Source organism: Siphateles boraxobius, unplaced genomic scaffold (genome assembly GCF_051911475.1).
Source record: "Siphateles boraxobius isolate OS27281-9 unplaced genomic scaffold, OSU_SipBor_1 111, whole genome shotgun sequence".
In the NCBI taxonomy this organism is placed as follows: Eukaryota; Metazoa; Chordata; class Actinopteri; order Cypriniformes; family Leuciscidae; genus Siphateles; species Siphateles boraxobius.
The window spans coordinates 1,826,565-1,898,653 of NW_027508713.1; the positions used below are offsets into that span (position 1 = coordinate 1,826,565).

The 72,089-nt window shown below is 39.7% G+C and overlaps 3 protein-coding genes and 2 long non-coding RNA genes across 5 annotated transcripts; 3 read left to right on the forward strand and 2 right to left on the reverse strand.

The window, feature by feature from the left end:
* The first annotated feature begins 641 nt into the window (after positions 1 to 641).
* LOC143706493 (uncharacterized) lies at positions 642 to 6,347 on the forward strand. The gene is made up of 2 exons (XM_077198448.1): positions 642 to 1,199; positions 1,578 to 6,347. Exons 1-2 carry the CDS (start codon positions 692 to 694, stop codon positions 2,003 to 2,005), a joined length of 936 nt encoding a protein of 311 aa, XP_077054563.1. The 5' UTR covers positions 642 to 691; the 3' UTR covers positions 2,006 to 6,347.
* A 10,429-nt stretch (positions 6,348 to 16,776) lies between these two features.
* LOC143706254 (uncharacterized) lies at positions 16,777 to 22,198 on the reverse strand. The gene is made up of 4 exons (XM_077197961.1): positions 22,029 to 22,198; positions 21,200 to 21,367; positions 20,731 to 21,061; positions 16,777 to 18,188 (listed from the first exon to the last, which is right to left on the reverse strand). Exons 2-4 carry the CDS (start codon positions 21,365 to 21,367, stop codon positions 17,098 to 17,100), a joined length of 1,590 nt encoding a protein of 529 aa, XP_077054076.1. The 5' UTR covers positions 22,029 to 22,198; the 3' UTR covers positions 16,777 to 17,097.
* A 978-nt stretch (positions 22,199 to 23,176) lies between these two features.
* On the forward strand, positions 23,177 to 23,748 carry LOC143706639 (uncharacterized). The gene is made up of 3 exons (XR_013193003.1): positions 23,177 to 23,328; positions 23,451 to 23,651; positions 23,732 to 23,748. It is a non-coding gene; the product is annotated as an uncharacterized LOC143706639 (long non-coding RNA).
* A 6,201-nt stretch (positions 23,749 to 29,949) lies between these two features.
* Positions 29,950 to 37,888, reverse strand: LOC143706546 (microfibril-associated glycoprotein 4-like). The gene is made up of 5 exons (XM_077198546.1): positions 37,810 to 37,888; positions 37,483 to 37,683; positions 37,306 to 37,402; positions 37,010 to 37,177; positions 29,950 to 30,242 (listed from the first exon to the last, which is right to left on the reverse strand). Exons 1-5 carry the CDS (start codon positions 37,813 to 37,815, stop codon positions 29,986 to 29,988), a joined length of 729 nt encoding a protein of 242 aa, XP_077054661.1. The 5' UTR covers positions 37,816 to 37,888; the 3' UTR covers positions 29,950 to 29,985.
* A 25,677-nt stretch (positions 37,889 to 63,565) lies between these two features.
* Positions 63,566 to 67,353, forward strand: LOC143706660 (uncharacterized). Its single transcript, XR_013193010.1, has 2 exons — positions 63,566 to 63,656; positions 65,702 to 67,353. It is a non-coding gene; the product is annotated as an uncharacterized LOC143706660 (long non-coding RNA).
* Positions 67,354 to 72,089: the final 4,736 nt, after the last annotated feature.

The window sequence follows — 72,089 nt, forward strand, 5'->3', positions numbered from 1 at the left end:
GTAGTTTTGGTTGTTGTTGGTGGCGTTGTTGCATCCCTAGTTATGCCTACAATGCAAAATTGTTCCCTCGTGATTGGAAGCTCCTGTAGCCGCCGCATACGCATTTCAAAACATCGCAACGTGAAATGCCACAAAAAGCGGTTTGTGAATAGGTCTTAGTGAGTTAGGAGTCCTCTCGACTTCTTTTAAGCTGTCCCAGACTTAGGTGCTACTTTTAGGGCTAAAATGCTTCGTGAATTACTCTTAGTCAAAAAAATTAGGAGTCCTAAAGTTACGAGTGACACGCCCATTATTTTTAGGAGTTGCTCCTAAATTCGCCAGTTAGGAGCTACTTTTAGCCTTAAAATGTGTTGTGAATACGGCCCCAGATGTGTTTGACATGTAAATCCATCCGATCTAACAAAATGCTTAGCAATGCAATGAAATAAAAATAAGCTGTAAATGGAGACTTTAAGATATATGTCTAAATGCTCCAATTCTGTGTATAATGTAAAAAAGGCAAAAGCTTTTTTTTTTATCTGTATTCAATTGAAATATAGTTCAATTGCTGTCCTTAATTCACAATTTAAATACTGGTCAAATGTTTGCAATTCAAGTATAGTTTTATTGCATATACACAGTATATACACTATATACACACACATTTAAAGTAAGCATATTTCTATGAAACTCTTATCTTGTATTTTAATAGATGCCTATATATTCCTCTCTCCTCCTAAGGTACAGGACCATGATGGAAACATTAAATGAATTATACCAGCTGAGAGACTCAGGGTTTGGACGACCCCGGCCCAGACACGGACTCAGTCTCCTCTACTGGTTTGCCAAAGACTGTGTTTCTTTTGGCAATGACAATGTCATGCTCTCTGAATGTGACCCAGCCGATGGAGATTTCGGTTTTCACTATTTTGAGAACAGATATGACGAATATGGGGATAAACTTCTCCCAGACATAGATTTCCCTTACTATGTGGTTGGAAATCTAAATTCACCAGGAGCTGAAGAACTTCCTAAATACGTCTCAAAAGACAACTCTACTGGCCAGCACAACAGCAACATAGACCGCATCATTGTCAGTCTCTACGATGAGGAGGAGTTTCATAGAGTTTATGCAACTCAACACCACGACCGCTCAAACTACGATCCAAACGCCACTTACCGGATCTCCAGAGGCCTTCTCATGATCATCAAGAGGATGTGTTTAGATACGTTTCTGGAGAAGATGGATTATAATACATATATAGAGCCTTTCTTACCAACACCTGTCTTCAATTACAGCCCTCCAACTACAAACACAGTCAGACCAAATTTCACCGCGGTCACTCCATCATCCAGTGATTCAGATGACAGTGAGCCTCCTGAAACACAGAGAAATTACACCAAAACACAGATAGATGAGGACAAGACAGGTGTTTACACATACATACAGCCTTTCTTACCAACACCTGTCGTCAATTACAGACCTCAAACTACAAGTAGAGCAACTCCTCCATCATCCAGTGATCCAGCACACAAACAGCCTCCTTCAGCACAGAACAATGACATCAAAAACCAGATAAATGACAACAAGAAAACAGGTTATTACACATACATACAGCCTGTCTTACCAAAACCTGTCGTCAATTACAAACCTCAAACTACAAGTACAGTTAGTCCAGGATTCACTGCAACTCCTCCATCATCCAGTGATCCAGCACACAAACAGCCTCCTTCAGCACAGAACAATTACATCAAAATCCAGATAAATGACAACGAGAAGACAGGTTATTACACATACATACGGCCTGTCTTACCGAAACCTGTCGTCAATTACAAGCCTCAAACTACAAACAAAATCAGTCCAGAATTCACTGTATCATCCAGTGATCCAGCACACAATGAGCCTCCTGCAACACAGAACATCAACACCAACATCCAAATAGATGATGACACCTCTCCACAACAGCACTCAGACATTTTACCCAAGAAGAAGGGATTTTTCGAAAGATTCTGCACCATACTTTAAAACGGACTATTATATGCAGCTGCACTCAAATGCAAGCAAGCAAGCAAGGAAATTTTATTTATATAGCACTTTTCCAAACAAATCAATGCAGTTCAAAGTGCTTTACAGGCACAAACATTTAAACAAATACAGGTAAAATACAAAAATAAAATAAAAATGTATAAAAATGTATTAAAATAATAAAACAACATTAAATTACAAACATTATGTAATATTATAGGAAGGCCAGACTAAAGAGATATGTTTTTAATTTAGACTTAAAATTATTTATATTTTCAGCACGTCTTACTTCTTCTGGAAGGTTATTCCAGAGACGAGGAGCGTAGCGACTAAAAGCAGCATTAGCAAATCTTTTAGTTCTACTGTGTGGTACTGTTAAAAGTAAAGAATCCGAGGATCTGAGAATCCTTACAGGTTCATATACTGTAAGCATTTTTAAAAGATAGTCTGGAGCAAGTCCATGTAGTGCCTTAAAAAACTAATAAAAGGTTTTTAAAATCAACACGAAAACTAACAGGTAGCCAATGTAATGATTTTAGTATAGTTGTAATGTGTTCTCTCTTCTTGGTCTTTGTCAATACTCGAGCAGCAGAGTTTTGTATTAATTGTAGTTGATTAATTGTAGTCTTTGGTAGACCAGAGAGGAGGGCATTACAATAGTCAAGCCTGCTAGTTATAAATGTATGCATACATTTTTCTGTATTGTGCATAGAAAGGAATGGTCTTATTTTAGCAATATTCTTTAAATGATAAAATGCTATTTTAGTAATAGTATAGACATGCACTTTAAAATTAAAATCAGAGTCAAAGACAACACCTAAATTGTTTGCAATTTTGCTTGGATTTAATCCCAGGATATTTAGTTTAGGGGTTATTTTTTCTCTCTGTGCTTTTGATCCAATTATCAAAACTTCTGTTTTATCTTTGTTGAGTTGTAAGAAATGTTGCGATATCCAGTCATTTATGTCTTGGATGCAATTTGAAAGTGAATCAATTTGCTCAGTGTCATCCGGCGATTCGGCTACGATAGATTTTTATTTTTCGAATCTTGTAACCCTGAACAAGAAAAATCCTAAAGTCCTGTTTGATACCATATCTAAGATTGTCTCTCCCCTTGCTTCTCAAGTGCCTGTGCACTCAAAGTCTGACTGTAATAGGTTTTTACAGGTTTTTGTAAATAAAGTGCAAGATATTAGAGCTACTATAAATCCATTTCTTGAGACCATATCCTGTGGTTTAGCTGCCTCATACTCTTGGGATACTTTTTCACCTGTCAATGGAGAGGATTTTAAGGGCTTATTGAGTAAAGTTAAACCATCTTCAAGTCCGCTTGATGTATTGCCGACTTCATTGCTGTTAAAAGTGTTTGATTTAGTTGGTCCGTATGTTTTCAGACTGATTAACCAATCACTTTTATCTGGTTCCGTGCCTACCAATTTTAAACAAGCAGTTGTCAGCCCCATACTAAAGAAACCAAATCTGGATTCTTTTGAACCAACTAACTACAGGCCTATATCTAAATTGCCTTTTCTATCTAAAATTCTCGAGAAGGTGGTGGCGGGGCAGCTGACTTAATTTCTAGAAGGAAAAAATGTTTATGATGAATTTCAGTCAGGTTTTCGCACTTATCGTCGGCATTTGATACATTGGATCATGGAGTTCTGATAAATCGTCTACGTAATGAAATGTGATTTTCTGGGTCTGTTCTAAAATGGTTCACTTCATACTTGAGTGATAGATCATTTTGTGTGTTTGTAAACAACATTTTGTCAGACATGACCCCGCTTTCATATGGAGTTCCTCAGGGCTCGATTTTAGGTCCAATTTTGTTTTTATTGCATATTAGCCCTCTTAGTGAAATAATTCGTAATTTTAATAATGCGTCTTATCACTTTTATGCTGATGATATTCAGCTGTATTGCTCTTTCAAGGAGTCAGAGTTAGGTAAATTAACCGATTTATTAGAATACCTGTCGTGCATTAAGACCTGATTATATAATAATTATTTACAACTGAATACAAAAAAGACTGAAACGTTGATCATTTCTCCAGAACAAAAACGACCCCAAATTAAACAACAACTCTGTTCCTTGGACTCGTCCGTCCAGATGAGTCTGAGAAACCTGGGTGTTTTGTTCGACCAATCGATGTCTCTGGATGGTCATTATAGACAGATGGTCAGAAATTGCTTTTTTCATTAGAGAAATATCTCTAAACTGAGATCTATACTACCTAAAGCTACCATGGAATTGATCATTCACGCTTTTATCACTTCACGGCTAGATTATTGTAATTCTCTTTTTACCTGTTTTAACAAATTTTCTCTGAGCCGTCTCCAACTGGTGCAAAACGCAGCAGCCAGGCTAATAACAGGAACCAACAGAACGGCACACATTACTCCAATCTTAGTTAATCTCCACTGGCTTCCAGTAAAATATAGAATTGAGTTTAAAATTTTAGTCTTAACTTTTAGAGCACTACATGGACAGGCACCCCAATATTTTGCTAACATGCTGACCTCTTATTCTTCCGGCCGCACTCTTCGTTCTTCAGGTCAAAACCTCCCGTTGGTCCCCAAAACACGCCTTAAAACTCGGGGAGACTGCTCATTTCATGCAGTCGCTCCCAAACTGTGGAATGCCCTGCCCTCGTCGTGTGGCCGATTCTGGTTTTTTTTTTGGTTTTTTTAAACAGCTAAAGACAGTACTATTCAGACAAGCTTTCAGTTGACTGAGCTATTATGTTAGTATGTTTTCTGTATGATGTGTTTTAATTGTTACTATTTGTTACACTTGCTATTTAAAGCACTTTGTGATTTTATCTGTGATAGGTGCTATATAAATAACATTTACTTACTTACATATAACTAAAACTAAAAATATATACAGCCAAGAGGTAACATGTATAGATTAAAAAGTAGTGGTCCTAAAATTGATCCCTGAGGGACTCCACACCGTACCTCATAATGTTCAGACAAGGTATTATTAATAGATACTACAAATGTTCTTCCGCTAAGATATGATGAAAACCAGTTTAAACAGTTTCAGATAGGCCAACATACTCACGTAATCTATTTAAGAGAATCTGGTGATCCACTGTATCAAACGCAGCGCTCAAGTCAAGCAGCACCAGAACTGAAGGCCAATTTCTATCTAAGTTTATTCTTATGTCGTTTCCTACTTTAATAAGAGCGGTCTCTGTGCTATGATGTTTTCTAAAAACCAGACTGAAACATGTCTAATTTTGAATGTGTATTTAAAAATGTGCTTAACTGATTAAATACAATTTTTCTCTAATATTTTACTCAAAAATGCGAGATTTGAAATGGGTCTATAATTACTAGGAGTTGAAATATCTGAATTCCCTTTTTTATGTACAGGTTTCACTAGGGCCAATTTAAGATCACACGGAAAAATGCCAAGTTGTAGTGAGTGATTTACTATCTCAAGGATATCATTAGATATTGAATTAGAAATAGATTTAAAAAGAGAGGTAGGAATTGGATCAAGAGAACAAGTGGATGGTTTCAGTTCTGTTACTACCTTTCTTAGGGTCTCAACATCAACCAAAATAAACCTTTCCATTTGGATAGTATTATAAGCGCTAGGTAAATACTCCTGGGAAATACATACGATTCTTTACCACAGAATGTGCATTGCCGTGATTTTTGTTCAACTCACTGGACAATTTCATATTTCCCTTGCCTACAAAGACAGAAACAAAAAACACTTTATCATAATTTTTTATCAAGACCGATGGGAAATTTGAATTAGATCTCCTCAGAACAGCTGACATTTTTTTGTGAGCTTTAATCACCATTATTTTTCACCATATAAAAAAAAAGTGTGAAAACTCAACATTCACAAACTGATGATTAATGATTTTCTTCCTGGTTTTGGAGGCTCTGTGTGATCACTGGTACTGGAAACACTGGAAACAACTTTTGGCACAGAATTTCATGCATTCAAAAGCAGCTGGATGAAGCACAGCAGAAAAGCACAGAACTGCTGTTAACGTGACATAACAACATACAAATGTAACTGGCATTGAATTTGTCCTGTTTTTGCAAAGACGTCGGTCTAGTAGCCCTACATGTCTACATACACTTACAATTAAACAGCAGAACTGACGAGTATGTTAAATGTTTAACTAACAGCATCCTGAGTTCTGCTTGAGCACATTTTGCCTTTTTAAATGCAAGATTAATAAATGCTTACTAGGTACTAAGATTAACAAACCATACCTTATTGTAAAGCTTAACAGAAAATTCTCAGTTTTGAACAAATATTTTAGTGGCAAGAAGTTTTATTCGAGAAAACTGCAAAGATACTCAAATGACAATCACAAACACTCTCTATGATGAAGAAATGTAGGCAAGACAGACAAAAAAGCAACAGTTTCATAATAAACACAAGTTAGCTCGATTATATTAAATAAAATGTTTGTATGTTTGCATAAAGATTAATCACTGCGATAGATATTGCTGAGCGAACTGAATTCAATGCAATGAAATGACTGTAAAACCGGGCCTGGTGTTACAGTTGTGCACATGTCACAAGAACAGACTGGAGAAAGTTGTTGTATGACACAATTTTAAATACTGTATTGCTTTATGTTATTTCTAAATCATTGCCAACAGGAAATACTGTATAAAGCATCATCAATGCAGCGACTGCAGTATAAATCCTGTTCATTACAGTACCAGTGGACTCCTATGTTAGATAAATATTTTTAGGGTTCATACATATTTTTACAATAAAATCTCATGCCTTTTTAGGCATATATTCTTGACCTAATGCTCCTTGAAAGTCTATGTATGTATTGTAAAATAATAAAAACCCATGTTAAAAATGTATAGCATATCTTAACCAAAATGAATGACTATTAATGCTCTTTGTTTGCTTGCTATTTGTTTTGATAAATGCAAGCTGCGACGGTGCCAGACATTTAAATCACGCAGAGAAAATAACGTCATGTGACTGTAATCTAAGTATTGCAATTTGTTTAACTAATATTATATATTAAACCAGGGCCAGAATTTCATTTAGGAATTTATTTTATGTAGTAAAGTAATCAAAATGTAAATAATAAAACACTTTGCTGTAAAATAACACAAATTATTCAGACAAGAGCAGTGGGTGATTTTCTCTTTGTCTTCTGTTGTTTGATTAACATTAATGACAGAAGGATCAGGAATATTAGGCTGTTGTCACTTTAGGACCTAATGCACAGATCTAATATACTGATACACACGTTTTCTTTCTCCACTAAAGTCATAACCAACATTGTTTATGAGGATCCTCGCCAAGACAGGCATTTGGACAACATTTGTGCGTATTTGGCATTTAAGTGCAATACGCTGTAAAAAATAACTCAATGTTGTACTGGGCAGCTTTTTGTGAGGTGACTTTATGTGTGTGCGCTTCGAATGTGAAGAGTGCACAGAAAACCGTCTCTTTTAGAGAACATGCGAGTACAGAATGGTTTAAAATCTGATTGGTACAAATAACTGATTTGATCTGAAATTCTGACTATATGGATTAATTTACTCATCTAACCTACATGCTACAGTGAATAAACGTTTGTGGGAAATTTCAGCATCATAAGCGCAAGACCTGCCTAAATCTGTGCAATAGATGCAATTCCAGGGCGAAATTAAGGCCCTGATTAAACATATTCCATTGTACAGATATTTGTGAAAATAATTTCCGTGACTTTTTAAAAACTTTTTTCAGGCCTGGAAATTGCATTCAAATGACTTTTCCAGGTTTTTAATGAACATACAAACCCTGGTATTCAATCGAGGCCAATGCTTATATATTAATTTCGTTAAGCTTTCATGAGGTACAGAGCTTTCCTTGCATAACTTTTAATCATGAAAGATAGATTTTGTAAATTGGACATGTATACATATATGTGTGTGTAAACCAATATTTGTATTGTATGTCTTAAAACAGACTCTTTACCTTAATTGTGACTTAATATATGATATGAAGCTTTTGATAGAGGGATTATGGGAGGAGGAGAAAGTGACTGAACTTAACACCACATCATGTAAACATAACAATCTTGGTAGAAGTCTCAGACTCAGATATATGGTCCTTTCTATCCTTTTATTTTTCTAGTTTAATCCGCAAATGCTGTGTAAAAACGACTTGAATAATGCCTTTCTGTAGTCGAGGTCGGTAGGCCTACAAGAGTCTAGGAGTCAGATAAAATGTTCCCAGTTAAAAAATATTTACATGCGTAAGAGAAGCATATAATGGGATGTTGAAGAGACCAATGTGGATGAAGATGAACATGATAAAAGGAAGTAGGAGGGCTTTGAATCTTTTTTTATATATATATTATCATATCAACTTGAAAGTCTTTGATTTTACTGAATAAATACTGTATTTTCGGTTTAAAAGAGGCTTCAGATACCTTTTATTTGACAATTTTACTATTAAGTGGCCAGACTTTAATTTTACTGGTGAATTTTGCCACTTGTTTAGCCAAAAAAGGATTTAAATGAGATGAGCAGAAGAGATTCATCCAAGGGAGAAAACACTAGAGGTGCTTCAATTATTTCAATGGGACATACAGGTACATCAATCATCACAGGAAGCCTGCACTTGACAAATGATTTCATGCACTCGTTATCTACTGTAAATTAACTTAAAATGCAGCGTGCATTAGCTTAAATTGACTTTTCGGCCTGATTTCCTCATCGTTCCCTTCGTCACTGACCTTCTGTTTTGTTGTGGAGTGTGAGTGCACTTTTTACGGTGTGTGGGACATCCGACCCAACGTCTTCTGCTCAATAAACACCTGAAGCACCACCTGGAAATATGTGAAAATTAATTTATTAATTGATTGATACAATCGACACCACCAATGCTTTAATTTTCACTTCACTTTAAAAACTTTAACCAAGAAACTGCAATTTAACCTTCAAAATTTCCTATTGCTGCAACATATACGGAGGAATACAAATCACAATTCAACATTAAGTTCAAGCTTTGTCTGTTCATCAGCCAACAATGATAGTGATGGGTCGAAGAGCTGAAGACCCAGCTAAGCAATGAAGTCATCGATTTCTGTTTCGGCTTCTGGAAAGGGATGTGGCGATTCATTGAGTGCTCTATATTTCTTTTATACTGAACTGGAGCTGACACTTTTTACAGTGGTCAGCCGGTGACGTCTGGAGTGAGAGAAAGAAAAAAGCCAGCTAACTTTCTAGGTCCGTTCACATATGTTACACTTTGCTGAACAGAAACACAAACATAATGTCACTGTAACATTGCATTTATTTCAGTGCTTCAGTGACAGTGAAGTTAGGCATCATGTGAAACTTCAAGAGCTCCTGAAGTCAAATACATGGTTCTGGTGAACCTAAACCAAAGCACTGTTTTGATGACAATAACAATAAATGACGTTTATACAGTGAAAAATGGTTGTTCACGAATTAACTCAACAACTACCTCTCATGTACGCCGCTCCTGTCCTGCACAGGTAACACAACGACAGATTAAACCATGTAAACCAATAAATGTTAAGGGATTTATTAACAATACTTACTTATAGTCTGTAGCGAACCTGATGTTATTCATTAAATGCAAAATAAAAAAAAACAGAGCTGACTACCACCTCGTAAAGACCAAATTTGAGTGCATTAAAAGAGCCGCTTCAGACAGTTAGTTTAGGTGTGTAAAATACCACTTCAGCTCGTGACCCGAGAATATGAATAACTGAATATAAACAGCCCTCAAAATTAACCTCAATCTTTAATATAACGCTGTAATTTAAATATATTTTAGACCTGTTACAATCAGACAGGTTAAGACCTGAGAATAAAGCTTTTAGCTCTTATTTGTTTACCTGACGGACATGAGAATGACAAAAATCCTTTCCACAGAACAATCCAGTCAAATGAGTCCAGTGCGAGTTGATGTCAGTGTTTATTGAACATTTCCCTCTAGTGGCGCATGTAACGCAACACGCCCGTTAAAGGGACAGTTCACCTAAAATTTAAATTCTGTCATCATTTACTCAGCCTCATGTCGTTTCAAACCTGTATGACTTATGATACACTATAGTGCCAAAAGAATTGGGACATCCCCCCAAATCATTGAATTCAGGTGTTCCGATCACTTCCATGGCCACTACAAAATCAATCACCTAGGCATGAAGACGCTTCTACAAACATTTGTGAAAGAATGGGTCGCTCTTAGGAGCTCAGTGAACTCAAGCGTGGTCCTGTGATAGGTTGCCACCTGTGCAATAACTCTATTCGTGAAATTTCGTCACTACTAAATATTCCACGGTCAACTGTTAGTGGTATTATAACAAAGTGGAAGCATTTTAGAAGCAATTGGGAACAACAGCAACTCAGCCGCGAAGTGGTAGGCCATGTAAAATCACAGAACGGGGTCAGCGAATGCTGAGGCGCACAGTGCGCAGAAGACCTCCGAACTTCGTGTGGCCTTCAGATTAGCTAAAGAACAGTGCAAAGAGAGCTTCATGGAATGGGTTTCCATGGCCGAGCAGCTGCATCAAAGTGCAATGCAAAGCATGGGATGCAGTGGTGTAAAACGTGGGATGCAGTGGTGTAAAGTGTTGGATGCAGTGGTGTAAAGTGTGGGATGCAGTGGTGTAAAGTGTGGGATGCAGTGGTGTAAAGTGTTGGATGCAGTGGTGTAAAGCGTGGGATGGAGTGGTGTAAAGTGTGGGATGGAGTGGTGTAAAGTGTGGGATGCAGTGGGGTAAAGCGTGGGATGCAGTGGTGTAAAGCGTGGGATGCAGTGGTGTAAAGCGTGGCATGCAGTGGTGTAAAGCGTGGGATGGAGTGGTGTAAAGTGTTGGATGCAGTGGTGTAAAGCGTGGGATGGAGTGGTGTAAAGTGTGGTGTAAAGTGTGGGATGGAGTGGTGTAAAGTGTGGGATGCAGCGGAGTAAAGCGTGGGATGCAGTGGTGTAAAGCGTGGGATGCAGTGGTGTAAAGTGTGGGATGCAGCGGAGTAAAGCGTGGGATGGAGTGGTGTAAAATGTGGGATGCAGTGGTGTAAAGCATGGGATGCAGTGGTGTAAAGCGTGGGATGCAGTGGGGTAAAGTGTGGGATGCAGTGGTGTAAAGCGTGGGATGCAGTGGTGTAAAATGTGGGATGCAGTGGTGTAAAGCGTGGGATGCAGTGGGGTAAAGCGTGGGATGCAGTGGTGTAAAATGTGGGATGCAGTGGTGTAAAGCGTGGGATGCAGTGGTGTAAAGCGTGGGATGCAGTGTTGTAAAGCGTGGCATGCAGTGGTGTAAAGCGTGGGATGGAGTGGTGTAAAGTGTTGGATGCAGTGGTGTAAAGCATGGGATGGAGTGGTGTAAAGTGTGGTGTAAAGTGTGGGATGGAGTGGTGTAAAGTGTGGGATGCAGCGGAGTAAAGCGTGGGATGGAGTGGTGTAAAATGTGGGATGCAGTGGTGTAAAGCATGGGATGCAGTGGTGTAAAGCGTGGGATGCAGTGGTGTAAAGCGTGGGATGCAGTGGTGTAAAGCGTGGGATGCAGTGGTGTAAAATGTGGGATGCAGTGGTGTAAAGCGTGGGATGCAGTGGGGTAAAATGTGGGATGCAGTGGAGTAAAGCGTGGGATGCAGTGGGGTAAAGCGTGGGATGCAGTGGTGTAAAATGTGGGATGCAGTGGTGTAAAGCGTGGGATGCAGTGGTGTAAAATGTGGGATGCAGTGGTGTAAAGCGTGGGATGCAGTGGGGTAAAGCGTGGGATGCAGTGGTGTAAAATGTGGGATGCAGTGGTGTAAAGCGTGGGATGCAGTGGGGTAAAGCTTTACATTTACATTTATTCATTTAGCTGACGCTTTTATCCAAAGCGACTTACAATTGCTATATATGTCAGAGGTCGCACGCCTCTGGAGCAACTAGGGGTTAAGTGTCTTGCTCAGGGACACATTGGTGTCTCACAGTGGATTCGAACCCGGGTCTCTCACACCAAAGGCATGTGTCTTATCCATTGTGCCATCACCACCCGTAAAGCATGGGATGCAGTGGAGTAAAGCGTGGGATGCAGTGGTGTAAAGTGTGGGATGCAGTGGTGTAAAATGTGGGATGCAGTGGTGTAAAGCGTGGGATGCAGTGGGGTAAAGCGTGGGATGCAGTGGTGTAAAGTGTGGGATGCAGTGGGGTAAAGCGTGGGATGCAGTGGTGTAAACATTTACATTTACATTTATTCATTTAGCTGACGCTTTTATCCAAAAACAACTTACAATTGCTATATATGTCAGAGGTCGCACGCCTCTTGAGCAACTAGGGGTTAAGTTGTGCTCTTTCTTACAAGAAAATGATATCTATGAAAAATTCCAGTCGGGATTCAGACCGCATCATAGCACAGAAACTGCGCTAGTTAAAATTACAAATGATTTACTTTTAGCTTCTGACCAAGGCTGTATCTCAATACTAGTTCTACTCGATCTAAGCGCTGCGTTCGACACTATCGATCATAAAATACTCCTGGATCGACTACAAAACTACACTGGTGTTCAGGGACAGGCATTAAGCTGGTTTAGATCTTACTTATCAGACCGTTACCATTTTGTCTGTCTAAATGGGGAAAAATCAAAGATAACGTCAGTAGACTATGGAGTGCCGCAAGGATCGGTGTTAGGCCCTCTGCTATTCTCAATATATATGCTGCCACTTGGTAATATTATAAGAAAACATGGAATTAATTTCCACTGTTATGCTGATGACACTCAATTATATATCTCATCACGACCAGATGAAAACACTAACTTATCTAAATTGACAGAGTGTCTAAATGATATAAAATGCTGGATGACGTGTAATTTCCTGCTATTAAATTCAGATAAAACGGAGGTACTACTTATTGGTCCAAAAAACTACCCACAAAATCCCTTACAATACAACTTTAATTTAGAAGGATGTCCTGTTACTTTATCCACTACAGTAAAAGACCTGGGTGTTATACTAGACCGCAACTTGACTTTCGAAAATCATATTTCATATATTACAAGAACAGCCTTTTTCCACCTTAGAAACATTGCTAAGCTACGCAACATGCTATCTGTTTCTGATGCAGAAAAGTTAGTTCATGCTTTCATGACCTCGAGACTAGATTACTGTAATGCTTTATTAGCTGGCTGTCCTACATCCTCAATTAACAAGCTACAGTTAGTGCAAAATGCAGCTGCTAGAGTTCTTACTAGATCAAGAAAATATGATCATATAACACCTATTTTATCATCTCTACACTGGTTACCTATTAAGTTACGTATCAATTACAAAGTATTCCTACTGACCTATAAAGCCCTAAATGGTTTAGCTCCTGTGTATTTAACAGACCTTCTATCGCCATACAATCCATCGCGCTCTTTAAGATCACTAAATTCGAGGCTTCTGGTCATTCCTAGGATATCTAAGTCCACTAAAGGAGGGAGGGCGTTCTCGCATTTAGCTCCTAAACTCTGGAATAGCCTTCCTGATATTGTACGAGCCTCAGACTCGCTGTCCCAGTTTAAAACTAGATTAAAGACGCATCTCTTTAACCAAGCATTCACTTAATGCTTAACCTTTGATACTGCTGAATCGGTTCGAATGCATTAACATTAAGAACATCAGCTATGCTAATTATTTCCCATCTGCCTTTCTGCTGTTATCTCGGGACGCTAGTCCCGAGGTAAATAGCGTTCGTCAGCTCCAGTTTGTATCCAGCCTCTCACGGAGACTTCAGATGCCCCAACGCCTGTGAAGAGACGACTCGACGCCTGTGAAGAGACGACTCAAAGCCGGCGATATGTTATGCCATAAATTAATACTTGATTAACTAACTGTATTTTTCTATGTACATTTCCGAAATGCAATTTCTGTAAAGCTGCTTTGAGACAATGTGTATTGTGAAAAGCGCTATACAAATAAATTTGAATTGAATTGAATTGAATTGAATTGAAGTGTCTTGCTCAGGGACACATTGGTGTCTCACAGTGGATTCGAACCCGGGTCTCTCACACCAAAGGCATGTGTCTTATCCATTGTGCCATCACCACCCGTAAAGCGTGGGATGCAGTGGTGTAAAGCGTGGGATGCAGTGGAGTAAAGCGTGGGATGCAGTGGTGTAAAGTGTGGGATGCAGTGGTGTAAAGCGTGGGATGCAGTGGTGTAAAGCGTGGGATGCAGTGGGGTAAAGTGTGGTGTAAAGTGGTGTAAAGTGTGGGATGCAGTGGTGTAAAGTGTGGGATGCAGTGGTGTAAAGCGTGGGATGCAGTGGTGTAAAGCGTGGGATGCAGTGGTGTAAAGCGTGGGATGCAGTCGTGTAAAGTGTGGGATGCAGTGGGGTAAAGTGTGGTGTAAAGTGGTGTAAAGTGTGGGATGCAGTGGTGTAAAGTGTGGGATGCAGTGGTGTAAAGTGTGGGATGCAGTGGTGTAAAGCGTGGGATGCAGTGGTGTAAAGTGTGGTGTAAAGTGGTGTAAAGTGTGGGATGCAGTGGTGTAAAGTGTGGGATGCAGTGGTGTAAAGTGTGGGATGCAGTGGTGTAAAGCGTGGGATGCAGTCGAGTAAAGTGTGGGATGCAGTGGGGTAAAGTGTGGTGTAAAGTGGTGTAAAGCGTGGGATGCAGTGGTGTAAAGCGTGGGATGCAGTGGTGTAAAGTGTGGGATGCAGTGGTGTAAAGTGTGGGATGCAGTGGTGTAAAGCGTGGGATGCAGTGGTGTAAAGCATGGGATGCAGTGGTGTAAAGCGTGGGATGCAGTGGTGTAAAGTGTGGGATGCAGTGGTGTAAAGCGTGGGATGCAGTGGTGTAAAGCGTGGGATGCAGTGGTGTAAAGTGTGGGATGCAGTGGTGTAAAGTGTGGGATGCAGTGGTGTAAAGCGTGGGATGCAGTGGTGTAAAGTGTGGGATGCAGTGGTGTAAAGTGTGGGATGCAGTGGTGTAAAGTGTGGGATGCAGTGGTGTAAAGTGTGGGATGCAGTGGTGTAAAGTGTGGGATGCAGTGGTGTAAAGTGTGGGATGCAGTGGTGTAAAGCGTGGGATGCAGTGGTGTAAAGTGTGGGATGCAGTGGTGTAAAGCGTGGGATGCAGTGGTGTAAAGTGTGGGATGCAGTGGTGTAAAGTGTGGGATGCAGTGGTGTAAAGCGTGGGATGCAGTGGTGTAAAGTGTGGGATGCAGTGGTGTAAAGTGTGGGATGCAGTGGTGTAAAGTGTGGGATGCAGTGGTGTAAAGTGTGGGACGCAGTGGGGTAAAGTGTGGGATGCAGTGGTGTAAAGTGTGGGACGCAGTGGTGTAAAGTGTTGGATGCAGTGGTGTAAAGTGTGGGATGCAGTGGTGTAAAGCGTGGGATGCAGTGGTGTAAAGCGTGGGATGCAGTGGTGTAAAGCGTGGGATGCAGTGGTGTAAAGTGTGGGACGCAGTGGGGTAAAGTGTGGGATGCAGTGGTGTAAAGTGTGGGATGCAGTGGTGTAAAGTGTGGGATGCAGTGGTGTAAAGCGTGGGATGCAGTGGTGTAAAGCGTGGGATGCAGTGGTGTAAAGCGTGGGATGCAGTGGTGTAAAGTGTGGGATGCAGTGGTGTAAAGCGTGGGATGCAGTGGTGTAAAGCGTGGGATGCAGTGGTGTAAAGCGTGGGATGCAGTGGTGTAAAGTGTGGGACGCAGTGGGGTAAAGTGTGGGACGCAGTGGTGTAAAGTGTTGGATGCAGTGGTGTAAAGTGTGGGATGCAGTGGTGTAAAGCGTGGGATGCAGTGGTGTAAAGCGTGGGATGCAGTGGGGTAAAGTGTGGGACGCAGTGGTGTAAAGTGTTGGATGCAGTGGTGTAAAGTGTGGGATGCAGTGGTGTAAAGCGTGGGATGCAGTGGTGTAAAGCGTGGGATGCAGTGGTGTAAAGTGTGGGATGCAGTGGTGTAAAGTGTGGGACGCAGTGGGGTAAAGTGTGGGATGCAGTGGTGTAAAGTGTGGGACGCAGTGGTGTAAAGTGTGGGATGCAGTGGTGTAAAGTGTTGGATGCAGTGGTGTAAAGTGTGGGATGCAGTGGTGTAAAGTGTGGGACGCAGTGGGGTAAAGTGTGGGACGCAGTGGGGTAACGCCGCCACTGGACTCTAGAGTAGTGTACACGTGTTCTCTGGAGTGACGAATCACATTTCTCTGTCTGGCAAATCGATGGACGAGTCTGCGTTTGGCGGTTGCCAGGAGAACAGTACTTGCCTGACTGCATTGTGCCAAGTGTAAAGTTTGGTGGAGGGGGGATTATGGTGTGGGGTTGTTTTTCAGGGGTTGGAGTTGGCCTCTTAGTTCCAGTGAAAGGAACTCTTAATGCTTCAGCATACCAAGACATTTTGGACAATTTCATGCTCACCACTTTTCTGGGATGGCCACTTCCTCAAACTGCACAAAGCACAAAGCAAGGTCCATACAGACATGGATGAGGGAGTTTGGTGTGGAGGAACTTGAAGCCAGGCTTTCTCGTCCAACATCACAAATGCGCTTCTAGAAGAATGGTCAAAAATTCCCATAAACACATTCCTAACCTTTGTGGAAAGCTTTCCCAGAAGAGTTGAAGCTGTTATAGCTGCAAAGGATGGGCCAAATCCTTATTAAACCCTACGGATTAAGAATGGGATGTCATTAAAGTTCATGTGCATGTAAAGGCAGACATCCCAAAACTTATGGCAATATAATGTATTTTGACATCGCCACCAGGAAAATTGTGAGAACAATATTTATACTTTAGCTCTACTTCAAATCTACCTCTAATCATGAGTAACATCAGACTTTTAGCCAGTTAGTTCATACACTTTTACTCCAAAAATTAAAACATTTCCAAAGCATTTGAGAAATATGACAGGCACAAACAACACAACTTATACTCTGGTCTGTAATACTGTACAAACAGTGAAATGACACAGTGATGATAGACTAAATATCTACACTACAGGAACACTGCTCAGAAATCAAATTCAACTGTTGTATGATATATGGTTCATGTCAGATTATGTCTTTAAATCAAAATTTGTATAATGATACTGTCATATACCACATGGTATGAATGATGAAAGCAACTGAAGAAATAAAGCCTTTTTGACAGACCAAACATGAAAAGACACTATGATGATTCAGGAGCAGTTTGTTCTTTAGTGTGTTTCTTCTGGTGGGTCTGAAAACCCCCTAAATAAGCGAATCTCTCGTCGCAGATGGAGCAGCGGTAAGGCTTCTCTCCTGTATGAACTCGCTCATGAGTCTTCAGGACGTCTAACCGAGCAAACGTCTTGTCACACTGAAAACACTTATACGGTCTTTCTCCTGTATGAATCCGCTGGTGATTTTTTAAGGTACCACACTTACTAAAACTCTTCCCACAAACGCCACAGTGATACGGTCTTTCTCCAGTGTGAACTCTCTGATGATTTCTAAAATGAGTCGGATTTAAGAAGCTCTTCCCGCAGTAGGAGCACAGGTACGGTTTCTCTCCGGTGTGAGTCCTCTCATGGAAAATCAAAGCAGGTTTTTGACGGAAGCGTTTATCACAGTATTCACACTGATACGGTTTCTCCTCAGAGTGTATTTTCTGGTGTGACTTTAGACAGCTTGAGTTTGTGAAGGCTTTCCCACATTCGCTGCACTGGTACGGCCTCTCGTTGGTGTGAACGCGCACATGCTTCTTCAAATGGGATCCATGGTTGTAACTCTTCTCGCAGTGAGGACACTTGTACGGCCTTTCACCCGTGTGGATTCGCTTATGAGCATCAAGATTACCTTTGGAGCTGAAATGCTTGTTGCACTCGCTGCACTGAAAAAGCGTATCGCCTGTGTGGATTCGCTTATGAGCATCAAGACGTTCTTTGGTGCTGAAATACTTCTTGCACTCGCTGCAGGGGAAAAGCTTTTTGCTGTGTGTCTTTACATGAGCTATTAGACCACAAGAATTGAAAAAATCCTTCCCGCACTGTTCACAGTGAAACCCTTTCTTCATGTGCTCTTTTGAATGAAGTCTCTTCTCTTTTGAGGTAGGAAAGCTGATGTTGCATATCCTGCAGGTGAAGTCTTTCGGATCTGTGTGTATTCTCTCATGTCTCGCTAAATGTCCCTGTGAGCTCAATGTTTTCCCGCAGGTTACGCAGGAGAAACTCTTGACCTTCAGCTGATCTTTTGATGTTGAGACTGTTTCTCCATCAGAAAATAAACCAGTGTTCTCATCTGAAAGGAACAAAAGGGTAATAAAATGTCTAACTTTAAAATGTACTCAAATAGAATTAGTGAATCATTCACTTGTCATATAAAAAAAATGATCAGTTACATAAAAGTACGATCCCCCTTAAACTTTAGGCGAGAGCGTGGTATATGTAAGAGAAATTTATCAGTGGATCGGACAGTCCAAGAAGATGTTGGTAGCTAAGAAGTTCGGACAGATGATACACCATTTAAACTTTAAAGGGAACATATCATGAAAATCTGAATTTTCCCGTGTTTAAGTGCTATAATCGGGTCCCCAGTGCTTCTACCAACCCAGAAAACGTGAAAAGTGACAACCCAGTAACTTTGTTTTGGTAAGCCTTTCTCTGCAATCATGTTAAAAAATACATAGGAAGAGGATCTTATTATAATATTCGTAATAATAACACAGAATCTGCACGTTTCCACCCACAGCGGCGCCATTTCGGACACGACAACAGTGTAACCAGTTCTAACGCAATTGCAAAAGTTCAAGCAAAGCATGCAAACTGTTCTGCCGTTGCTGCAAAAACGAGCACTGAACATTGTCTGACCAAAATTTGTCTTATAAAGACCTCAGGAAACTGTGACAACTTGTGTATAAGTTAAACATGATGGTACAGGCAAGGTGATAAGATGAATCAATGTAACTCCACAACAACTACACAATTGAATCCACTAACCATTTGGAAATGTCCATGTGCGTCTGAAAGTAAAACTCTTCCTGAGTCTCTCCGTAAGGCTACACTCGCTACTGGTTATTCTGGGATTCTGTATGAGTGAGATTGGCCTGTTTTGTTATTGCTGGAGTATCTGAAGCTCGTGTAAAGACTCCGCCCTCTTCTGAACGGATGCGGCGCAGCAGCTCATTTGCATTTAAAGGGACACACACGAAAACGGTCTCTTTTTGCTCACACTCAAAAAGGGGCAAATTTAACAAACAATAATAAATGATCTGGGGGTATTTTGAGCTGAAATTTCACAGACACATTCTGGGGACATTATAGATTTATATTTATCTTGTGAAAAGGGGCATAATATGTCACCTTTAAAAACAAATAACAAATATTATATTTCCTCAAATTAAGGGGAAACACTGAAAGAAACTGCCGTTCTGTCAGTTCCGCCTGAAGCAAAACGCTGTAACGTACAGTTAGGAAAGCGGTTTTCATTTTTACCATATGCGGTTGATTCGACTGTCCATGGTCAGGGATACAAAAATGCGTAAGAAAATGTAGTTTTCACGAAAGCCCTGGAACTGTCAAAAGTCTTTGCTGACAAATAAATGTGAATTTCTCGGTCCAGGTAACACAGTAAATGAGCAAACACTGCTCACTTACATATATTGAAACAACAATACAAAGCAGGTTGAAAATTGGCAAAGTTCAACTTTAAGAAGTGAAGCATAATGAAGAGACACAGCCGCTGTCCAAGGGTCTATTTATAATGCCAATACACTGGAGCCAATAGTACCCAGCGCCTCTCTAAAGAGCCGGGGGGGAATAACATCAGCAGAAGAGGTGGTAGGCTTAAGGCCCGTTCACACCAATGACGATAACGATATAGTTCTAAAAATCGTTCTCAATATTAAAGAATAGCAGAGATCACACCACAGCTATAACGATATAGAGAAACGATATCGTTGGGATCACTTTCGTAACGATTTTTTTCCAGCTGTTGATCGATAAAACACTGAAAGCCAATCAGAATCCACTCGAATTTAAGGGCTCGCGCATTTAAAATTGCAGACGACATTGTGGAGAAGTTAATCGCCGAGGTTCACAAAAATCCAAGCCCCTTTTCAAGAAAATGGATAAGAAAAACAATCGTTGATAAATAGCTAGTTTCTAAAAAATTGTCTTGCTTCCTTTGAAGTCGCTGTGAGTGTTGTTTTTATTCCACTATATTGACTATGTCAGCTAAAATCACTGTTAGATTATTATAAGGATTACACTAGCGTCACTCGAAACATAGCATGCTGTGGACATCTGCTGGTTAAAGCCTGTAAATGCAACAAGAACAGCAGAAACATGTTCAATGATGTTGTACACACTTTGAAACCGCGACACGCGAGCTTAGAATAAACAGACCGCTATCGTTCGTTGGTGTGGACGCAAATACCTAGTTATCATTATAGTTATCGTTGGTAGGTGTGAACGGGCCTTTATTCTTTTGGACTATATCCACAAGCTCAGAGAAGGATATTGGTTCAAACTAATCAATCAAAGCAGAGCAAAAAAATGTAGGAATGCTATGCAGGTGTACCATCCAGAAGTGGTGAGAGGAGAGAAAACTGTATTTATCATGTTAAACAGAACGTTGGGATTTCATTATTATCATCGTAATTAGATATTTTTTTCTCACTCAAATCGATCAGCCTTACTATCGTTCCCTATTATCTGCTGTCAAACCTGATCAGGAGGAGCATCAGAGACCAACAGCCAATACTACAGAGCCTCTGCTCAATGACCAATGATTAACATTCAAGTGTCATGAAAAACAACAAAAGATCATGAAAGAAACACACCTGCAGGAATAAACTCATCATCATCATCATCATCATCCTCATTATTCTGATCTTCATCATCATCATATTCCTGTTGTTGGTCCTCTGCTGTGGTTTCTTCTCCTCTTCTCTCTATCAGGTTCCTGCAGTCCTCCAGTTTGACGGAGCACATCTTCATCTGCTGTTCTCCAGCGTTACAGTCAGAGGTTTGATCAGCGGATCCATGATCCTGAGCGTCAGTATAACACAGTAAAGTGAGGCTGAGCTCTGAGTCCTGTGTGTCTCTGGATCTCCAGACTGAATCCTGAGCTTCTGTCCCATCAGTCACACACACTGAAACCTTCTCCAGATCCTGAACAACACATCATAGATCAACACAAATAAACAACAACCTGTTGATATTAGCCTCATTACTGAGGCGTAAGAAGTGAGAAGCTAACACAACTTTGGTTTGATTGAGCTGAAGGATGAAATGATGAGCTGCTCAAACCTCTCTGTTGGGTTTGTCTCCTCTTTCTCTCAGCTTTGCCTCCAGTGACGCCACCTCTTTCTTCAGCTGACAGATTTCAGTGATGAAATCCTCAATATCCAGCATGGACAGATCCGTTCCTACTGATTTACAGCAGATCACATCCATCTGTGCTGTCATGGTCAACATCTGAAGACAAACACATTATCATTATTACAAGACACATTTATAATAGACTCAAAATTTGCATTTGATTAGGTGTTTCTTAAACTATTGAAACAATGTTTTTTTTTTTTTTACCATACTTTTACTCTATTTTCTTCAAATATAACATACCTTTCATCTCAAAGACAGTTTTTCTCTATCATTTTCACACAAAAAATACTTAAAGTGAATGGTCAAACATTTTATAATAATGACAGTATAGCTGTTGTTGACAACAAACTTTCTTTAATTTAATGTAAACTGGTAAAGTTCATTGCTGTCATATGACCACAATAATGTTGTTTAAAGTCGTCATAAGAGTTATACCACCATTTACCTTAACAATTGCTTTTTATGGTGTTTGATTGTTCCAGACAACTTTAATGGCACCTTTACAAAACAAAGACGTTTAATCTAGTTTTAAAATGTTAACTTTATAGACGAACAAAAGAGCCCAATATATATATATAGGGCTTTTTTGTTCGTCTCTAAAGTTAACCTTTTAAAACTAGATTAAACGTTTTTGTATATATATATATATATATATATATATATATATATATATATATATATATATATATATATATATATATATATAACAAGACGTTTGCTTTCAAACAGGAATACTAATAAATAAGATATTTACCTTCAGCTGCTGATCTTTCTCAGATTTCTGCTCGTTTCTCCTTGTAGTGTAAATCGTTTAACCTGTCCGATACTAAACATCATCAAGCAAACAAAAATGTAAAATCACATAATTGATGTAAAACACGATAAACACACACGAGATGAATATGTTTACCAATAGAACTACACTCGCGGGTTGTTCGCGGTTTCACACACAGCAACTGATGACGCACTTCCGCCTCCTCCTGGACTGGAGCTCGATTTATGGTCACTTGTTTTTCAGGACTCTGAATGTAATGTATCTTTATTGTCCCAAAAAGGTGGCATCCATTTAATAATTTTAATAAATATAATAATTTACACTCAATATATTATTATTTCTATATTCGCACTAGGTATAAATAGCATCTAACTACTATTTATACTTATTGCAAACAAAATAGCTACTGCTAGTTTTACATAGTTTAGATAGAATCTGTTCCTACTGTCACTTAGTGCAAAGTGAGCGCTGCCATTATTTACCCATTTTGTGATCACAAAGTCCTTTACAGAAAATTACTAATACTATTTGCCAAAAATCACACTATGCAACAATGTTCTTGTTCCGTATTAAAAATTGCTGTAAACAATTAAGCTTTATTTTCTGACTATGTTAAAAGAGAAGAGACATCAATATGCATGAATGCTGATATAATATTAGGCTTCACTAGCTTATACTCTGTAATTTATAAACAAAATATTTTAGTTACAACATTAAAGTGAACATGACAGTGTTCTACACGTTCTTGAAGTCTGTGTTTTTCCTCAGAGGGCTTTTGTGTCTTTGGGGAAATTAATCTTAACACAGCCTACATTTAACAAACATGCTGTGCTTTTCTTTCAAAATGCATGACGTGTTCAAAAAGTTTGTGAAAAAGATTGTGTGGCTGTTTTGCCCTTGGATGAGCAATGGTGTGTGTAGTGTAAATAGCCTTTGCCAACAGGACAGGCGTTTCATTTTATTTGTTGAAACCTTCCGATCATATGAACATGAATCTTGTAGCTGGACATCTAGAGCTTCATAGTGGACATTTACATAAAGACGCAGAGGAGGAGTCTGAGAATCTGACAGATATATAAAGAGTGTTTGTGTCAGACTGAACAACACAAACGGTGAGTTACTGTTTTATTCTTCATTTACTGAACAGAACATTCAGACATTTATACCGTTTTCAAAAAAATAAACGGATCAAAATATACATAAGAAAACACTTATATTACTTTCTAGATTAAATAAATCTCTATCTGTGAATTACTGAGGAGAGATTCAGAAGATGGAAGTAAGTTAATCTTTATTGTATCGATTAGTCTAAACTCCTGATTCACATTTAATTTCACTTTGATTTCATCATTATAAATTATGGAACATGTTCGCTTAACTCTTTCCCTGTCTCTCGTGTAGATGATGCTGTTTTTGGCGGTTCTTCTCCCTGTTGTTCTGGGCAGTGACTGTACATTCATGCCATTCGACTGTTCTGACGTCTACAACTCAGGAGAAACAGTCAGTGGGATTTACACCATCTATCCAGCAGGAGACGTTCCTGTCTGGGTTTACTGTCACATGATCTCAGATGGGAAAGATGAAGACAACGGAGGATGGACGGTACGAATGTGACTTTAGATCATCAAACACACATCAGAACATACATTATGAATCATATATTCTATATAAACCCATCACAGGTGTTTCAGAGGAGAAAAGAAGTGTGGGGAGAATGGGGGTTCAAGGTAAAAGTGTCAGAATGATTCTGGGGTGAGACTTGCGTCTCGAATGGTGCAGTGAGTTCAAATGGTAATTTCCTTTGTTCTTTTAGAGAATAGCCCTCTCTTACACTCTAAAAATGCTGGGTTGTTTTAACCCAATTGTGGGTCAAATATGGACAAACCCAAACATTGGGTTAAAAATGTAATTTAAAAATTCAACCAAACGGCTGGGTTTGTCCATATTTGACCCAAAGTTGGGTTGAAACAACCCAGCATTTTTTAGAGTGTACAGTTCTTCCAGTTCCCTTTCAAGGGAACTCGAGCTGCGTTGAGACGCGGTGGGAACGCTCTGCGTGATTGCGTCGTGAAGCACGTGTATAATCAGTCCAATGGAAGAGCAAGACGTCATAGGCGGGTGACGTCATAGACCAGGAAGCTATAAAGCACACCAGAAAACAGACCGCGACAGCTTCTGTTGCCTTCAGCAAGCGATCTGTGTATTCTGTCCTTGTCATATTTATTGTTGTCTGTCAAGTTGCAATATATATATATTATGGCGAAAGAGAGCAAGCAGCTTTTGTGTTGTTCCCTGCCCACGTTATATCACGGGTGGGGACACACACATCAGCTTTTTGTTACTATTTGGGAGTGGAGCATGCCACAGTCAGTTCTCGAGGGGGCTGACTGTGAGCATTGCGAGAAGCTGTCCGTGAGGACGCTCCGCTCCCGCCGGGCGTTCTTCGAGGAGGACGGTTCGGTTCGCGCTCCCCGCGTGGGTCCCGCTGTTGCCGATGCACGGCGGCGACTCGCATTTTGGGGTTCGCAAACGAATCTGACAGCGGGGGTTGGGACGGGCTCTGCCCTATCTCAGCTTTCACCTGCCAGATCCAGTGCTGGCGATTTCCAGTTCCGAGGAATTGGTATCGTTAGTGTTTTGTTAAGAAAAAGAGAACAAAACAAATAAAGATATTAAGAAAAGGCAGATGTTTGAGTTTTCTATAAATGAATAAATAAGTCAGCTCATAACTCTGTTGAATAAAGAGGAGCTTTAAAAGGAGGTTTATCTAGTGTTGTTGCTAGTTAAATATTTTCTGGCCAGCTGAACTTTATGAGAGGGAAAATAAGGAGTTTATTAGATGAAATAAATCTAAAAACAGAAAAACTCTGTATCTCAGCCTCCTCGTCGGGGACTGCCGTTTTTCCCTATCTCCACACCACACTGAGGTGTCAAGATCGTTGAATAACTCGGTTTCTATTTTATGTGTTTAATGCCCTACGTCTAACTATAGTAATGCTATGGGTATTAAGTATCATGGTATGACAGTGCCTCGGGTTAAAGAGACGCTTGCTAGCTTTCTCTCTCCCGAGTCGGCGTCATAATTTTTAACCCCGACGTTACCCACCAGCCATCTAAATAAAAAAATTTTTAGGCAACGCTGGTGGGTAAATTATAAAGACATGGATGAATGTGAGGTTGTCAGCACTGACGCTATTCGAGAATTGCGTCGTGCAAAAACAGATAAACTATACTGGGGAGGGACGGTTTCGAGAAATCGTTTCTCCTCTGCGTCCTCTGGGTGGCGACTCTCTGAGGAGGGTCGCACACGGCCAGTTCGGTTGTTTTCCTGCTGGTGGCCACGGACTGTTATATACGTTTTTCTGATTTAAAAGTAAAGAAAAATAAGATAAAATTATGTCTGTTCTTCTGGATGCTCCGCTTTCAAGAAACTAAGAATAAACCGTTCAGCGGCGTTCCAGAGGTTTCTTCCTCACCAATCTATGTTCCTGAGACTGCTGGGCGGAGCAGTCTCAGTCTACTAAGCTCCTCGCAGCACAGCGAGCATCGCCATTTGGGCTCCTCCACAATCAAAGGGGACTTGGGTGGCGGTAGCAGTCTAGCCAGTTAGAGATATGCAAGATCTGAGGACTATTTTATCTCTAAAAAAGCTTGGACAATAGGAAGCCCTGATGCCGAGGCTATCAGGCTTCTAAAGGGTGGTCCCCTCCGGGGTAGGGATGGTTTTTGAGAAAATCGTTTCTCCTCGGCGCCCTCTGGGGTGCGACTCTCTGAGGAGGGTCGCAGCGCTGCCAGTTCGGTTTTCCTGCCGGTTCGCCGTTCAGGACACCAAGGTGTCAGTGTACCCAAACGATCCTCCGAGGGGGGTCGTAGAGCAGTCAGTTCGGTTTCCCTGCCGGTTCGCCGTTTCAGGGTGCCGAGGTGCCTGCTTTTTCCAATGATCCTCCGAGGAGGGTCATTGGAACGAAGTTATTTAAAGGGAGGCAAGATCTGAGGACTGTCATCTCTAATAAAGCTTCTGAGGGCTCCTCCGGGGCAGGGACGGTTTTGAGAAATCGTTTCTCCTCGGCGCCCTCTGGGGTGCGACTCTCTGAGGAGGGTCGCAGCGCTGCCAGTTCGGTTGTTCCCTGCCGGTTCGCCGTTCAGGGCACCGAGGTGTCAGCGTCCCCATACGATCCTCCGAGGAGGGTCGTAGAACGGTCAGTTTGGTTGTTCCCTGCCGGTTCGCCGCTTCAGGGCACCGTACTGACTGTTCAACCAAATCCAGAGGCCAGTCTTGAGAGACTGGTTCCCCTAGTAGAATTTCTGGCAGCGTGGAAACTACTGCCACATATTTCTCGGTGGGTCCTGCACACTATAGGAAAGGGTTCAGAATTCGGTTCTTGTCCGCCCAGATTTCTAGGGGTCCTCCCCACTGTGGTTGACCCCGAGCAGGCTTTGGTTATGGAGCAGGAAGTACTGACACTTCTGCAAAAGGAGCTGTAGAAGGGGTTCCTCCTCCCGGCAGACAGTCAGGGTTTTACTGCCATTACTTCATTGTTCCGAAAGAGGATGAGGGGTTGCGTCCTACTCTAGACCTGCGTCAATTAAACAGCATATTATGCTTACGCTAAATATGATTGTGTCACAGATTCAGTCCGAGGACTGGTTTGTCACAATAGACTTAAAGGACGCTTACTTATCTATCCATCCTCATCACAGGAGGTTCCTGAGGTTTGCTTTCAGGGGCGAAGCATACCAGTATCGGGTTCTTCCATTCGGCCTAGGTTATCACCCCACACCTTTTACAATATGCGTGGATGCAGCTCTGGCTCCTCTGAGATTCCAGGGCATTCGCGTATTAAATTATATCGACGATTGGTTGATTTTTAGCTCAGTCCGAGCTTTTGGCAGTTCAACATCGAGATGTCGTTCTGTCCCACATAAGGAGGTTGGGGTTGCGGATCAACACCAAAAAGAGTGTACTCCTCCCAGCTTGAGGACCACTTTCTAGGTGTATTATGGGATTCGACAACAATGCAAGCACGTCTGTCTCCTGCACGTATTTCTGCAATTCTCACAGCCGTAAAGAATGTAAAACTAGGTCAGTCACTCACTGCAAACAGTCTCTGAGACTGTTGGGGCTCATGGTAGTTGCGTCTAACGTAGTTACTTTTGGCTTTCTGTACATGAGACCCCTGCAGTGGAGACTTCACCCCGTGGTGGTGGAGCTTCTTAGGGAGAACTTCGGTCAAACTACAAGTCGACCTTTCGCATCGCTTGTACAATGCATTGCCCTTGTGTTTCTCCCTCACGCATCCAGCTCCGCTTGGACTGGATGTAATGTAATAGGTGTGGTTGCCACTACACCTATACGCTTTTCCCGATATCTTTGCTCCTGGGAGCTCTGGAGTTGTGGATACTGTGGGCTCGGCCTCTGAGGGGGCCCAGCTCATAGATTCAGGTTTCTCGACCGAGGTCATGGAGACCATACTCCAGTCTAGAGCTCCCTCCACGAGAAGACTAATATGCTGTTCTCTGCCTGGTGCAGAGAACGCCTTCTGAATCTCGTTTCTGCCCTTTTGGTACAGTACTTGATTTCTGTAATGAATGTTTCTTTGCTGGGCTATCTCTGAGGAGAGATCCTTAATTTCGTCTTCTCTGTGGTACATGAGGCTGAGGCCTGCACGTACTTGGATTTGCACCTGGTTGGTGGTAGTATTTCTTCACCCCAGATCGGGTTGTATTTCTAGGTCCCTACTAAATGTGCGGGTCATTTGTGCTCCAGGCCTTCTGTCCTCCACCTTTAATACCCCAGATCAGGAAAATCTTAAATCTGTTATGCCCTGTCCGGGCTTTGGATGCTTAGGTCCACAGAGCTGCTCAGTGGCGTTTATCAGAACAATTATTTGTCTGCTTCGGGTAACCTAAGATAGGTTGCCCTGCATCTAAACAGATAATGAGCAAGTGGGTAGTTGAGGCTATCTCACTTGCTTATGAAGCGGCCGGACAGCGTTCACCTGTGGCTGTTCAGGCCCATTCTACTAGGAGTATGGCTGCCTCTAGGCTTTAATTTCGGGTGTTTCCCTTCAGGATATTTGTAATGCGGCAGGCTGGTCCTCACCTCATACATTTGTCAGATTTTATGACCTACACCTCTCCACTCCCGGGGCTAGGTTGCTTGCTTCTAGTGTGCGCAAGGACTTCACACAGAACAGGCATTTGTCTTATGGCGTAGTGGGTATGGGGTTCCCACCGCGTCTCAACGCAGCTCGAGTTCCCTTGAAAGGGAACGTCTCAGGTTACGTATGTAACCCCGGTTCCCTGAGAGGGAACGAGACGCTGCGTTCTCCCGCCATACTTCCTGCATGCCCTGATCGACTTGCTTCAGGCTTTTTCAGAAGCTGTCGCGGTCTGTTTTCTGGTGTGCTTTATAGCTTCCTGGTCTATGACGTCACCGCCTATGACGTCTTGCTCTTCCATTGGACTGATTATACACGTGCTTCACGACGCAGTCACGCAGAGCGTTCCCACCGCGTCTCAACGCAGCGTCTCGTTCCCTCTCAGGGAACCAGGGTTACATACGTAACCTGAGACGTTTTTCTTACAACCCTTTATCACCAGATTATTCTCACAACAGAGAAAAGTGTGTGTGGTCGGCTGCAGATGCAGGAAGGAACAGAGAGAAAAAAACAACGGCTTCTGATCCAGACTTATTTTGCTTTAATTGAGTTAAAAGCATCATAGATTCCCATTATTGCATGGTTTAATTCACTCTACCCCCCACCCCCAAAATATTAACAAATATTATCCATAATTTTGTTTGTTACACAAATGGGCCTACATGGCCTGTGATATTTAATGCCTGATTTAATATTTAATGCCTGAATATATATATACATTTGGAGGTTTGATATGTGCCTAATATGGGGTATTTAGAAAATGAATTAAATGCAAAAAAAATGTGTAAAAAAACAACAACAACTAAAATCCAAGTTAAAAATCCTAGAATCACAGAAAAATATATAAAAACTAAATAGAAATGTTTTCACAAAATAAAAACTAAACTAAAACTAACAAAACCATTTATGAAACTAACTAAAACTAAACTGAAATTTAAGGCAAAATTCAAAATGATATTAAAATAAAAACTAATTTAAAAATGCAAACCTATAATAACCTTGCCCCTGAGCACAGTCCAGTGTCGGCTCCAGCCCTATAGCCCAGCCAGGAGCCCGCTCAAGCCTCAGAGCCCACCTTTTTTTTTGTTTTTGTATGTTATAACATGTATATACATGTTATTTTTTTGATGTCAGTGTTTATTGAACATCTCTCTAGTGGCACACGTCATCAAGGGTGACGTTAAAGTTGACCTAAAATTAACATTCTGTCATCATGATGCAAATCGGTGCAGCTTTTAAAGTCTCAACCATCTCTAGCCCCCTTGTTGCCTTGATTTTAATTATTATTTTAATATATATATTAGGTTCCATTAATATGTATTCCGTGCACATTGTGTTATTTATTTAATGTAGGATGTTTTTATGTATAATGTTTACGTGACTCTATGTGGCCTCATTAATTGCCCCTTGGGGAGAAATAAAGTGTTTTGAAATTGAAATGATGTCATTCCAGGCGTGAATGACTTTTTATTTCCGTGGAACATAAAATAAGATATTTTGAAATCGGAATCTTTAATATAGTCACTGTTTAAAGTTAAAGAATGAATAACACATTTGTTAGCCGGGTCATTTCTTGAGATTTGCCCTGATAAAACAGTCATTCTAACACATTCACAAGCAGACATAATGATATTCAACGCTAGAGTTTATTAGTTTATTTATTCTGACTTACATGATTTATTCTTTTTCACAGTTAAGGGAGAAAGCATGAATATTCAAAATTTTAATATACGGTTTACAATATCAGTCATTTGCACCTGGAAACACTGATGTTTCTAAGACACATGTTTGATCTTCATGCTGATGGATTTCATATTGACAGTATAATTGTTCTTCCAGGTGTACCAAATAACACCAATGGCGTAATGAGTATCATCATTTTTCCACAGATACACACCGTTGGGGTTTGCATAGTTACAGGCTTTGTACCAAAATCCCCCGAGACGCATATTGGCACAGTTCTTTTCATAGACATCTTGATCTTTGTCAAAGGTGGAGAACTTCTGATTATTATGGTAGGCCAAAGAGTCGCCTGCAGAGAGGAAGAGCATCATTAACAGGATTAATAATATAAAAAAGTTTCTACTTAGTCGGATAGGTTTCACAATAAACAAGGTTTGGTTGTCACGGTTCATGGATTCATTGACTCGCCCTCGCTAGGTGTGTGCGTGTTGTGTGAATGGGCGCGGCTCATCAGCACGGCTCGTTATCTCCGCTGATGAGCTGATCAGCGCCAGCTGTTTTGAATGAGAATGTCCTATATATTGTTTGTCATGTTGTCTGGTCTCTGTCAGATGGTTGTTGAGGTTCACGGATTACTCACCGTCCTTTCTCCTTGCCCAGTGTCTGTTCTCCTGTATTTTGGACTCTGCCCTGTTCTGAGGAGCGTCAGCCGTTTCCAGTCTGTTCCTGATCCGGTGTTTTCTGCCTCGTTCTGGGAAGCAGCAGCCGCTTCCAGAGACTGTTCCTGATCTGTGGTATCTGCCCTTTTCTGAGAGGATTCTTCTGTTTCCTGCCTTGCCGTCTGCCCACGGAGTCCTGTGTTACCGAGCCTGTGTTCTGTCGCCTGTCTGTCATCCACTGCATTGTTTGCCACTACCTTGTGTTTAATAAACACCTGTATTCACTCGCGATTTAATCCACGACTGTTCTTTCGTGCCGTGACAGAATCATCTGACCACCTACATGGATTCAGCGAGTGCAGCCGAGGTCGGGAAGATGGTCGCCGAGAACCACGCCCGCATGGATCGACAAGATGAACAGATCGGATCCTCGGGTCGGGCGATACAGGCTCTGGTAACACAGGTGTCGGAGCTCACCTCTCAGATACAACGTCTGAGAGGTCCCGATGCGCCAGCCCCGCCCCCGCCTGTTCCCCCGGAGTCTCCGAATTTCAACCGACCAGAGCCGCGCATTCCCACTCCGGAGAGGTATTCTGGGGAACCAGACCTGTGCAGAGCGTTTTTAACAAAATGCTCTATTTTTTTCTCTCTCCAGCCTGTGACGTTTTCCTCTGAGGAGAGTAAGGTGGCACTCGTTATGACGCTGCTGTCTGGACGCGCGGCTCAGTGGGGAACAGCGGTGTGGCAGAATAGACACGCTTGCTGCTCCTCGTTCCAAGCACTCGAGCAAGAGATGAGGCGCGTGTTCGACCGCGCGGTTGCCGGACGGGAGGCGGCCCGCCATCTTGTCGATCTCCGTCAGAATAACAGCTCTGTTTCCGACTATTCCATCCAGTTTCGGACATTGGCCGCCGAGTGCAAATGGAACGAGGAGGCGCAGTGGGACCTTTTCCTGCATGGGCTGGCTGACCGTGTTCAGAAGGAAATTTACACACAGGAATTACCCAAGACTCTTGATGGACTGATTGAACTGGCAATCCGAGTCGATGCACGCCTACAACAGAGAGGGAATCGACAGTTCCAGACTCCGAGGGTGGAGGTCGCGGAGTTTCCCGGTTTCAGAGTAACGAACACGGTAAGTTCCTCGAACGATCCGGAGCCCATGCAGGTAGGTCGAGCTCGACTCTCCCGGGAGGAGAGAGAACACCGCCGCTCGAGGGGTCTGTGTCTTTACTGCGGGGAGGCCGGCCACTTCGTTTCCACCTGTCCTTTAAAAGGCCAAGCCCGGCGGTAGGACGGAGGCTACTGTCGGGCGGACTTTCCTTGACCAGACCCTCGAACGCCACCCTCCTCCCGGTGAGACTCCAGTGGGCAGATCATTCCTTCAACGGCCAGGCGCTGGTGGATTCAGGAGCGGAGGGAAACCTGATGGACTCGTCGTTGGCCCACAAGCTTCACCTCCCCATCACTGCCTTGGACCACCCTATCACCATCCACGCACTAAATGGACAGGAACTCCCGGGCATCACTCACATTACTGGGCTCGTCACACTCATCACTTCGGGTAACCACACTGAGAGGATTTCACTCTATCTCACTCGGTCACCTCACGCTCCCCTTGTCCTGGGTCATCCGTGGCTGGTGAGACACGGACCCCGGATAGAGTGGGGACAGAACTCTGTGTCCAGTTGGAGTGAGAAATGTTATGCCTCATGTCTTTTGTCTGCTGTTCCGTCTGTTTCTCGTTCTGTGTTGCAGGAGGAGCCAGTGAACCTGTCTAACGTGCCACCGGAGTATCTAGACCTGAAGGAAGTGTTCAGTAAGTCCCGGGCTGCTTCTCTTCCTCCGCATCGTCCTTACGACTGTGCTATAGATTTACTGCCAGGTACGTCTCCGCCTAAGGGCAAGTTATATTCGCTTTCTGTTCCAGAAAGGGAGGCTATGGAGAAATATATTTCTGATTCTCTAGCAACTAAGTTCATTCGCCCCTCCTCTTCTCCAGCGGGGGCGGGATTCTTTTTTGTAGGGAAGAGGGATGGTTCTCTGCGACCTTGTATTGATTACCGGGGGTTGAACAACATCACGGTAAAGAATACTTATCCTTTGCCGTTGATGTCTTCAGCTTTCGAGAGGTTGCAGGGAGCATCAATTTTCACAAAACTGGATTTACGTAATGCATATCATTTGGTTCGCATTAGGAAGGGGGATGAGTGGAAGACCGCGTTCAACACCCCCAGGGGGCATTTTGAATATTTGGTTATGCCGTTTGGGCTTTCCAACTCCCCAGCGGTCTTCCAGGCACTCGTCAATGATGTGTTGAGAGACATGGTAGATCAGTTCATATATGTTTACCTGGATGACATATTGATTTTTTCTTCGTCTCTCCAGGAGCACGTTCAACACGTCAGACGAGTGTTTCAGAGGTTGCTAGAGAATGGGCTTTTTGTCAAGGCGGAGAAATGCGTGTTTCATGCACAGTCTGTTCCTTTTCTAGGGTACATCATCTCGTCTGAGGGAATACGAATGGATCCTGAGAAGGTTAAGGCTGTGGTGGAGTGGCCAAGTCCAGATTCCCGTAAGGCCCTACAGAGGTTTCTGGGGTTCGCCAACTTCTACCGGCGTTTTATTCGCAACTTCAGCCAACTAGCCGCGCCTCTGACTGCCTTGACCTCCCCCAGAACGGTGTTCAGGTGGTCAGACACAGCTGAGGCTGTGTTTGCTAAACTTAAGGGCCGCTTCGTTTCAGCCCCCATCCTTATAGCCCCTGATTCATCACGTCAGTTCGTGGTGGAGGTCGATGCGTCAGAGGTGGGGGTAGGAGCAGTGCTGTCCCAGCGTTCTCCCACAGACGACAAGATGCATCCCTGCGCGTTTTTTTCCCGCCGCTTATCGCCTGCCGAACGTAACTACGACATCGGTAACAGAGAGTTGTTGGCAGTCAAGTTAGCGTTGGAAGAATGGCGTCACTGGCTAGAGGGGTCGGGGGTACCTTTTATCGTCTGGACCGATCACAAGAACTTGGAATATATCAGAACTGCCAAAAGATTGAACTCCAGGCAGGCTCGGTGGGCACTTTTTTTCGGTCGTTTTGATTTTGTTCTCTCGTATCGCCCGGGTTCCAAGAACATCAAACCCGACTCTTTATCTCGTATTTTTGACCGTTCCGAACGCCCGTCTACGCCCGAGTGCATTTTACCCGAGACCCTATTTGTCTCCACACTCACATGGGAGGTCGAGTCGAAGGTCAAGTCGGCCTTAGAAGGGGTAACGCCTCCGCCCGGTTGCCCACCGAATCGCTTGTTTGTGCCGGAGGGATTACGGTCCGACGTTATCCAGTGGGGGCATTGTTCCAACGTGGCTTGTCATCCAGGAGTTAATTGTACTAGTTATTTAGTCAAGCAACGATTCTGGTGGCCACTTATGGCTCGTGACATCCACAGTTTTGTTTTGGCTTGCTCGATTTGTGCCATTGGTAAGACTTCCAATCGACCTCCAGATGGGTTACTTCAACCGCTGCCTGTCCCTTCGAGACCCTGGTCCCACATAGCGCTAGATTTTATTACCGCCCTCCCACCCTCCCAAGGTAACACGGTCGTTTTAACCGTGGTGGACCGGTTCTCTAAGGCGGCTCATTTCATCCCCTTGCCCAAATTACCTTCAGCCAAGGAGACGGCGTTGACAGTCGTAGACCACGTCTTCCGTTTACATGGCCTCCCGGTGGACGTGGTCTCCGACAGGGGACCCCAGTTTGTGTCCAAATTTTGGCGAGAATTTTGTAGATTGCTGGGAGCGACTGTCAGTCTGTCCTCAGGGTTTCATCCCCGGAGCAATGGCCAAACCGAGAGAGCCAACCAAGATTTGGAAAGGGCGTTACGATGTTTGGTCTCCAAGAATCCTTCTTCCTGGAGTCAGCAACTCTCTATGGTGGAGTACGCGCACAATACGTTACCGGTGTCGTCAACGGGCCTATCTCCGTTTGAGTGTAGTGTAGGTTACCAGCCACCAATTTTTCCCAGTCTGGAATCCGAAGTTGCGGTTCCCTCCGCCCACGCCTTTATCCAGAGGTGTCAACGCACGTGGATCAGAGCCCGTGAGACTCTGCTCCAGGTGGGTGCACGCACCAAGGCTAAGGCCGATCGCCACCGGTCTAAACCTCCCGTATACGTCGTTGGTCAAAAAGTGTGGCTTTCAACCAGGAACATTCCGCTCCGCTCCGTTTCTAATAAACTTGCTCCCAAATTTATTGGCCCATTTACTGCCACCAAGATCATTAGTCCGGTGGCAGTCCGCCTCAACCTTCCTCCAGCGTACAGAAGGATTCATCCCGTTTTCCATGTATCTAAAATTAAACCTGTGTTTCATTCACACATTAATCCGCCTGCCCCGGTTCCCCCCCCCGCCGCGACTCGTAGATGGGGAACCAACGTATTCGGTTAATCGTATACTGGATTCGAGACGGAGGGGACGTGGATTCCAGTATTTGGTGGACTGGGAGGGTTACGGTCCGGAGGAGAGAAGTTGGGTTCCTGCCAGGGACATGGACCACTCCCTTATCGATGATTACAATCGACAGGTAAGGGTGTCTGGGAATGCCAGGCGGCATTCCTAGGAGGGGGGGGGTACTGTCACGGTTCATGGATTCATTGACTCGCCCTCGCTAGGTGTGTGCGTGTTGTGTGAATGGGCGCGGCTCATCAGCACGGCTCGTTATCTCCGCTGATGAGCTGATCAGCGCCAGCTGTTTTGAATGAGAATGTCCTATATATTGTTTGACATGTTGTCTGGTCTCTGTCAGATGGTTGTTGAGGTTCACGGATTACTCACCGTCCTTTCTCCTTGCCCAGTGTCTGTTCTCCTGTATTTTGGACTCTGCCCTGTTCTGAGGAGCGTCAGCCGTTTCCAGTCTGTTCCTGATCCAGTGTTTTCCGCCTCGTTCTGGGAAGCAGCAGCCGCTTCCAGAGACTGTTCCTGATCTGTGGTATCTGCCCTTTTCTGAGAGGATTCTTCTGTTTCCTGCCTTGCCGTCTGCCCACGGAGTCCTGTGTTACCGAGCCTGTGTTCTGTCGCCTGTCTGTCATCCACTGCATTGTTTGCCACTACCCTGTGTTTAATAAACACCTGTATTCACTCGCGATTTAATCCACGACTGTTCTTTCGTGCCGTGACATTGGTATGCTATCAGAACAACATGTCCGAAGTCACAGGTGTAAAACAATAGGTGTAAAAAGAAAAGAAATGCATGGCAGCACAGGATGCCAAACATGTATCATTAATGGAAAAAAAACAGTCAAAGACCATAAACTAAAGTCACATTTAGACTGCAACAGGAAAAGGACAAGCTGACCATAAACTACAATAACACGCTTAAATAACAGATTAACAGTGAAATACTGGCAGCAGAGGTGACAGCAGTTTAATGTTAATTTTACAGTTCTCTGATTATAATACATTTAACAGTAAGTTACTGTAGTAATATTAGCTCTGATTGGCTCTATGACTCTTGTCTCCTCTCCACCAGTAAGCTGGTGAGCGGTGGGCATTCTGGTGCAAAATGGCTGCCGTCGCATCATCCGGATGCTGCACATTGTTTGATTAAAATGGTGTTATTTCAGTTAGCCTAATAGCTGGTTTGATTTGCATTGAGAGATGATCTTATGGAAAGTGCCCCATGCAAATCTCTAGGTATGGTGAAGGGTAAGTGATGATGTGGGATATTTTAATTCCAAAGGCCAAGGGAACTTTATCAGGATGCATAGTATCCTGGATCCATAAAATAACTGGCCTTTAAAAATAAAAATCTGCCTGCCTCTATGGGAATTTAACATAGGGGTGTCCAGACTTATGCACCCTGTATTTTAAGGGAGAACATTTATGTATTTACGATACATTATTCATTCACAAAGAAAATTGGTGTCCTTAAAGGTTGGAATTTTCCTCATTTTTTTAATTAAGGCATTAAAATCAATTTCCAAAAGATTATTTTTCATTCCTCTTTTTAGGCAACTTTAGCATGGGTGTCTAAACTTATGCTCAGCACTATAACATCAAAGACCATCAACAGAATTAACATGTTTAAGCAAAAAAGGAAGAGATGAGAAGAAACACAAGAACTACAACTGACATCAGCCACAGTCTTAGATGAAATCAACTGAAGAGAAAAGAAGACATTAAATCTGAAGATCTCAGCAGAGGAGGATTAAACAACTCCACAAACAGCATTACCAGCTTCACCAGAGTAACTTTATTTCTGTCAGACATCTACAGAAGCTGTTATTGAGAATTAACAGAGGTTTAGATTTTGTTTCATTGCTTCGCTTAATGTTACCATTATGGTGATCAGTGTTTGCTTTAGTTTGACTCTTGATCCTTGACTTTTTAACATCAGCTTTTCTTTGGCTGTTGTAACCATGTTTTCCAAAGAATATTAATTTAATGACAATGAATGAAAATGTCCTACCTGCTCCTCCATCAGTGAATCCTGAAACTTGCAATTTATATCCAGCACATTCACAGTCCACAGAGAAGGACGAGTACAGAGCAAAACCCTTCCTTCCTTCAAAGTCCTCCAGATCCACTCTCAGCGTGTACTTTCTGTTACGTGTCAGCTGATACATGTTCTCCAGCCCTGTTCACACACACACACACACACACACACACAAACACACACACACACACACACACACACACACGAAGAACATGTTCAACCAAACACATGGTCATCCACACAAACGGACACACACTGTGAGATCTTACCCAGCCAGTATTCGCCCTCCACATTCCCGAATCCTCTCTTGTACTGTTTCCACGGCCGATAGAAATTCACACTGCCGTCCATTCTCCTCTGAATCACCTGTGATGGGTTTATATAGAATATATAATTCATAATGTATGTTCTGATGTGTGTTTGATGATCTAAAGTCACATTCGTACCGTCCATCCTCCGTTGTCTTCATCTTTCCCATCTGAGATCATGTGACAGTAAACCCAGACAGGAACGTCTCCTGCTGGATAGATGGTGTAAATCCCACTGACTGTTTCTCCTGAGTTGTAGACGTCAGAACAGTCGAATGGCATGAATGTACAGTCACTGCCCAGAACAACAGGGAGAAGAACCGCCAAAAACAGCATCATCTACACGAGAGACAGGGAAAGAGTTAAGCGAACATGTTCCATAATTTATAATGATGAAATCAAAGTGAAATTAAATGTGAATCAGTTTAAACTTATCGATACAATAAAAAAAGCAGATTAACTTACTTCCATCTTCTGAATCTCTCCTCAGTAGTTCACAGATAGAGATTTATTTAATCTAGAAAATAATATAAATGTTTTCTTATGAATTTTTTGATCCGTTTATTTTTTTGAAAACTGTATAAATGTCTGAATGTTCTGTTCAGTAAATGAAGAATAAAACAGTAACTCACCATTTGTGTTGTTCAGTCTGACACAAACACTCTTTATATATCTGTCAGATTCTCAGACTCCTCCTCTGCGTCTTTATGTAAATGTCCACTATGAAGCTCTAGATGCCTTGATAAATAATATATATATTACAAAAGTTCATACAACATAAATTACATGTATATTTTCAAATGGTAAATATGGAAATGGACCACAATAAGGAAACAAGTGTCACAGAGAGAAATCTGCATTGTTTTATGTCACAGTGTGTGTCCAGTAGTCTAAATCAGCGTTTCCCAAACGGGGTGCCTTCTGGCGAGAGCAGGGGTGCCGTGTAAAAACTCCATTAAACATTTTTAAATTGCTAAAATGTGTTAAAAAAAATAATAAATGTATCATCATTCTCGCATCGTCTAATAACAACAAATAATGCACACAAATTTATAATAAAAAATGCAACTCATAAGTTTTCCGCGTTCGTTGAATTGCGGGGGTTCCTCATGATTTCATTCTCGTCCACACATAAAGCTGCCTCTTTTTCATGGCTTGTTGCGCTTACGGTCAAATACACACGAAACATTGTCACAACGTCCGTCTTGCCGCATATTCACAAACACATCGGTTATGTCCGTGTTGCTGTCAACGGTAACGCGTGCGATTAATGTTTTTCAGTTTTACGCGTTAAAAAAGATTTAAACACAATTAATGCAGCATCCGTTTTTTTCTGTCATCCTTTGGCTAGCGTTACATTATATAATCACGTTCTTATTCATGCAAATGCTTTTAAATCATGCAACCGCGAAAAGACAAAAGAGAACGCGCTGTCTGTGAATGTCCTGCTGACATATGGAATTACTTTTGTGCCAATAATAATGAAAGTAACTTTTCAAGAAACTAATGAAAATATAAATTGAAACTGAAAAAAATATCTTTGAAACTGAAAAAGAATAAATCGCGGGCACATTTTTTTACTTCGTTCTTAATACACGGCATGTTTTGCTAACTATTTCTCATATTTCTTTCGCTAATCTGAACTTACAAATGAGCTTCCAGAGTTTTCAGTTACGCTTCTGAAGTTTTCTTTTACGCTCCCTGAGTTTTCGTTCGCAGTTCTGACACATATCTCTCGTGGGGGCGGGGCTAGTATCAGTGTGTTCTCATTGGCTACTGAGTTTTTGATTGACAGCTTACTGACCTGGAAGTGAAGACGTCAGTGTTGTGTTTACATGTTTGAATGTGAGCGTCTGTAATCGCAGCTTTCTATTTCATTTTACTGATATTAAGTTTGTGTATTTATTTGCTGGTACACTATATTGTTGAGATGATTTCTTATAGAAGGAATAGTAGCCTACAGACGAATGATATCATTATCATTAGTCATCGTCACTATCAGGATACTGGATACTCGTGGTAAGTCTTTTTTTTATTTTTTATATATACAATACTAATACTATTTATAATGCAGTACTTGCTTTTTAAGGTGGTGAGGCATTTTAGAGCTCAGTGAGCCCATAACATTATACAGTGTTGTCTTGATTCAACGGTTAGCCCAATCATTACATGACTTGTTTATCTACATACGATTATGTCTTAGATTAGATCATAGTTGCTTCGATTAGATAATATTCCCCCCAGCCAGCCCAAACAACATTGGGCTAGAGTTAGGGCTGCAACAACTAATCGATAAAATCGATTATAATCGATTATGAAAATCGTTGTCAACGAATGTCATTATCGATTAGTTGGTCTGCTTACGTCACGGGGAGCGTTTACTGGTACGCACACACACGCAAGGTCTCTCTCCCTCAGGCGCTCTGCCGAGCGCGCGCGCTACACGGTTTGGAGCAGTCTCTTCTGTCTCGCATGCGCGCTCTTGCTTGCGCGCTCTAGATTTCGGGAGTTTGAACTAATTCGCGGACATCAGGGAGCCGCAATCATAGGGCCGCAATCAATATGCGGGAGACTCCCGGGACTTCCGGGATGTCTGTATTTTGTCTCGAGCATCAGGTTGCGCAATCAGTTCGCTCGCAACGTAAGTGATGGATTAAAATAGCGCTACCGCAGAAATAGGTTAAATTAAAACGGTGTTTACAAAGTGAAGCATTAAATACAAAGGCAGTTAATAACAGCAGCAGTAAAATATTGTTTTTTAGTCACTGTACTCAGTGGTTTTCAGCGAATGCTTGTGCACTAATGCATAATTTCTCCTGTCCTTTACTCAAGCCTGTTAGCTTGCTGGGTAACGTTACCTCCATTCCGTTCTCTTTTTATAGCATTTGTCTACTAAGTTTTAATCGTTTTTCAAACGCGATCTACTGCGGCTCTACATTCACACAATTGTTTTCAGTCTTTCTATATTTATTTAATCAATTTATCCTTATATTATTCTTTTATATATTATATATAATATATATTATATTCTTTATCCTTATATTCCTTATATATAATTAATTTTAAATAAAAATTAAATGAATTATATATTTTAGATGTTTTTAGTTTGTTTTTAGTTCAGATATTCACATCTGAACAACATGTCTGTGTAAATTTGTTTTAACAAAAATTGTGTTAAAACATAATATGTTGGATATCATTTTTTTTAACAATAATCATGTTTGTCAACTTGCCATCAGCAATTATCATTAAAAACAATGCAAATATTGATATTAGTAAAACTCAATGTGTGGCTTTTGCACTTTTTTAAAGTACACTTTTACACATAAATACCCTGATTTACGGTTTTATTTAGTTATGAAAAAAAAAAATCAAATTTAATTTCTATCCGATTAATCGATTAATCGAAAAAATAATCATCCGATTAATCGATTATCAAAATAATCGTTAGTTGCAGCCCTAGCTAGAGTACTGTACAGTATCTGTACTGTGTAGCCTACAGTACAAAAAGTACTGTATCAGACAATGACCGATGCAATTGGACCAGAGCGCTGTCAATCACTGCCTGATTCAACCTTGGCAATGTAAAGCCTTTTTTTACCATGCCAATAAAGCTATTTAAACCTGAATTTCTCAATTTCTGATGAATTTGTGATGCAGAGTTTTTGAACTCAGACCACGTCTCTGTTCATGATATGTAAACACACGATTATTTTGAAGTATCACCCTGGTCACAATATTTATTCTGATTACTTTTGTGTGATAAAGATGACTGATAAAGCTATTATATGTAGCTAGTATGAGTAACAAAATGCTTTTTCTGTGTCCATATTTGACTAATAATAATGCAAAAATGTTCACTTCAAATTAACATTTCTGAGAAAAATGTTTAATCTTTAATACTCTTTAATAATAAATATATGTCCAAATTCAAAACTTAATACATGCAAGTAATTATGACTGAAAACATCCAGCAACTAGGGAATACACAGCCATGGATATATGTTTATATATAGGGCTATAACAGCCATCTACTGGTTACACAACAGTATTACAGATGATAAATGGTGCATGACTCAGATGTAAATATTTAGTACTGTAAAATCCCTTAAAACATTTATATAATTTGTTTGAAATAAATATTTTAAGTCTTCAACTTGTTACTGTATGTGGGAGTTCAAATCAGTTTGTATTGATTATAATATGTTTCCTTTCTCATTTTCCAGGGAGTTGAGCAACTTTTCCATAAACAAACTTCTGATGCTGACACAGAGGATGGAGTGATAGTACCAGAGATACACTGTCCACATCAGACTTTGTTCAGACACATCACATTTGAATGACTGGGATCTTGATCTTCAGACACCTGATTTATTTTGTTTTTATAAAATAGCAAATATTTTAATTTCCTCTAGATCAAAACAAACACAGTTCACAAGTACACAAGAGGTTGCACTTGATTTATATTAGTTTATGCTGATCATGGATTAGCATACCAACAGCATATGAATGTTAAGGGGATAGTTCACCCAAAAATACAATTCTCACTTATTTTACTCACCCTCATGCTGTCCCAGATGCATTTTACTTTCTTTCTACGGATAAACACGAATTAAGATTTAAAGGAAAGTAATCCATCTCTGCGAGTCCTAAAGATGCTTTAAAAACCACACACAGTGACCGTGATGTCCATGCGACCTCAGTGGATGAATCAATCACTTCTGGAGGGAAACAATAGGCTAGACAAGAAAAATACTAATAATGTAAATTGTAAACCGTTTAAAACTATTAAAACTCACTTCCGACCAACTGTCATATGTACATGAATTACAATCCACTTGTATTATATGGACTCACAGAGATGGATTATTTCCTTAAAAATCTTTGTTTATGTTTATGTGAAGAAAGAAAGTCATATACATCTGAGATGGCATGAAGAGAGTAAATGATGAGAGAATTCTCATTTTTTGGGCGGACTATCCTTGTACCCACCCAGTCACTGCTTTGTTACTTTTACTATAACAGGAACTGTTCAAAGGATCATAGCATCATTTAAAATGTATATGAATTTTAAATATGTATTCTGTATTTGTAATTGTGCCTTTTGTATAGTAATGTATATCATGATAATACTGTGCATTACATGTATAGTATGCAGGTAATGTTTTGTGGATTCTGGTCTTTCCTGTCACAACATTATTGCAGCCAAGACTTTCACTTTGATACTTGTGTATATGCCGTATTGACAATAAAGAATGTACATTTATTTGAATTCATATTTGTAATTACTTTCATTTAACTGGTTGTATAAATCACAATTGAAACTGTTGATGATTGTTAAAATTTTAATTTTAAATTTACAATTTTAAATGTTAGAAGATAATATTAACTAAATTAAATAACTAAATAAAATTATCAGCATGATAAAAAACACTCTTTGTGTGACATATGTAATGAAATGCCCTCTGTATCATTTGACAACAGGCCACGATTGTAATTTTTATATTGTTTAAATTCCTCTTATGTAAGTGATCATTAATGTTGATGGTGTAAATGCATATGCTGACAATGAGTAATGTGATGGACATGGTTGCCAACCTTGATTACCTGGTTGAAGTGAAACTTTCTTCTCGACGGCTGAATATCACACACTATGCTAGTATTTTTTTTAAATTGTAACAGCTCAACCTAATCAGAGCCTAACATGCAAAAGAATCATCAGGAATAAACAAATATTCTCCGAAAACATTGGACACTATACAATATTTTCAGTATTATACAGTAGGCCTATTTTAATGTACAATTACACCTGAATAGTGAATAGACTCAATAGATCTCTTGCACTCCTAAAAGCTTCTGTCGACAAAGTAGTAGCAGCAGGTAAATACAGATAAAATTAAAAAACAAACATAACTTAATATCAGTAAAATGAAATAGAAAGCTGCGCTTACAGACGCTCACATTCAAACATGTAAACACAACACTGACGTCTTCACTTCCAAGTCACGAAGCTGTCAATCAAAAACTCAGTAGCCAATGAGAACACACTGCTACTAGCCCCGCCCCCACCGAGAGATATGTGTCAGAACTGCGAACGAAAACTCAGGGAGCGTAAACGAAAACTTCAGAAGCGTAACTGAAAACTCTGGAAGCGCATTTGTAAGTTCAGATCAGCAAACGAAATATGAGAAATAGTTAGCAAAACATGCCGTGTATTAAGAACGAAGTAAAAAAATGTGCCCGCGATTTATTCTTTTTCAGTTTCAAAGATATTTTTTTCAGTTTCAATTTATATTTTCATCAGTTTCTTGAAAAGTTACGTTCATTATTAATGGCACAAAAGTAATTCCATACTGACACAGGACGAAGCGCATCGCGTGCCAGAATCGACTTCTCTTTCGTGCTTGAACGAATAATAACACACAGTTATGACAAAATGTCCGTTTTGTTGAGTATCCTCATGAGAGCAGTCTTAAATTAGTTAAAATCTTAAATTAGAGTTGTGAGAAGATGGGACGCGTGTGAGATAATCAAGTGCAGCAGTGACAACAGAATCAAAGAACAGGTAACAGAGAAAATTACTCACTGCTCTTGACTAAAGAACGCTTGTAGCTTTAATAAGGATTCATCTATATTTAATTTATTATTTATACAGTGAAGACTGTAAAGTGTTTGATAACTTTATTCAATTTCTGTGTATTTCCTGACATCAGTAGCAGTATTGGTATCAGTGATACTGGGCTTCATTCATAAAAAAGATGCCATTAAACAATTATTTAAAATATACTGTCTTTATGTTGTTTATACATTAATTTGGAGATTAACTGTGAAATTATTACATTATAAAATATATTAAAAACAAGCTATCTTGTGCAATTATAACAAAATTATCCCAATATAAAAACACAAATAGGCCTACACTGAGTGAGCAAACATTTAGGTGAGATTTGCAATGGTAATTGAGCAATGTTTTGCTGAATTATGAATAAAAGCCTTAATTAAATATGTCATCATGTAAAGTCATCTCTGCAGAAGAAATTAATGATTTCCTAGACTTTAAATGGATGGACAAAAAAATTGATAATATTAAAAAATATCTATATGACAGTAGGCCTATATACTGCAGTTATTCCCTGTGGTATTGAAAATCAATACATTTCAAGGTATAGTATCAAAGTAGTATCGTGACAACACTAGTGTAGGGTGCCACAATTTTTTTTACATTTTCAAAGGGTGCCTCGACTGAAAAAAGTTTGGGAAACACTGGTCTAAATGAGCCAATGCACATTGGCATACGAAATTTGCATTGCATGCTCCGTCCCGCAACGCGGGTATAAATGCGAAAGCGGGTGCGGCTGGGGTCCTGCAAGTATACTACGCCAAAGCACTCATATGCACGAGGGTAGTTCTGAGCCGGGGTTGATGCAGGACCTGTGTACGATGACTGACCGCGATCAAGTCACAGCGCAGGCCCTCGGCTGGACGATGTCCACCTTGGTTGTCCAGAAGTGCCTCCTTTCTAAACTTTGAAGGGGTGTGAGATGATGCTCCCATCTCATAAGGTGGCTTTTTCGGCGACGCCATCGAGGAGTGCTCCCAGGCCATCGTGAGCTGCCCCTCAGTCTGCTCGTCGTCAAGGGCATCTGTTCCCCTGCAGAAAAAAAGCAAGTGCTCTGGCACGACCAGCTCAGCCGTGATGTTGAGCCTCACAGGAAGACGCCGCCGACCCACAGATGGATGGAGCTGCTCTTCCCCCGGGGAGGGCACGGTTGGTGGTGCGTGACGATATGTCTTGGCACACTAAGCCCTCTCTTCTTTCGCCAGCGGGCAGCAGGGTGCGGTTCGAGGACGTGATGCCACCTCACGCACCCCCTGCCCAATTCAGGAGCCAGGTAAGTGCACCAAGGTTATTTTCGTAAACGAAAACTGAAACTAAAACTAAAACTATTGGTCTAAAAACATTTTCGTCAGATAAAATAAAATTAAAAATTCATTATAAATGAAAAACTAAAACTAAACGAAACTAACAACAGTTACTGAAAAACTAACTGAAATAAAATAATAATTAGCAAAAATAAATAATCGTTTTCGTTATTAATAAGCTCTTTACTTTGGCGTAAAATCTGACCTGTTGTTGTTTAAGGAAATGCCTATATATGCGCTTCACGCGTGTGTAGCTGAGGCCACCGCTGCCCTGCTGTGACGCGCTCAATGAAGGACCGTAAGGCCTGGGACACACTGGCTGCGTGGCGTAAGCGTGGAGTTTCTGTTGCGTGTCTGCTGCGTGGCGGCTGCGTCGCGTTTTCTGTGTCTTTGCACATCAGAAGCGTGTCTGACGCGGCGCAACTGACACGCATCACCCTTGTTCGACATATGGGAGAGAGTTGTGCAAGCCCTCTACTTCGTGTTAAGCATAAATATAAAGCCTACAAATAAAGACACTGTCAGCACAGCAGTATTGACAGCAAAATAGACTACAGAATATGTCGTTCTGTATTGACAGGTGCAATATTTGAAAATTGATAATTAGGCCTATTTATTTATTTATTTTTAAATTAGGCCTATATTTATAACTAAATTTGTCAAAAATGTAATTTATTAATATGTATTCGTGTACAAAATAACATATAAACATCTTTTCCTATTCTATTTTGCCTGGAAACGCTTCCAACACGCTTGCGTGTCGCGTGAAAAATAAGCGTCGGTTCTATTTCTAGCATGCACGCGTTTTCCGCGCGTGTCACGCAGGCAGTGTGCAAGCTCTAACCTGTTAACATGGGAGCCGAAATAAAAACGGACACGCCACGCAGCGGAGACGCTTACGCCACGCAGCCAGTGTGTCCCAGGCCTAACGTAGAACACATCGCTAGTGCTAAGCGGCTGTTCATAAAGGATGCATCTGTTGCAGTGGAATAGGAAATAACACAAGGTAATAAGATGCAAGTTGGACTTCTTTAAACTTGAGCGCAGCATTTAAAGAAGCCGTTTCATTTGCGAGACGCGGGTGCAACAGCAAAACAAGTTCGTCAAGCACAAAAAAAAACCTTTAATGTTCTAGGCTACTACTGTATGTTTGAGACGTCATGTTTTCATGGAGGATGACAGGCTGAAAGGTACGTGCTGTTATTATCTTTGTTTTTACAAAACATTTACTGCTAATAATATTATTATCCACGTGGAGACATTTCCAATGTCTGGAATACCAGGACCACTGAGAAACGCAGCCCAGGAAGGTTCTTTTTTCTGAGGTGAGAGACCTCTTATTTTGTAATACATTACATAAATAAAGTTAAACACTGACATATATAGCCTGACAACACCTAATTTAACTGCAGATACTAAATCAGGACACGTTTTTTTCAGGCACACTTTACTTAAACTGCGCCTGACAGGAGTAAAAGCTTTCACGCACGTCTTACAAAATAAAAGTCTTTCATAACAAAACAAATTAAGCTTTTTTGTTGCTCAGAACTACGGTGGCCCAGTAGTGCACAACACAACGACATTTAAAAAGCAAACATGAGTTCACAACACAACAGAATTAAGCCACAACACAACGAAATGAATCCACAACACAATGAAATGAATCCACAACACAACGGAAAATCCACAACACAACGGAAATGAGCCACAACACAATGGAAAATCCACAACACAACGGAAAATCCAAAACACAACGGAAATGAGCCACAACACAACGGAAAATCCACAACACAACGGAAAATCCACAACACAACGGAAATGAGCCACAACACAACGGAAAATCCACAACACAACGGAAAATCTACAACACAACGAAAAAAGCCGCAACACAACGGAAATGCTCCCGACCACTAGAGGGCTCTCGGAGCGCTGTAAAGTTAGTTTTCCTAGCCATTGTTCAATAGAGTCAGTCAGCAGTCTAAATATATCAATACAACAATTAGTTTTAAGTGTAACCATTGTATATCGATATAAAATATTACTTCAAAATAACCTACATGAATTATATCTGCGTATTTATACACGAGAATGCTTGGACGCGCTACCACAGCGCATGATCCCTAAGGGAACGTCTGCCAATTCCACCAAGTGGTTAAACGTATAATTTATTATAATATATTTGATAAATAAAAATAAAAACCATTTGGCGAATTGAAGGATTACAGGAAAGTAATGGCAGAATTCCACCTGTAATAAGTCAGTCTGGTCACTATAGGAACCACAAGCTTTGTGACATTTAATTTATTTTTTTAATTTTTTTATTTACAGTAGGCATACTGTTTTTATATTAAAAAAAATATCGTACTGTGCATTCAGGGAGCTATTTCCACAATTTCACCTGTTGTAAGTCAGTCTGGTTAATAGGAACTACAACCGTTGAAACATGATAAAAGAAAAAAAAAACTTTTACAGAAATCTCCTAAAAAATAATTGTTTACTGTAAATACATGAAGGGTATTGGGAAAAAGCCACCTGTATTAAGTCAGTCTATCAAATACAATCAAGCTTTGGATTTTGAACATGTCTGTTGTTAAAAGTAATTTTAATTAATACAAATGATATGTTTTAACAACTTGGAGGAATTGACAGACATTCCCTTAGGGATCATGCGCTGTGGTAGCGCGTCAAAGCGTTCTATAAATATAAAAAATATAAATATGCAGCTATAATGCACGTAGGTGATTTTGAATGAATAATCGTCGATATGCAATGGTTAGCTATACATACTGTTAAAACTAATCGTTGTGTTGATATATTTTTATAGACTGCTGACTCTATTGAACAATGGCAAGGAAAACTAAATTTACAGCGCTACGAGAGCCCTCTAGTGGTCGGGGCCTGCTGTATGCCAATGTGTCCGTGGATCTTTTCGTGGGCAGGGGATATTGACACATTGGATCGATAAAGGAACATGGACAAATGAGTAATAAAGAGCGAAACATGCTTGATGTTAAGAGATGTTAAAAGAAAGTGCCATATACCGCAAAAGAGAATTCATATTCCGTATTCGTACAATGGCAGGCAGCTTTCTGTGTGCGGCTAAATGGTCAAATACACGCACCACATTTTTTTCGTTTTTTTGTGTTTTTATGGAAAGTTTTTCTTGTCTTCAATAACTGCTTGAGAACTTTATACTTACATTAGTACGACTAGTATATGACTGAAAAACTATATCATGATATATATTATTACTGTGAAACCTAATGAAATCATGATTTAAGATTTTGGTAATATCACCCATTCCCACACTTTGCTAGATACCAGGAAAAGTCCTCACAGTTTTACATGTGACTTATTTAATAGTATTCACTACAATTAATAAGGTGCAGTGTAACCTGCTCAGAAATAAGTATAGAAATGGTGCTGAGAAAACACCTTAAACCCAGTCTTCTTAAATAGTTGGTGGTAGAAGGCGAAATGAAAGTTTCTACGCAATTGTACACACCAAAATGTTCTTTGCATTCAGAACAGATTTCAGCCTAATAATGATAGCTCACTGAATGGCCAATTCCACGTATATTTTTTGTGCATTTTCAAAATACTGTATTTGTATTTAAATACATTTTGGCATTTTATTTTGATCAATTTTAAATGAGGTATTTTGTATTTTTGTTTGAAATACATTTTCATGTATTTATGCCCATCTCTGATAGCAAACACAGGTAGAATCTGAACGGTGTTTATTGAAAGACAAACAGATTTTCAGCAGGTGAGTCTCTGGATGTCAGATTGTACTGGTGATGCTGGCAGGTGAATAAAAGTCTTATCTGTTGCAGGTTATGAAGAGAAGTGACTGGATGACACACAGAAGACTGATGAAGCCTAGAAAGTTCGAAGCTCAGGTAAGTTTTCCATAGGTGGGTAATCAAGTAAGAGTTCGGTAACGAACAACAAGACCAGACCAAGATGTGCGTTTAGTTCTGGTTTTTATAGAGTGGAGCTGATGAATGGTGGTGATTGATGGCAGGCGTGAATGAATGAGGAAGGAGTGCAGGTGATGGTCAGAGAGGATTATGGGAAGTGTAGTGATCTGATGTGACTGGTCTTGTGACAGATTTAGGGCTGTACAGGGAATAGGTTTTGTAACGTTTTTTAACATTATACCTCAACAAGACCAATAAAATGCCAATCTACTCCCCAAACCATCAAGCCTTTACAATTTCAGCTGTTCATTTAAATTTAAACAAGTAAATATATATTTTGATAAAGAAACAGGATCTAGAAGAGCAATTACTCATAATCATTCACATATTAAGAAATAAACTTGCCTTGACATATTTACTGTTTTACAATTTATTAGGTCAATTCACTAAATTCACAGGTCAATTCACTAAAGAAATCATTTGCTAATGAGGAGAAAACACAGAGCAAAATTCCTCTGAGAAAACATCCCACATTGAAACCATCTCTTTCAGGAATCACAAGACACCTATATGCCTGTCAAGCAGTTCCCCAAATGTAAGTGAGGAAGGACTGCAGTGACTAGATGTTCAAAATCAATGGAGACGTGCAGAATACACACAAACTCAAGGCTTAGGTTGTGAACGTTTTTGTTTTCTCAATATGCTGCATCTACTATCATTAATAGAAGTTTTAAATACATTATCTGTGACTTTGGGAAAGTTCTTGTTTTCTCAATATGCTGCACACAGTTTTCTACTGACTCAAATACCACAAACTCAATCGGGTGATGACCGTGTCACAACTATGATGATTTCTTACATATTTAAGACTGTAATTGTGCTGAATGTGATCAGTTTTTCTAATAATATCTGTTGATAAAGTTGATGATTCTCTATGTCAGTTGGTTCTTCAGCTTCATATTCTGCATTAAAATTGATTTGCACATGCTTATATTGTCTAATCTTATACAAAGATACTGAGAATCCCTAAATCCAGCATAGAGGGGTTCAGTGAATGTGTTGTTGAATGTGTGTGAGTGTGTAATTGTAACTGTAATTCAAATAACCTGAGTTTGTCCTGCTGATTCATTATATTCATTACATTAATAATTAGATTAACTATCTCTTGTATTACTTGTTCCAATCCTTTTCAGTCCTTTTAGACTGTGCTGTTATTTTTCTTCTAACAATGACTTGTTTTCTTATACTTCATTTCCTCCTAATTGGTACCATATTTATTTGACCTTTTTGCATTGTTCCAGCAACTCAAAATATTTTTGCCTTACTTTTTAAACAAATAATTTTCCAATATTGCCTTATTTAATTTCCAGCCAGTTTGTGTTCTTATATTATTATCAATATTTCCAGATAAGCCAATTACTAGATAAATGACTTGATGGTCAGTAAGGACAGACGTTTCCACAGTAACCTGGCTTACTTGATTTTCTTGTACACTTAATTTAAGCCAAAAGTCTATGCAAGACTGTTTACTCCTGTCACCAGAACACCATGTCAATTCTTGTTTGGTTGGGTTTTGGATCCTCCAAATATTAATTAAATCCAATCCTAAACACAAACTATGCAATTCATTGGATTTTTTAAAAACTATTTCCAAGAGGAGAAACACAGTCCAAGTTTTTATCCCAGATAGAATTATAATCTCCTCCAAGAATTAGTATAGCATCAGGAAAACTATATCCAAGATGTTTCTGATTTTTTTCTTTAAAGTCTAGTTGTAAACTTTTATTCCTTACAACACGGTTTGTTGCATATATATTAATGACCCATCTTCCAAAGGAATGTGAATAACTTTTTAACTATTTTTCCTCTAAATTTACCCATCAAAATAAATGCCTCCAGAATGATTGCTATCATACGACATCCACATGTCGTTTCCCCACTGTCTCTTCCAAAACTGAAAGTCTGATTCAGATGCATGTCTCTTGGATTAAATAAAAATCACAAAAATATATTTTTTACAAAATAAGAAGATTGCTTTTCTTTTAACTAAATGTATCATACCCCTAACATTAAGAGAGAAAACAGTGTTTTCCAAACCCCTCTGCATAACATGAATGTTTACCTGGCAGCATACTGTAGGCATTTGTCGAGTCAGACATAAATGTCATTGCCTACTGCACAAAAAAATCCTTCCCATCCACAAATGCTCTGTTCCCGACAAAATAAGCCCTCTTGTCATCTTTTCGTTCAATTTCAACACTTGGCCACAGCTGACTCCTGATTTCTTAACTTCAACTGCCGTCAGATCTTCAGCAAACCTCAACTTCTTTTCTTCAAAAAAGCTGCTTTTCTTTGCACTTTTCCACAGTAAGTCTCTGATATGTCTGGATCTGAACAGGAGAATCACAGCTCTTGGTTTCTGGTTCACGTCGAGCCTCCTTCCCACGCGATGAACCACGTCAATTTCAGTATAGCAAACTTTCCCTTCTCATTTGGAAGCACTGGAGGGCAGATGTCCAAAACATTTGTTTTTGACTTCATGTTCGTCAAAACCATAAAGCCTCAAGTTCCAGCACCTTCTATATCTCTCCATTTTGTTCACTTTAACTTTAACACCAGATCCAGTATTTTCTTGTCATGGGTACCACTCAATGTTTTCAGTCCAGTCAGATCTGCTTCAATGTCATTAATCTCACGAGACAAGAATTCGGTGGATTTCTGGTGAGCCTCCAGACCCTAAAGGGGTCATGAACTGAGAATTCAAATTTTCATTGATATTTTAAAAGTTTACAGGTCAATATACTATAGTTTCAAAACTTCCTCGTTATTCCAAAAACAGCTTTTATTGAAACCAAGGCTAGAAAACGACAGGATCTGAGAAGTGGGGACTTATGATGTCATAGGGTAGTGAAAGACTTGCAGAAGTCTTTTTGCAGAATAATATCAACGCCTACGTCTACATCACTGCATCTTTGACACCACCCACTGGAGCGTTAGTGAATAGTAACATGAGAACGAGAAAAGATCGACACAGGATCAATAAAATTACCTTCCAAACGATCCTAACCCTAATGCTAGGAAAGTGTTTTTTTTTCTTTCAACAATGTGAATGTCTCAGCAGTGCATTATTTGTTTGTATTTGGTGCATTTCACTGTGGATTATTTGGTAAACCAGTCGCAATTTCGATTTTGCTAACAACAACTTTTACAATATGGATCTGCCAGCAACAACAAAAACATGTAAGTAACCGTGTTTTTTCTAATGCCTGACCTGTGATCAGTGATTTCTGTTGTATAATTAATGAACTTCATCTTTCTCTCAAAATTGTTCAATACTGTTTATGCATCAGTAAATCAAGCCAGTGACTAAACGATCAACTTCAGATCGTTTCTCTTAGTAGGATGAAAATAATCTTTTTTAAACTGTGATTAAATTATACAGAAAGCGATCAAAGAACACTCCCTTTCCAATTGCCCAAGCTGTCAATCACACAGCGCGAGTTTATCTGGACACTTGCTAAAACTCGTTTTGAAATAATGATGCTGTTACACTACACAACGAAGCTCTTACTGCATTTACATCGTGTTTGCATTGTTATTTGGTGAAAGCAGTCGTGAGAGTGCAGAAACTGCAATGCCATCAACTGTCAATGTGTGATGGGAAATATGTGATGGGAATCCATCTAACTTTTCACAATTTGTTAATCTCGAAAGCTGTAATATTAAAAACGTAGTAAAATATTTCAGAGAGTTCCACATGTAATACTAGCTATTTTATATGCAAACATGTCACCCAATCACAGCAGTGGTCGTGTACATTGAAGTTTCACACAGACACATACCTTCAAACAGAGCATTCAAATCATAGGGCTAAAATCAGGGTAGGAAAAATGCCTTTTATTTCTAAATTATGACTTTTTTTAATGTAAAAATCATACTAACAATACTAATACTAATATGTAAATAATATTTTAAGGGCACCCTGGGATGTATTATAAAATTATAAAGTAATCCAGTTCAAAAATCACTCAAAAGTTAAACTAATTCCATTTAAAATTAACTTTTGATACATTTGAAATCAATTACAGATAATATGCAAGTGTATTGTTAACTGACATTAAATTATATTTTAGTTCCCATTAATTGCTTGTTAGTATTGAGAAGTGCACTTTAACTATATTTTAAAGACTCTAGAAGCAATTATGAAAGTACATAAATAATTTCAATTAAACTCCCACTTAAATTGTTTAAAAAAAATCACTCTTAAGTTCAACTAATTGCATTTAATATGAACTTAATCGTTGATATATTTGAAATCAATTACCTAATATGCATTATGTTAATCGAAAACATTACATTTAATTCACACTTAAGTGTGTTCCTTTAAAGTATATTAGTTGTGTAATAAGTACACTTTATAAAAGTATACTAAAGTGCATTTATTTTCACAAGGGTAGTTCTTGGAGTGAAAACGCCTTTAATCATGAGTTCTGTCTGTTGTCATGTAACTGGCCTCATTCATTCATGTTCATTGTGTAGTGAATAATTCATAATTCAAGTGAAGCATTCAATATTCAATGTTTCATCTGTTCAATATTGGGACGTTTTAACTCCCACCCGCAGATAAAACACATTCCTGTGGCGGTGCACAGATTTATGTGAGAAATTAATGTACTTAATTTATCTTTGGTGTGCATCTTGAAGTTTTAATCTGACACAGAGTCACTGAAGAGTTCACATAAACCCTAAATCCGGCATAGAGAGGTTCAGTGAATGTAGTGTTGATTGTGTGTGTGTGTGTGTGTGTGTGTGTGTGTGTGTGTGTGTGTGTGTGTGTGTGTGTGTGTGTGTGTGTGTGTGTGTGTGTGTGTGTGTGTGTGTGTGTCAGAAACGCTGTAGAAGGACAGAGTGCCATCCGACACGTCTACATACACTCCTACTCTAGTAGACAGGGGTAAAGGGACACCTATTACCACATATATTCACATTATATTGTGCCATACAGTGAATCTGTAATCAGAGTAGATCAAACTCCAGGATTTGTCATTGTATTCAAACTCAGTCACACCATCATTTCCTGCTGATTCTTTTATACGTCACATATATCCGTTCCATTCAGCCTCCCAGTAACAGCTCAGACTCTCTCTACACAAAACCTGTTCACAGTTCTTAAATCTCTCTAGATGATGAGGGTACAGCTGATCCTCTAATACATGCATCACCTTCCTTTTCTCATCAGACAAAATGAGTTGAGTGTATGCTGTTTTTGGATCCAGTGTGAGGTCACAGGCATCTGAACACAAGAAGAGAGAAACATCCATAACAACAAAACAATCCCTAGACGTGTATGTGTGTGTTTGTAGACGTACACTTTCGTAGTCCTGCTGTCATCATGATCTCTCCTCCATGATCCACACTGTAACCACACAAACACACATTAATGTATATATGCATCTTGCACGCACACACACACGCACACACACACACACACACACACACACACACACACACACACACACACACACACACACACACACACACACACACACACACACACACTCAGTATTTCAGTATCAATGTTTGACATACTTAAATATCTGCAGTGAGCAGTTTTGATCCAGTTTCTGGTTGAGCAGCTTGACTCCTGAATCTCCTGGTGGATTATAGCTCAGATCCAGCTGTCTCAGATGTGAGGGGTTTAAACTCAGAGCAGAAGACACATAACCACAGCCTTCCTCTGTCACCATTCAGCCAGACAACCTACAGACAAACACAGTGTTAGATCATTCAAACCAGCAGCATACATCATGCATATTTCAGGGATGTCATGCTAAGAAGCCCTGCACACACTGAAACCTCATTGGACTGAAGTAGCAATCCTTGTGTATATTAAACATCAAACATGGACAAGAAGAGAGTAATTGCAGACATTTATAATCAGATATTATAAAACAAATCCCTCAAGTTCCACAAGGAGACCCATAAAAGCATCCAGCATCTCTGTTGTGCTACTACACCACGGTCTTGTCAGTCATCTCGCCTTACTCTCATCGCGTGATCAGAGAACTTTGTTTATTGCTGCACTGTGTGTGACTCTGCAGTTTAAGCTGGATGAGCAGAGTAGACGCTTTTGGTTTAGAATTGAAGCGACCGTTATCAAACTGAATTAAGTTGTTTTTATTTCCATTAAAATGCAAAATGACTGGAGACTGTAGACGTAGCGGTGGCATAATCTGTACTAATTTCACACTCACACTCAAGGTGATATCGCAAGACAGCTTTTCACCTCGACAAGAAATCTTGATTTTAACTTTGCAAGATCTTGTCCCACCCCTAGTACACAGTAATTTTCATAAAACTTGGGGCAGTAGAGATCAGAGTTAACCCCACACCATCTACACCAGGGTTTCACAACTAAGGCTTGCGAGGTACACAGTATACAGCGTTTAGCTTCAACCACAATCTGCCTTTCTATCCCTAGCTTTCTAGCAATCCTTAAGACCTTGCTTACCTATTTGACTGTATTTTAGTGTATTTTACAGTGCATCAACAAGGGATTGCAGTTTTTTTTTTTTTTGCCAAACAGACAGAGCAGTTAAATATCCCCTTAAATACCTTAATATCTCCAGCTGACAGATTGGACTTCAGTCCATCAGAGAGTATTCAGTCCATCAGAGAGCAGCTTCACTCCTGAATCACACATTGTTATTTGTTGTAAAAGGTTCAACCAGGTGCTCAGGTAAAGTATATAAAGTCTGTGATAGGTGCTCTTGGGGTAGGGAAAGGATCCAAAGAAACAAAAGAACAGGTCCCAGGTACTCAGTCAAGTCTTCAATGAGGAGATGGATAAAGTTGAAAAGCCTTTATTAAATGTGGCTTAAGTCATTATAAAAGTACACAAGGCAACATGTTTTGACCAACAAGTGGTCTTCTTCAGGGCAAAGTAACACAAGATATGAGAATGGCAACAAATTATAAGTAAAGTCCCACATATAATCAGACAGAATACAATGAACCTACAATTAAGGTCTAATTCACTCAATTAACCCAATAAGGCAATCATGTCTAACTCTAATGAGTACCACAACAGGTGAAACTCACAAAGAAACAATAAAAAAGTATCTCCAAAACCATCTCCCTGAACGTAGGTTATCTGGAGAGGAGAATAAGACAATAAGACAAATATCATGTGTTCAACATAGACAAAAAACATAGGTATAGGACAAAAACCATATCATAAGAAACATTTAAACTCAATGTCCTCGTTCAGACCTGGATATCAGAGCGCATCCAGCTGATGAATCCAAAATGACTCGCGCTGGTTAAGTTTGCGGATCATATCCCCACCTCTATCCAAAGGTTTAACATGCTCCAAGACCTCTATGTTTAGTAGAGAATCATTCCTATTGTGCATATGCAGGAAGGGTTGGGCCATCTGATAGTCGGGGCTACTGGTACGAATAGCATATTTATGCTCCGCCAAACGATCCCGTAGACATATTTTAGTTCGGCCTACATAAAACACATTCTTACATGGGCAAGATAAACGATAAATAATAAATGCAGTGTTACAGTTTATAAAGTATTTTATCTTGAATGTTCTATTAGATTTAAAATCCACAAAAGTTTTTGAGGGAATGATATTACTACAATGGGGACAATTCATACAACGGTATAACCCAATAGGTCGCTTAAGCCAACTTTCCTTCTTCTCAGGGGGAATATAACTATATATCAACTGTTACGATCTCCTCAGAGTCGCAACAAAATAAGGAAGCCACCACACACCACTTGCAATTAATAAAGGAATTTATTAATTTGTGTGAGACAAACAACACTAAGGATCAATATAAATGACAATCAGTGTGTCAGTAGTTGTGTGCAAATGTATATCGCTCATGAAAGTCCACAATCCAACCATCCCAACAGAGATGGATCAAAGGGCGGCGGTGATCTTCCATATCCCTCACATCTCATGAGTTCTCCAAGCCGACAAGAGTCCGAATGTACAGCGCAGACGAAACCAGCCCAAGCTCTGCACAAGCTCAGCCCCCACACTCGCTCTCCTCTGTCACAGTCTTTTATAGAGCTTATGATTATGTTCAGGTGTACAACCACTCATTTCAGCCAATCACCTGCAACTCAAGAGACAACGAGTTGATTACTGACCTCGTCACACAACTTATCACGAAGAGTCGGGGCCCTTCTGTAAGAAAACAAAGGCGGTTTTGGAAAGACCTGTTGGAGGGTAGGATCAGAATTGATAATGGCCCAGTTATCCTGAATTATTATTTTTATCTGTCTAGCCTCCCTACTATATCGTGTGACAAAGAAGGGGCAGGATCGAGTATCTGTCTTACGTCCCATCTTAATCAAGGTATCAGAACGATACAGGGATTTAGCTCTGGAATGTGCATGAGCGACGATATCTGGTTTGTAGGCTCTTTCAATAAAACGTTCCGACATAATGTCTGCCTGTTTTTCAAAATCAGAATTATCGTCACATATACGGCGTAACCGCTGGAATTGGCCAAAAGGTACATTATCAATGAGATATGGAGGATGAAAGGAGTCAGCCCTAATAATGGTGTTTCTGGAGGTCTTTTTGGTCCTTCTGGATCAATAGAAATGGTTAAGTCTAAAAAATCAATAGTGGTCTTGGAGTATTCTAAAGATAATTTAATATTCCTATTGATGGAATTATGGTATTAGTGAAACTCCAGAACCTCAGTGTCAGGGGTTATCAGCAAGGGGTTTGTGTACTTTAGGAAGTAAATAAAATGTAGCATTGTAACAAATGTATTGTTATGTGTTATTGTTATAGAAATATGAAGAATTGCTGAAACCAGTGGATAATTAAAGACAATAATCAAGTTAATATGATAAATAACTAAATTTGAAATGCTGGCCCACAAGTGAGGGGATGGAAGTCTTTCTTTTCTGTGTGGATTGTCGTTCAGTTGACTTGTTGGGCTGATATGTTTGATCATCAGGCTGCGATGGCCCTCTCGGCCTGGCTTTTGATCCACCCTGGCACAAAATTCCAAAATGCATGGAAAACATTGTCTTTAGGAAAAGTCTCAAGTGTATTGTCACCTCAAGTGAACTGTCCACTTCCTCCTCAGGGAGCTGAGGGCACCACTTCCTCTTTCTCTCTCTCCCGTCATCCAACTTTTCAAGGTGTCTGAAATTTTGAATACTCAGAGAACCGCAAAACTCAAATCATACTTACAGGTTAACAACTAAAAATGTAATCTGGTTATCAAGACAGCAGTTCCTCATTTTATTAAAAAGCATACTTCATTGTGGGGAAAAAGCAAGCATTTCTTTGTTGCAAAGACACAGGAAAAAGCAGGAAAAAACTCTAATTACAATACATTTTTTAACGTCCTTTCTTTGTATTTTCTTTTTCTCTTCAAGAATCCAAATTAAAATGACTGTAAGATATATGTTATGTGCTTGTTCAAATCACAATTTATATTTAAATTGGTCACCCAACCTTATTCTCATACTATGCATAATGCACAAAAATTATCTTAGTTGAACATAAACTATTTTAGAATCTCTGCAATGGATCAATTTAACTTTTCCACACTGTCTCCCAGGGATAACGGGAAATAACATATATTAAAAAAAATGTTTATGACATACGGGGTATTAGAACTGTATTATAAAGCACAGTCCAAAAGTAAACACAATTTTGACATTTACTGTTCTGTTTGAATTCATTCTAAACAACAAATGCGTAGGCTTTTGATTACATTTAGTTCTGAGAATGTGATTTTGATAGTATTTTTCTTGTAATCTCCACATTGTGTGTTTGACCGCTACTTGTGAAAACGAGCTGCAATACATCCACTCCGTAACTTGTGAAAAACCATGGTTATAGTGCCACTTAGTGGGTAAAGAATGCAGGTACCTGTGGTGGCAAAACACACATTCTGGTTGAGTATCATCTGAATAAAACTGATGAGAAACTGAGGCTGTATTTTCCACAATGTTTTGGCCTATTAAAACAAACATCACAGCACCTACTAAATGGCATAATAGATATACAAACTAAACGCATACAATAATAAACAGATTGCACATTAAAGGGGTGGTAAAACACGATTTCACTTTTCTAACTTTAGCTAGTGTGAAATTTTGCTGTTTGAGCATAAACAACATCTGCAAAGTTACAATGCTCAAAGTTCAAAGCAAAGGGAGATATTTGCTTTTAAAGAAAAGGACTACAACAAATGGCTGGTAGGGACTACACGACATTCCTCCCGGGTTAGTGACATCAGAAACCCTAAAATGTACATAAACCCAGCCCCCGGAACACGCAGTCCATCTTGAGAAGAGGAAAAGTTGTTGTATAAGAGTACATTTGTGAGTCAACTCAAACTATAGCATCCTTCTTTTCACATGCAATAAAAAGTCACTCTGTGTGTATCTCACAACAGTTCCTATACGAGCGATTTATAGATTATCATGACAGATGTGTATGTTGTGTGTATGTCGAGGAGATGCTGTTTTCTGCTCTGCAAAAGCAAATTCTTTTTGCAAACTCTTTCAAAGGATGAGGATTGAATGGCCAGTGGTTAAAAATATAACAGCGATACAACTGCACTATAAACTTTTGAGGACTGTTTCTTAAACCTGAGCTTTAGGAAGCCTCCGGAGCTGAAGTTCAGTTATGGAGGGATTTAGAGATATGGATTCATACGTCAAGTCGATTGAGAAGCATTGAAAAATGTGGTGATGTGCAATGTACATATTATTAGGAGAAAACAACGGAGCTTTTTTTTTACATTTGATGCATGTAAACTTGTTGTAGGAGAACGCCAAAACAAAGTTAGGAACCTTTAAAATAGCATAATGCGGGATATTTAAATCAGAGAAACATCTGATATGTGAGGATCCAGTATCTGTGTGGAAACACATGCAGAAGTCAAAGTGTCACGTTAACTCACTGTCAATAAAAACGACACACCCAGATCTCCATCCTGTTTAGTGTTTCTTCCAGTTTATCTGTTCTTCTACTGCAGAAAGGTTTAATACATGACTGTTTTCAAAGAGGTATGATCTAATTTTCTCTGTTTCACTTGTGAAAGAAATATTTTTCTATTAAACAAAAGTGAATTTTTTTAAATTTAATTTATACACATACAGTATTTAAGTCAATGTGTAGAGTGACAACCAGAGAATTTCAAGTTATGTCAAAAAGACGAATATGGAAAAAAAAGACCAGTGAAGGACAGACAGTGAATGAGCTGCTCTCTGCTGATCACAAAACACAAGAATGCTGATGCTGGTGTAAAGTTGTGCAAGATCCTACAATTTTCAAATTGCTGGTATTTTAAACAAGATTATTTATTACACTATGTCTCTCTGAAGAACTTTTTGACTGGTCAAAATGGTTAGACTGTAAAACTGGACTAGGATGAATGCAGCATATTATTTACACTGAAATACTGAAAAAGTTCTTAATGAAACAGAAGCAGATTAATAATCATCATAATATTTATACATAAATAAATACTGTAATGTTGGAGTGTATGCTTTGTTAGGCCAGTTTGTTCATTTTAATGGTCTTTTTAAGAATCTACACATCATTTGGAGGTGTAAAAGTAGAGATGTCAATTTTACTCAGTTACAGCCATACTTGAAAGTAAAAATGTGTCCACATTTAATTGTACTAAATTATTTGAAAGTAAAAAGTAAACACTTATATTAACTTTTTAAATCAACTTTTCCATTTTTTCTTACTTTACTATTGTGAAGAGAAACCTGTCAAACTGGTTATCGCCATATTATCATTGTTCTGATTATGTAAGACTCTGACACACCAGATATTAAGCTAAAACCAATATCCTGAAACCTCAAACCCTTCATCTTTTCAGCAGATCATTTTACAGTGGTTAGACATTTGAAATAATGACGTGATCCACTGAAGAATGTCATGTAGGTTTGAAATGACAATGATGGCGGGGAAATTATAACACAATTTTTCTAGAAAATGCACCTTATCTGTACTTACACTGCATTACAAGTCATTGGTGGTTTAAAAAAGCAAAGTTAAATTTATGTGCGTATGATTGAGAATTAGAAAAAACTCATTTTCAATCATTGTGGAAAGATGTAAGTCATGATGACATATGACTTTGTACTTTTAAATCTACATTAAATTGTAATGGAGTAAAAAGTTTTATTTTTTCCTTGTAAATGTAGGAGTAATAGTACAAGTACTCAATTAAAAAAAAATACAAATTCCCCTAAAATAATGCTTTAAAGGGTAACTAAACCCCTGGTCAGAGCCTGACTCCAAGATTTGGCAATATTTGAAAAATGCTGGAAAAGTGGGTGGAGCCCAGCGGAGGGGGGCATGCACCTGAGACACGTCTTTCTGTAGGCGAGGGCGTGGTTAACTGGTACCCCAACTTCCAATAGGAAAATTTAACTGCAGTAGCCACCGTTCAACCTGAAGAGGGAAGCACTCAGATGTTTTTACACCATATATTGTAGAATTAAAACACTTTAAACCCAAATGTACTCAAATCAATGAACAGCATTTATGAAGCTCCATTCTTACAGATCATTAACTAAAAAAAAGTTGTTTTAATGTTTAGTTACCCTTTAATAGTGAAGTACGTTAACTCAAATACTTTATAACCCTAATAAAGAACACCCTCTGAAATGTTAAAATAATGAGTATGTGTATGAGTATCTCATTAATGAGTAATGAAAGTTAAAATAATTCTAAAAATAAGTTAAAATAATTCTAACTCAATATTTCATAGCAGTATTTTGCTTATTGAACACATACCTACCAAATAAAATCCCTCATTGCCCCAATATGTAAGGGATACGTGTGAAGTCAATGGGCCAACATGAGGCATAATCTCCTTGTCAGTAATGATCTATATTATAATGAAGAATTATAAACTCATGGGCTGTCTCGCAATGGCGAGACATACAGATATAGACAGACAGAACCACAGGAGACCCTCTGGTTTAATATGGTGGAGTATAGGATGATGCTAGCTGATGCTTGGTTAAATCTGGAAAAATAAGAGTTGCTACAGTGAACACTAATGATGTGCATCTTAGTCAGCTTTACTAGCTTGAACAATCTGGGGTCTTGCTGAAGAGTTACTCACCAACTCAAAAACAATTCAGAAAGCCAGTCTTTTTGCTCTGTCTGCAGATTACCGTAATTATCAAAAGGAGCACACACACTATTTTCATTGTAATTGGTGAGACCAATGCCCCGTGTTGAATGCTGCCGAGAATTGTGTCATAACCGTAAAATTAAAAGATGCCTCAATTTGAAATTTTTTTGTAGAATTGTTTCTTAATTTCATGACAGATTATTGTTTTCATGATCAGTCTCGCTGCTCAGTGCACATCACAAGTGACACACACCCTGCTACAGTGGTCACATGTGTGGACAGCATCTTTTTTTACCAGGGCTGCGTTCAGCCCCGACAAAAAGCTGTAAAATGTTTTTTAAACAGAAACAGTGGCGTGTTGAACACCCTGTTCTGATGACGCAAGATTTGCAGCTACGGCAGCTGAGAAGAACATTCTGCGTGTTCATTTCATCAATTTTCGGACCCTGATGAAATCGGTATAAATACATGTTTAATACTGCAAAGTACCCTCGATGTTACAGTCACTGGACTTACCGTAAAGAATAACAGAGAACATCCCAATCGAGTGACGGGATTTGAGGAAACTGTGCTTCCTAATTATTGTGATCCAACATTTGCCTCGCATTTCAGGATGAAAAGACAAACATTTCAGGTGAAGGATAATCCACTTCTCACCTCCGAGAGTTGGGGTTATGATCTATATGACCTTATTATTTTTATTGTGAGTATTAGGCTTATCATTATTGCTGATCACTGTTGATATGCTATATTTTTAATATAAAACTCTTATGACAAACATGTCTTCTAATATCTTCAATTGTTGCGTATGCCGAGCGTCAGGACACATTTGTAAACGACTTTACTTGGACCCGTTGTGTGAGCCGTCTCTTTAATACCGCGTGGTCTATACACATGTTGCTGCTGATTGGGCGGACATTTTTCACACACCCACCAAACAAGAGAATACGTATCTCAAACCCTGTTCCCAAATTCCTTATAAAGTTAAAACAAGACAAAACAACAACAACAACAACAACAAAAACTGAAAAGCTTTACAACAAAAGCCACAAGCAGAACAAAGAGTGTAAGTCCTTGTGTAAGTCTCAAGTCTCAGTGTGTGATTGGCTGGTCACAAGACTGGCAGTGATTGGCTGGAGCAAATGCAAATGGTGAACCAATAGGGGGCAGAATCCTGCAACAGAAAACACACAGAGAGAAAGTAAAACACATACGCCTGTCGCCTGAGGGCGTAACACTCAGATAGTGAGCGAGTCTTCCTGCTTATCTGTTATTCTACAACAGGAGGGTTTAATTCATTTGTAAAGAGGTATGATCTAATTTTCTGTTTCACTTTTGAAAGAAATACTAATGGTATTTTAAACAAGATTATTTATTAGACTATGTCTCTCTGAAGAACTTTTTGACTGGTCAAAATGGTTAGACTGTAAAACTGGACTAGGATGAATGCAGCGTATTATTTAGACTGATATACTGAAAAAGTTTTTAAAGAAACAGAACGATATTAATAATCATCTTAATATTGATTTATAAATAAATACTGTAATGTTGGAGTGTATACTTTGTTTGGCCAGTTGTTTTATACATTTAAATGGTCTTTTTAAGAATCTTCAAAAAATTTGGGTGTGTAAAAGTACAGATGGCAAACATTTCACTCACAGCCAAAAACATATTTGAAAGTAAAAAAGTGTCCACATTTAATTGTACTAAAGTATTTAAAAGTAAAAAGTAAACACTTATATTAACTTTTTAAATCATTTTTTCAAGTTTTCTCATTTAAGAAACCTGTTAAACTGGTCATCCATGTGATCATTGTTCTGATTATGTAAGACTCAGATTATTACGAGACATTAAGCCTTTGCTCCATTTGCATTTCCATTTGCTCCAGCCAATCGCTGCCTGTCTTGTGACCAACCAATCACACGCTGAGAATTGAGACTTACACAAGGAGACTTCTCTTTGTTTATTTTTCTTCTCTTGTGGCTTCTGTTGTAAAGCTTTTCAGTTTTTTTTCTCCTTCTTTTTGTCTTGTTTTAACTTTATACAATATTTGGGAACAAATTAGGGGCCCTTTACATGTTGCAACATGTACCCTTAACACTGTCTAGTAACATCAGGGGCTAAAACCAATACCCTGAAACCTGAAACCTGTCAGCAGGTGATTTTACAGTGGCTGGATATTTGGAAATAATGACGTGATCCACTGAACAATGTCATGTAGGTTTGGAATGACGATGATGGCGGGGAAAGTATAACCCGATTCTTCTAGAAAATGCACCTTATCTGTACTTACACTGCATTACAAGTCATTGGCTGTTTAAAAAAAGGAAAGTCAAATGTATGTATTTTATTTTATTTAAATGTATTTTATGTACGTATGATTGAGAATTAGAAAAAATTCATTTCCAATCATTATGGAAAGATGCAAGTCATGATGACATATGACTTTGTACTTTTAAATCTACATGAAATTGTAAAAATTACAAAGTCTTATTTTTTTCCTGGTAAATTTAGGAATGATAGTACAAGTATTCGATTAAAAAAAACGTAAAATAATACTTTAATAGTAAAGTACTTTTACTCAAATATTTTAATACCCTAATAAATAACACCCTCTGAAATTGTCCGCATCCTGTCTCCTGTTGTGTGTCTCCAGGCCTCTAGAGGTCACCTGTGTTCCCCTCGGCCTTAACCTCGTGTGTCCTTGTTAGCGTTATCCAGGTGCCTTGTTTCCCCTAGTGTATTTTAGCTGTTCTTCCCCTTGTTCTTCACTCGGTTTCTGAGTCTTGGCTATGCGTCTCCTGCTGTGTCCTTCCAAGCTATCCAAGCTAAGGTGTTCTTGATTTTTTTTGTTTTCTCCCCTCGTGGAGTTATTTTATTTCTCTCCTGTGACTGTTTTCATTATCACTACTGTTAGTAATACCTCTTTCTTTTGTTGGATTACCTTTGACTTACAAAGTACCTTTTTTCTTCCTCGTCTGTGGCTTAGTGGTAGATCTCTCAGCTCACCACACCTGAGACCCGAGTTCGAGCCTGGATTGTGACAAAAAGAAGTTAAAATAATTCTAACTAATAAATAACACACTCTGAAATAAGTTAAAATAATTCTAACTCAATATTTCATGGCTGTGTTCAATATTTTGCTTATTGAACACATACCCACTAAATGAAGTATCTCATTGCTTACTTAATTGAAATGTGTCCTCAGTGTCATTACTGTATTTAATGGAATACTTCTCAGAAATATGATCTTGTATCTTAATAGATACCTATATATATATATATATATATATATATATATATATATATATATATATATATATATATATATATATATACCTCTCTCCTCCTAAGGTACAGGACCATGATGGAAACATTAAATGAATTATCCCAGCTGAGAGACTCAGGGTTTGGCCAACCCCGGCCCAGACACGGACTCAGTCTCCTCTACTGGTTTGCCAAAGACTGTGTTTCTTTTGGCAATGACAATGTCATGCTCTCTGAATGTGACCCAGCCGACGGAGATTTCGGTTTTCACTATTTTGAGAACAGATATGACGAATATGGGGATAAACTTCTCCCAGACATAGATTTCCCATACTATGTGGTTGGAAATCTGAACGTTAAAAAATACCCCAAAGCTAAAGAACTTCCTAAATACGTCTCAAAAGACAACTCTACTGGCCAGCACAACAGCAACACAGACCGCATCATTGTCAGTCTCTACGATGAGGAGGAGTTTCATAGAGTTTATGCAACTCAACACCACGACCGCTTAAACTACGATCCAAACGCCACTTACCGGATCTCCAGAGGCCTTCTCATGAACATCAAGAGGATGTGTTTAGATACGTTTCTGGAGGAGATGGATTATAATACATATATAGAGCCTTTCTTACCAACACCTGTCTTCAATTACAGCCCTCCAACTACAAACACAGTCAGACCAAATTCCACTTCGATCACTATACCATCCAGTGTTTCAGACGACAGTGAGCCTTCTGAAACACAGACTAGTAATACCATAATCCAGATGCCTAGAAATACACAAAACCCCTCAGAGGACCTGGGATTCTTGGAAAGATTCTGCACCATACTTTAAAACAAACTATCTTATACTGCTGCACTCAAATGCTTTGGGAATCTTCCACAGAATGTGCGTTCCAGTGATTTTGGTTGAACTCACTGGATAACTTCATATTTCTCTCTCCCTTGACTACAAATACAATGAAATAATGAATATAAAAAATATTTTCACTTTCTTGCCACCACAAAGATTGATGTGAAATCAAACTTGGTCTCATCAGAACCAAGTGTTTTCTGGTGAGCTTTATTAATATTCTTCTTTTACGGAACACAAAATGTGAACACACTTATTGTACAGTCACACTGATAAACAATAATAATTAGTTTTCTGGTTGTGAAATGCTGCAGAGCACGCTCAGTTTGATCACTGCTATTCAAGGCCGAAGACAAAAGTTTTTCATGTTAACTAATGTGGTTTCTTATATAGATAAATGAGATGTTATTGTAAAGCTTTAAAGAAAATCTCAGTTTTGAATAAAGATTTTAGTGAATGGTGAGAACAAAAAAAAAGGCATCCAAAAGATCTACGGTGCTCAATGACACTGATGAAGAAAAGCAGGCAAACTGCTCAATTCTATTCAATTAAATGTGTGTTTGCATAAAAATAAAGCACTGATAAAGATGTTAGTAAGCATTAATCAGTTCAATGCAGTTACAGTTGTGCACATGGCACAAGAACAGACTTGGAAAGTTATCATTAGCTTAAATACTTTATTGCCTTTATTATGTTATTTTTAAATGACTGGCATCCCATTGCAGCAGTTATGTCATGTAGTGATGTACTGTACACTTTAAATTGTAATGTAGACTCATGCATTTTCTGTAAAGCTGCTTTGAAACAATATGCATTGCGTAAAGCACTATACAAATAAATGTGAATTTATTGTGCATGTAGTTGTTAAGCTACATTAATGAATTTATAAGACTGGTTTATTATTTCTATATACTTTAGACATGTAAAACATCCGTGTTTGTGCATTAATGTCTGTAATGTCTTTAAGCTGGTGTTGAAACTGTGACCACAAACACTATTAACTTAAGTGAATGAAAAGCAATAAGCAATATGCATTCACACAGTTGGATTGAATGTTTCAATATGCATTGACACAAATTACTCTGTTTGAATGTTTCATTTATATAACATGACACCGAGTTGTTAGAAAAATGCATTGTGACGTCACTGCGGGATGACATAAGGAACCAATTTTTTTATTTTATTTTTTATTTTAACCGGTACACAGAAATTAATCACTAATGAAGGGACTGCAGAATAAATCCTGTTCATTACAGTTTAAATATCCTTTTAGCTTGTTATCTTTGCTCAACTGTAACCTGTTTAAGTTCAAGTTTGTCCTCCATCTGCTTCCTGCGGACTTGACCTCCTGAAGCTCCGCCCTCATCCTCCTGAAGCCCCGCCCTCATCCTCTAGAAGATACGCGTTCATCCTACTGAAGCTCCGCCCTCATCCTCCTGAAGCTCCGCCCTCACCCTTCTAAAGCTCCGCCCTCACCCTCCTGAAGCTCCATTCTCATCCTCCTGAAGCTCCACCCTCATCCTGTTGAAGCTCCGCCCTCATCCTCCTGAAGCTCCGCCCTCACCCTTCTAAAGCTCCGCCCTCACCCTCCTGAAGCTCCGCCCTCATCCACCCTAAAATGAATGGACCAGGCTTCAGAGTTTTGGTCACAGACTCCATCTTGCTATCGTTAAATGTTTATGTATAATATGCATTTTTAGAATACATAATCATATGTCACATTGAATGTGTGTGTGTGTGTGTCAGAGACTGTGAAAGGAAAGAGTCCTCTGGGCGTATTACAGGAAGATCTTAACTTTAGAATCTAATAATCTGTTTGGTAACCATGGCAGTTACAGATAGTACCGCATTTAGGACCAAAGCTATTACAGAACAACATTTCCGGTAACACTTTACAATAACAGTGTATGAATAATCACGTTTTAATGGTTATAATTGGTTATGGGTTTGTAGTTTAAATTTATATTAGGCAATATTCTTTTTTATTGGACTCAAATGAAAAACAGTAACATACTGTTAAACATATTACAATAAGATAACTGTAAATTTAATCTTAAACTGCTGTTGTAAGCCCGTCTAACTCGATCCAATGGCGGTATTCGAATTAGCGGTGAAGGTCTCTGCGTGTTACTGTCTTTTCTCGTGGCAAAGTATTTTTGGTTAAATGCAATACATTTTATCTTATGTATTAACTCGTTTCATCTGACTCCATAAAATGAAAAGGTTTTTCAATGATATCTGTGCATCATTAAATATACGTTAATGTTTGACTATTCCTTTTAACTCCAATGAAAATAAAGTCAAAGTCTGTTAGAATAATCAAATATAACAATTTATTATGTCAGGTAAATGTATTATTACAATTCCATAATCAATTGAAAGATAATCAATGCAAACCATCAAATGTTCTAGAACAAAGGGGAAAAAGTTTACCCGACAAGAAATGCGTGAGGCTGAGAGTCTCGCAACTCTCAGCCTCACGGGCCGATCTCAGATATAGAAAAGGCCCTGAGCTCTCGCTGCGTTTCATTATATACCCAGACCTAATTTCAAATCTAAACATCATTCACAGTGGAAATTTACCTGTAAGTCACCATTTGCTAGCAGTGGAAAATTAGCATTCAGTCAAATGGTCGAAGGTGTTAACTCAAAGACATATCCTCCAGTATTGGAGGGTGTGGAAGATATTTCTAAACTTCCTAAGAACTTTGTTACCTTTTGGGTTTACTTCTTTGGGAATGAGACATTTGTACCAGTCGTACCGAGACATTTTAAATAATACTAAACATGAAAATACTCTGTGATAATCATTCACATTAAAACTACATTTTCTTGGGTGCATTCAGGTGGGGGTGAGGGGAGATGTAGATGAAGTTGGTTCGGAGGTGAGACTTTCGTCTCAATGGTGCATGAAGGTCAGTTCAAATGGTAATCTCCAGAGAGGTCCTTTTGTCCTCTCAGTGTCTGGTCACCCCCGAAACAGACTGTCTGGAATTTCCTAATTTATCAATTCTTACAGTTCCCTCCTTGACTCCATGGGTCAAATTCAAATGAGCTCCGATGGAGTCACTTATAAACGTCTGTTGTAATCCTTGAGATGTCACTGAAAAATTGTCTTTTCAATGTTAGTATCTGTAGAAGCTTGCAGATGACTGTGTTCACCTGCAGAACGCCTGGTCTAACCAGGTGTATGTAGCTTGAGTTCAGCAGGTGGATGAATGCGCTCAGGTTTTCTTCTTGCATTTCAGCCTAGAATGTGAGCAAAGTTCATAAAGTCAATCTGGACCTTTGTGACTTGTTCAGTCGACGTGTCATTCCTTCATAGAGAAACTTCTGCTTCTCTGGCACCTTTCCCATGACGATAATCTGACCCTCTTGACCAATCCTGTCACCTCCAGCAGTGCGGTTGTCTGGGCAGACCTCGATGGATGAAGGCGTTCTCCTTGGTTCCACACTGCCTCGTATGAGACACCTGAAAATCGTCTTAAATGTCCACTTCACGATTGAGCACTTATGAACTTGAAGCCATGAGGAAATGCATACGAACGCATAATGCAGCAAAACAAAATCATGTCATGTTCAATGTAAAATACATGTTCTTGTCAGCAAGTGCGAATGGTACATCTGTCTCATATGTTTCTCAAGGTCCTGAATGGTAAGGATGTCTCATATTAAATATCCAATTCTTAAATATATATATTTTTTTGGTCTGAATTATATAAAGAAAATGCAGCAAGAGGTCAGTGTAATCAAAGCAATCAAATAGATTCTATGGATCAAGAAGTCATGTAATAACAACAATACTATTCAATAAATGCATATGTATATAATAATCAGTGTTTGTTCAGGAATCTTCCAATGCCAGCCACTTATGCAAATCTAAGAAGTGACTTGGAACATGCTTAAATGTATTCAAGAATGGAGATTGTTCATTCCTTGTAACAGGTGTGAGAGAGAGAGAGTGTGTGTGTGTGTGTGTGTGTGTGTGTGTGTGTGTGTGTGTGTGTGTGTGTGTGTGTGTGTGTGTGTGTGTGTGTGTGTGTGTGTGTGTGTGTGTGTGTGTGTGTGTGTGTGTGTTGTTGGCTAAGTCACAGTCTATGACAGGGTTGAATTGTAAAATCTGTAATTTATTGAAAGTTTAAACATTTTGAAATTTAATAGCAGGTCTGCCTCTGCTTTTTGATGCATTGCACTGATTTGTGACTGTAGCCATTAATATGTATATTCCAGTGTTTTCCCATGAGTTGGCAGAGTGTTGTGAATCGCGTATGCTATGTCATGGGATCAGCTTTCCCATCCTATGTGTGTGAAGCTATCCGGATCTGTTAGTGTGAAGATGTACAATAGGTCTTTAGTGAGGTGATCTTCTTATGATGTATAGTGTTCAGCCTGGAAAGATTTGATCTATTCCAGGTGATGGTGATGTGAGGGTGTAGTGATGGAGGAGTGTGAAGTGATGGAGGAGTGTGTAGTGATGGAGGAGTGTGTAGAGATGGAGGAGTGTGTTCAGTGTTCATGTCTAGGAGATGGGTGGAATCTAATCTATAATAATTGTGTTGTAAATTTAGTTCCAGTTCTATACTGGGAGGCCATGCTTATATAGTGGTGTGCTATTGTGTGATGTTAATGGCCTCTTGAAGTGTCTTTTCACCCATCTCCCGAGTCTTAGGTTATGTTCTAACAATCCCGCTGTCCTGGCTCTGATGCAGGTTGGGTCCGGCCCATCCTGGCATCCGTCCTTCAAGGAATTGCAGTAATACACCTGAGACAGAAACAAATGCAGAGAGAATCACAGTTAATTCTGATGTTTTCAACAGTTTCAAATTCAGACATGTGGAATTCTTCTCCTTGCTCCATTATCATGTCCATTCAGTGCAGTGTGTGACACCTAAAAGCTGCTCTTGCAGTGGAGCCTTCACAGTCTGCTGTGTCATGAGCATTCGAGCTCCCAGTTCTGCTGGGGAAATATTCTGGATTAACCAGAGTTTTTCTCACTCATATTTTTATAAAATCAAATGGGTCGATGCCCATGGCTTTATTTCAAAGTTGCTCTCTTTACAGTCAGATCTGTGGGCAGAAATTAGTTCACCTGTTTCGGCGCTGCCCGCTCAGCATTTGCTTTTCTGTGGTGTCATTCACACGTGTGCAGATCTCTTGCGACATGCAAAAGGCTGTGATACTTCTGTTCACACCCTCCTTGTAAATTTAGTTCTCGGATCAGATTCAATTTTAGTTGGTGCGTCCCAGTCAAGGATGATTTGGTTTGCTATTACCTGTTCCACACTTCTGGTTGTGTTTTTGTAAAGGCAAAAAATAAAAGCACATCCCCTCCCCTTTTGGCACTGGGTAGCAGGCCAATGAAATCGAATTGAAAGGATTAATGTCACACTCCTCCAATTAATGCCCTGTTTGGCGATTACAATATATTGTATATTATAATCTGAGTTATAATACAATTATATTATATTAAAAGGAATATAAATTAAATTATATTGTTTCTGGTCTGTAAAGAGTCTCTGGAACAACTTAGTTGTCAAAGTGTCAAAGCTGTACTGGTCAGTGCATTGTAGGCTATGTACAACAACGGCCAGGCTGATAGCCAATGAGGAATTCTGTTGTTGT

Excerpts from the sequence above, each read along its gene's own strand:
- LOC143706493 (XM_077198448.1), top strand. The coding sequence starts at position 692 with ATGCCTATATATTCCTCTCTCCTCCTAAGGTACAGGACCATGATGGAA. Across the intron at positions 1,200-1,577 it reads CATGATCATCAAGAGGATGT|GTTATTACACATACATACAG; the intron begins GTTTAGATACGT and ends ACAAGAAAACAG.
- LOC143706254 (XM_077197961.1), bottom strand. The coding sequence starts at position 21,367 with ATGTTGACCATGACAGCACAGATGGATGTGATCTGCTGTAAATCAGTA. Across the intron at positions 21,062-21,199 it reads GAGACAAACCCAACAGAGAG|GATCTGGAGAAGGTTTCAGT; the intron begins GTTTGAGCAGCT and ends TGTGTTGTTCAG. Across the intron at positions 18,189-20,730 it reads TGATGAGTTTATTCCTGCAG|ATGAGAACACTGGTTTATTT; the intron begins GTGTGTTTCTTT and ends TGTTCCTTTCAG.
- LOC143706546 (XM_077198546.1), bottom strand. Across the intron at positions 37,403-37,482 it reads AAGACAACGGAGGATGGACG|GTGATTCAGAGGAGAATGGA; the intron begins GTACGAATGTGA and ends AACCCATCACAG. Across the intron at positions 30,243-37,009 it reads ATTCACTGATGGAGGAGCAG|GCGACTCTTTGGCCTACCAT; the intron begins GTAGGACATTTT and ends TCCTCTCTGCAG.